The sequence below is a fragment of the Lissotriton helveticus genome, chromosome 4_1 (assembly GCF_964261635.1).
Source record: "Lissotriton helveticus chromosome 4_1, aLisHel1.1, whole genome shotgun sequence".
Taxonomy (NCBI): Eukaryota; Metazoa; Chordata; class Amphibia; order Caudata; family Salamandridae; genus Lissotriton; species Lissotriton helveticus.
The window spans coordinates 1,205,986,522-1,206,058,610 of NC_136063.1; the positions used below are offsets into that span (position 1 = coordinate 1,205,986,522).

Genomic DNA, 72,089 nt, shown 5'->3' on the forward strand with positions numbered 1-72,089 from the left:
CTGTTTGTGCCCAAGGCAAAGCCTCTCATATGAAACCCGTAGGTCTTTTATGTCCTATCCCTACTCCACCGGGCCCATGGCACACCGTGTCTATGGACTTCATTGTGGAATTGCCACGTACCAAGAAGGGGAACACCACATTATTAGTAGTGGTACATCTATTTACTAAAACTGCGCATTTCATTCCTCTGCCAAACCTTCCTACATCAGTCACACTTGCACAGGTCTTTCTACAAAACATTGTCAGACTCCATGGCATCCCTTTTGTTCTTATCACGGATAGGGGTGCGCAATTTGTCTCCTAGTTCTGGAAACATTTATGCACCTTATTACAGATTGATGTTCGTTTGTCCTCTAGCCATCATCCTCAGACGGATGGACAAACAGAACGCGTCAATCAAAGCTTTAAACAGTTTGTGAGATGTCAGTTTATTCAGACGAGTCAAGATTGGGATGAAATCATTTGGCTAGCAGAACTATCATATAACAATAGCCATAATTTCTCTACATTGTTTACTCCCTTCTATGGATCCCATGGTTTCCATCCCAGGGTCTTACCTATTCCTCTGTCAGTCTCCTGTAACACTCCAGCAGTCTCTACATTGGTCCAACACTTACAGACAGTACATACATCCATATAGGATAATTTGGATAAAGCAAAGGTGGCATACAAAAAAGGGGCGGATGCACATAGAACACTAGAACCCGCTTATCAGCTAGGGAACAAAGTTTGGCTGTCTACCAAACACATTACACTACGAGGTTCATGTAAATTCAAACCTAAGTTTATAGGACCCTTCCAGGTTGTTCAAGTAGTGAATCCTGTAGCCATGAAACTTGACCTACCTCCGTCTATGAGAATACACCCAGTATTCCATGTATCCCTCCTTAAACCCGTTGAGCCTGGTACTGGTCTCCCAATAACACAGAGTCCTCTGACCGTTGATTCAGAAGAAGAATACGAAGTAGAGAACATTATTGATTCCAGACGAAGTAGAGGCAGATTGCAATATTTGATACATTGGAAGGGCTATGGCATTGAGGAACGCAGCTGGGAACCTGCGAGTCAGGTACATGCACCCCGTCTGTTACGCCTCTTTCACAGACGTTATCCCAATAAGCCCAAACCTGTCGGAGGGGGAGTAGGAGAGGTGTACTGTCGTGCTTGCAGCCGATGTCGTGGTTGGCAAGAACAGCAACCAGTGGTTGGCAAGGCATGCTGCACATGCGTGACGAGCCGAGCATGCGTATGAGCACCTTCCCTGGCATTTATTCCCTCCCTTCCATTCCAAGAAAGCTTCGCGTTCCTTTCCGGTTCCGGGGTCCTTTGTTACTGTGTCCGGGTCACGGTGGTGGCGTTCAGCGGGTCCCGTCGGGTTTGCGGCTGTCGTCGGTTTGTTACCGTGCAGGTATTCATCTTCTTTGATTGTTTCAGGAGCCTTAGTCCGTTTCTTGTGGCAAATAGCAGTTTTGTGGTTTAAGGCAATTTCTATTCGGAATGTTGTCCAAGTTTCGAGTGTCTGATGCTAATCCCTGCTACTTAAAGGGATCAGCAGTTGTCCTGATTTATTCTTTATATTTCCCCCACGGACCTTTTGGCCCTTGCTTAGTATAGTTTCTTGTATAAAGAAAGGTTGTTCTTCCTTTCATGTTAGTTGGGACTAGAGGAGTCTCGATACTAGTCCCAGCTTCTATTTCTCTTTATTTTTGATGGAACTAGAGGAGTATTGATTCTAGTTCTAGCTTCTTAGTTCTCCCCTAAACATATACAGGGCACACGGAATAACTTCATTCCTGTTACCAGACCAGTCCTCCTTTCTTTTCTATGCCAACCTCTACACACTAAACAGTACGCATACTTATCACTCCTCCTACATTTTCTAATACAAGCCAACAAGAATTACACTAAGGTCTGTTCTTTGTCCTTACATCTAGGAGACGGTTTACAGAGGTGCATTGATTCCCCAGGATTGACAGTCACTCCAACCGTGTATGAAGAAACCTGTGTTTCCCCTACTTACCTTATTTTGTTTCCCTGTTTTCCCCTGATGGGCATCACTATTTGTGTCCAGTTATTCTACTCTGGCATATGGTGAACCGGTTAGGGGAAGTTGTGGATTGAGCATCACTTCCTTGGTACTTCCGAGGCATCATCAGCTTCAAGCCTTACACTATACATGTGAGGATGGAGTTAATGATGAGTCATTAGTATGTACCTAGAGGTGTCCCTCTCCAAATTCACCGTTGATCAGACGCCTGTGGATGCCACTGTAATGGAATATGTATGCGTTGTGTGTGCTTCCTGGGAATTGGGCTACGATGTCCGTTATGATGTGCTTGGCATTGCACACAACCTGCACGTTGATTGAATGATATGACTTCCGGTTGCGGAAGATGTATTCGTTGGCTGAGGGAGGACAGATGGGGACATGCGTGCAGTCAACACATCCTATCACATGGGGAAATTGTGCCACCTGGTAGAACTCACGTTTGATGCGGTTCAACTGCTGTGGGGTTGTGGGGAAGGTGATGTGGCGATGTATCAATGTCAGCATGGCATCTAGGAATTTGTGGAAGAAGCGTGATAGTGCGCTTTGCGACACACCTCTGGCTTCTGCTATTACTCCCTGGAAGCTTCCAGACGCCAGCAGGTGCAGGCTGCATAGGACCTGGACATGGGCTGGAATGGCGTTGGTCCTTCGGGTCTGGTGCTGCAGTAGTGGTTCCAGCTCAGCAATGAGGCGCATGATCATAGCCCGGTTCAATCTGTACTTGTCGTAGATCAGTTCCTCTGTCTGGCCCAGCAATGTGATGCGCACCCTGAAGACCCTGTCCTGGATCATCCTACTGCGCTGTGCAAGAGTGTTGATTCTCCTCCTCCTAGCAAGAACGTAGGGGGCAGCCATTTTGGTAGACATACAGGATCTCCAGAGGCATATTTAAAGGGTTTCTGATTGTCTGCACCTGTATTTTCTTTCTTTTTTTTTTCTTCCTTTCAATAACTTTACCTCCAGTTTGTGATTCTCCTTATTTTGCTCATGCAAAATAGCGATTTTGAGCATTTTCGGTATTTGCGAGTTTTGATGCATTTCGTTGCGATTCTTTAATAGCGATTCAGTATTTCCGGAGGCTGGTTTCTTTCTCGGTATTATCGATTGGCTAATTTGCGATTCTGTATTTTTCCGAGGGGATTATTTAGCGATTTTTTATTTTTTAAGGATATGGGGTTGATGCATTGCATTTTCGGGTTTTGCGTTCGGTATCGGCCTGTTTTACAGAATAGCTAAATAGCTAATTTACCAGGAGGTATTTTGCTTGATGCATCTGCCAGCATGTCTGTAATTGCATTTAAATAAAGCAAGATTTTTTTTTAAATGCAGCCCATTTTTCTTAAAGGAAAACAGGGTTGCGTTTAAAAAAGAAAAATGAAAAGTTTTCTTTTAATGTTTTAAGAGCAGGCAGTGGTCCATGGGACCGCTTCCTGCTCTGAAATCTTTTGGGGAACACCATTCACAAAAGGGAAGCGATCTCTTGGGGACCCCTTGAGGACCCCTTCTAAACTCACCCCTTCCTAACACTGAATCGCAAATCCTATTTGCGATTCAGTAATAGGTTACCGAATCACAACTAAGGATTGGTATGTCAGAAAATGCTTTTTTCTGACTGCAAATGGTGCAAATCGGATCAATTGAGAGCAGAGAAAAGCCTTTTACATAGGTGCAAATATGATTACAGGATAACTGCAAAATAATAATAGATGAGTACATGAGAAATGCAATTTCACTGAAAGCAGTATAAGTCGAAATCAGAATTTTAAGAGTGAAAGGAACTATAAATCATAAGAAATGAGATCACACCCTTGTATGAATCTCTAGTTTCTACAGAGAATGCACTACAATAGGACTTCACTTTACATTGTTAAGTTTAAGACACACAGTAGCCTTTTTGTGCTGATGCATGTAAGTGTAGCTTTTCTGTGACATTTAGGGGTGGAGCTTAATACCTGCATTTCCAGTGGCTACCCAACTGAAGAACAATACCATCCATTGGTTCAGGTTTCAGAAAAAGTCTTAGCATTCTGTGATGCAGTAACATGTGCCTGAGATTCACTCACCAACCTAGGATGCAGGACTCTTGGAAGAATTCAGTAGAGGAGCTAGCACCAGTGGTGTAGTGTGATGAATATCATAGCGAGTGAGACCAATATGGAATGACACAGAAGAAAATGTCACCAAAATGTAACAAATATGTTTCAACACAGTGTCATCAACTGAAAGTGACCATTAATATTCTAAAAAGTTTTGGGAAATCATTAATAGCGCAAAGCTCACCAAAGATGTGAGGCAGATAGATTCATTGATCTGGGGCGAAGACTAGGAAGCTAATTTTTCTAGCATTTTTAAGCCCACCCATAGGATGATAGCAGAGGAACAACAGAAAATACCCCATGACTTAACCACAGCCTCAAAGCTCAGTTTGTCCATTACAGTTCAAGAGTATAGGTAGAGGTGGTCATTGCACAGGGCATCTGTCTGAAAGCCCCAGGCCCAGATGGGGTGTCCCTTCATCTTCTTAGGGGAAATCCTAACTTGTGGGGAGCATTACTAACAAAAGCAGCCATTGATGGACCACTGCCTGGGACATGGAACGAGGCGATTGTAGTTCCTGTTTTTAAAAAGGGTGATACAAATTATCCGGTGTGTTACATACCTATATCATTGATCGATGCAACTGCAAAGGTATTGGGCAGGGTCCTTCTTGCACTCTTAGAACAGTGGACTTCCACTAAAGGGGTCTTGTCTAATACACAATATGGTTTTAGCAGGTGTCTGGGCACGACTGAAGAATGTCTGAATTGGTCCCTAATTGTCAGCAAGAATGTGATGGCTCGTAAAGTTTCCAATGAGCATTCTCATGTTAGCTGAAGTCATAGGCCTGAAATGTAAATTCCTGAAAACTCTTGCACTAGAATTAACGGATGTATGACAGTACAACGTGATCATTTTGATCACGGTACTTTACATCGCGGTTTTTACAACGCAAGTCGTTACAATGACTTGCATTGTAGGGCGCTGTATTGAGGATTAATATGATTTTCTATTCCAACTCCAGCCCACGTAACACTAGGGAAGGTGTTAGAATAGAACATCACACAATTCCTTAACCAAGAGCGCAATCCGGTGCAAGTCGTAGTAATGACGCGTTGTAATGGCTGCGTGGTAAAGGCCGTGCGGTGTAAACACCGCTTTGTAAACGATGTTTCCCCGAATTAACAGTTGAATTTCATATGTGTTGTAGAATCTGTCCTTTCTCAAGTTTTGTGTTGCAGGTGAAGAAGCTCTCTAGTAGGCAGAATAATGTCTTTGTGTTATTAGTTAGAAAAGGAGAGGAGAAGATGTTACAATTGTGTGACTTGGGTCGATAAAGTAATGATATTGTGATTCACACAGCAGAAGGTCAGGGAACCAAGGATAAATTGTTGTAATAAAGGTACAGGGACGACATCATGGCAAAGTACATTTTGGACTGTACTCAGAGTGTGTGGTGTGATGCATAGTGCATTATGGGAGTTTATAGTGGATACTTGTTTGTTGGAATAAGGGAAAGGCCCCCACTTTATTGCCTTCAGAGAGAGAGCATCCCAGAATTAGCTCTTTGTTGCAATAGTGGCTTTATGCTACTTGAACCATTGTTGGCGGGGAGGCTTCTTAGGAAGACTCCACTTACTGACACCTTTACTTTTCCCATTTGAAAATGCTTATATAGGGATGTCATCTCAGTGTTAGAGATAGGGATAGAATTGATGCTTTTCCCTTTCAACCCATGATGCGGGTAAATTTGGACTCTTGCGTCCTGATCTTCTGTTTTCTACTTCTTGAACTAATTGTTCTGTTTATGCTGCACCGTCTAAATTACATGCATATATTTGGCTTTATGCTGATTCCTTTGTATTTCTACACCCTCATGTTGAGGTGTCTTTATGTCCAGTTTGTTTGTCTTTGTAATAAACTAATGAACCTTAAGTAGTTGTCTTTGAGTTATTATGTATCATGGAAAGTTATTGACTGATTTACTGCTTCGTAACGACTTTTCCTCCGTTTATACTTTCAATCGGCAAAAAAGAACAATTGGAGTGTGACTTTAGAACAGGTCCAGAACGTAAGGGCCCAGCCCCTTCAATGTCATCAATGCCAACAAAGCATGTCAGAAAGGGTTATTACATGCAACCATTGCGAGATTAGCAGGTCACAAGGTCTTGCCTAGCATTCCAGTGATGTCGTGCCTAAATGTCACTGAAGCACATATGCTGCGTGCCATGACCTGTCCTCAATGTCTGATGGGCATAACAGCATATACCGATAAAAGTCTAGCATATTGGCAAACAAAAACAAAAAAGAACTGTCTTTTGTGCAAGACGAGAATAGCAGTAAACCCAAACCAGCATACTTTCCAAAATGTTAGATCTTGCAGTAAAAAAAGTCAAGGTCAAATAAATTAACAAGTACTGTTATATAATCTGAGTGGAAGAGAATTGAAGAGGTTTTGGTAAAACAGTTAGATTTTTGAATGGACCTCGAACCCCTTAGAAGAAGCTAGTCTTCTCTCCTGTGTCTCACATACACCTCCTCCTACAAATAATTACAAGAGAGAGATCTTCTAGATTTTTAAAGTGATGTGTATTATGATCAATGCTTAACATCTGTGCACAATACATTCTGTATTATAGTGTCTTATGTGCAGCTTACTGTCCTGTGTTTTAAGGCATCTAGTTTTATGTGTAGAACCACAAGCTCAAGATCGTATGTCCCCCACGTATAGGGCCAATTCACAAAGGTAAACTTGGACCTGAAGCCTAAATTTAAACCTGAAGTTGAAGGGCAGATTCACAAAGGTAAACATAGACCTGAAGTCTAAGTTTAAACCTGAAGTTGAAGGGCAGATTCACAAAGGTAAACATAGACCTGAAGTCTAAGTTTAAACCTGAAGTTGAAGGGCAGATTCACAAAGGTAAACTTAGACCTGAAGTCCAAGTTTAGACCTGATACACAAAGGTTAATGTAAATTTTTGTGTAAGTTTATGATTGTTTGCTATTCACAAAGGGACTTATGAGTAGTATCTTTATAAATTCCGAGTCTCTGCACACAAAAAAAATAGATCTTTTTATGTGCACAGACTACAAACTACTAGAGATACTAGTCGTAATCCCTTTGTGAATAGCAAACAGTCATAAATCTACACAAATGTTTAAATTTACTTTTGTGAATCAGGTCCTTATTTTAGACCGGAGTTCAACGTTTAGACCTGAAGTCTAAGGGCCCAATTCACAAAGGAAAACTTGGGCCTAAGTTTACATTTGGTAATTGGGAGCTAGACTCTTTGCAGCATTACTTGTTAAGAAACTCGTTCTGCTAAATGAAAAAATAAATCACGTGCATGTGTAGGCACCTGGAAATGACTGCTCATGGTGTTAAAACACATAAATACACATTTCTGGTATGCTAAATAACTTTTATTGGATTTTAGAAAGCAAGAAAGAATGTTGGTCTCATACAGAGGCAGTAAGCATGAAAACTAATTTTGCTAACGCATTCATTATAGCCTGAATCACTGCTAAAAACTGCATGCTGGTGGTGTACTTGTAAAATCCGGCAGGAGCATATGAACTCTGATTTAGACATGAGCAAATTAAAATGAATCCTCATTGTTAATTCCTCCAGGCACACCAACGTTTAGAAACTCAGGTAAAACAGTGAGAGATTTGATCAAACTATTGATCGTGACATGTGTTAAGTAATTTTTAGGCATGGGGACTACGGATGCTATTTGTTTATATGCTTACTAATGTAGGGACACTTCCACCTCACATTCTTGGTTTGCTGGATGCCCATGGTGATAGTCTACCTCGTGATAAGAGACACATTGTAGACATTCCACCGGCAAATCTATCACAATTGGCAGAAATATCAGTGAAGGAGTTTCCACTATTGATAGGAAAGGGATTTCCAACCAAACTCGAAATCGGGGACTGCGGGTGTTAATGAAACTAAGAATAACTTCAAGCTGCAGAGAGCAGGATAAGGCAGTACCAACCGTTCTCCTCAGGCCTGTGAAAAGCCCGCAAGGCACTGGTCTTTACTCTCCTGCCCTTTAGCAAAGCACTCAATACACTGCGGCTGGTTGCCACAGCGAAAAAAAGGCATCCGATCTCTTATTTGCTTCCAGGCATCCCACACCTGGTCACGTGTAGGGCGGCACTTATCTTTTGTAAAAACGTGGGTATAAGAGAAGGCTTTGTAATTGTTATCTATGTTATCAAAGACTTTTAAATCCTGAACAAAGGTAAAAGGTCCCTGGGGTGTGAGACAATAATCCAGACAAGGAGAGATCAGGCTGTGGAATAGGACACAGCTGTTGGGTTCTGTCTGCAGCAGGCGCTGGACAGGGCTGGTTCCGTACTCGTCAGGCACCAGGAGCCGGTACTCTGCATGTATCCAGTCAGGCTTACTATAGAAAGCTTTAGCAAAGGCAATTCGATGGCCCTCATAAACATATCCTTCCGCTACTGCATCTCGCATGTCTTCTACTGGATCCTGGAGAAGCACGTTGGTCATCACGTTGTTGTCCAAGGTGTCGCATTCCGCTTTGGTCAATTTGATTGCGTAGGCGAACTGTTCAGTAGTGATCTCCAAACTGAAAATGCAAAACAGACAGTGCTTAATTTGAGAAGGTGGTTGCTGGTGGGGCCTAGTGTACTCATTTTTGGGGGAGGTGGTGTCCACCAGCACTTATTTTTCCTTACCAGACATTCTCTGAAATCAATAGAGGGAAAACACACAAATGGGATAGAAGAAGGAAGAGAAGACAGAAACACCGTCAACAAAGGAGAAAGCAGGACCTTGCAAGAGTGAGAGAAAGGGTCAGGGAGTGTCTGGCAATGGATTGAAGATGCATGAGGTGGATTCAAGACTACACAGACTTGGCAATGAGGCAGAGACATTTACTAGCATTGACCCTGTCTTTTGAGCAGAGATTTGGACACTGGCACTCATTTTGTTACAAATCAAATATGAAAATAGAGATGGGTAAATATCTAGTCAAAATCATTGCTCATTGTGAATACAGAAAAATTGTTCAGATAAAAGAGAGACTAATCACTGAGACAAAAAATACACTAGTGATGAGAACAAAACAAACAAGAGCAATTGCTTTGATTCTCCGAGCCTGTTTTTCACAGTGTGCCCTGGTTCAGAGTAGTAACGTTGAAGGCAGATATTCATAATTATGATATTACACATGTCAAAAAATGTGTTTTAATTTTCAAATTTCTCCACTCGCCTTTTTATTGGTTATGTCCCTTGTAGAAACAGGGGTGAGCTTGGGTTTACATCGAAATGGCTGCTGCTCAGTGTATCTATAAGACCAGTTGCAAGTAACCTGACCTGATTTTTTTAACCATCTTTATTAGAGTTTTATCAGTAAAAATACAGTATGCCGGCCAATACTTGCTACCAATGAGACACATTTAAGCAAGCAATATACCTGCCACAGCCCTCATAATTGTGTTACACAGTTCCGAAGTAATCAGGAGATGCAGGTTCAAGACTGACTTGCATATGGCTGGTTCCAAAGTGGAATGGCATGGTGAGCACAACAAGATGGATTTAGACCCAGATCTCTGTACTGTGGGTGAATGTTTGACATTGTTCAGCATTCCATCCATCAATTGTTCTTTTTGCATTTGCCACCCCCCAAGAGGGATGGGTATGAACAGATGTGGGGCCCGTGCTCACCATGCCACTGGAGTCAAGCTAGCGTGGCTGATGAGGGGTGACACCCCGAAACCAGTCCCAGATGCTTGTTTTCAGGCCAGGGAGAACCTCGTCTGGCAGTCCGGGATGGACTGTTCCCACTTGGAGCAGGGTCAAGACTGATTAGCATATGGCTGGGTCCAAACTGGAATGGAATGGTGATCAAATAATGATCTATTTAGGACCATATTTCTGTACTGGAGTGAATTGTTCAGCATTCTGACCATCAATTGTTCTTTTTACAAAAGATTAAGAACAGAACTTCCAACTTTCAATCCCAGAGCGGCAGAGCAACACTTAATGGCACAAACAGACAATATACAGTCCAGCTTTCGGGGACCTCCAGGCTGTATGTCGCAACCACAGCAGTACACCTGGAGAATTAGGGCAATCAGCTCCTGCCTATTCAATGTGCATCCGGCTAATATGGGGGGGGGGCGGGGGGGGCGGGAGCATGAACCTTCCTGACTTAATCTTTTCATAAGTGTATGAAGCAATCCGGGGCAACCGCACTGAGACTGTCACACTTCGGGGAATCACAGCGCAATGGCTGTCTCGATGTGACCCCCCCCCAAAAGAAAATAGGGAGGGAGTTTGGGGGAGAGGAAGGAAACAGCCACCTGGACATAGATTTCATCTGGGGGAGGCCGTCACATGCACCTTGCAGCATGGAAATCACCTCTTGTGACCTCCACAAGTCTTTCTACGGCTAGGGTCAGGCAATGTCATCTGCCATCTGCAGCATGGCGGTTTGCAGGGTAAGAGAGGCAACACACTTCTTTGATGCACTCAACCCTGCCTCAGACGATGTCTCTTTCAGGTCGTGTATGGAAGGGTAAAGCCTCTCCACCCACATTAGTGGCTGTTGGTAATGTCTGCTTCTGTTTTTCGCATTCATGGGCATGGGAATGGCCAACACCGTGTCTTCACTCCCATGATGCTGATACATCCGCCTTCAGGCCATGTCCACCAGCCCCTTTCATGTAGTCAGCTGTTTGGGCTCTGATGACTTATAGCTGCAATGTTCCACCCAGTTCCAAGCATCCGTAGGCTCAGTGAAAAGATAGCTGGAGGGGTTCACCATAACCTTTAATTTGTAGGCAAACAGCCGACTGCAGTTTCTTTTTCACTCCCAGGAATGAGGCTCTGCGGCCCTGGACAGCTAGGGTGTAATCCGCCACCCATGCAGGAGATGTGGGTCCCCCTCTGTACAGTCTCTGGCTTGTGGGTGCAGGGACGACAAGGGAGCAATGGGGGACAAGTCCTCACCATGGCACCAAACATAGGCTTCAGTCCATAGGCCCCTGGCCTTTTCTCAGTGGTGATTCACTAGAGGGGCACACGCAGTCCAAGGGTTGAAAGGTCCTCACCTCCGAGTGCCCCAGAGGCACCAATGTGAGCGGAGCACATCGTAGGTGATCTGAGTCTGACACTGTGCCAGTCTACAGACCTGCCTCATACCCCTGACCGTTATGTTGCTGCAACTTGAAGAAGAGCCAGCCCCTGGTTGGGCTGTGTTTCCAAGCCAGAATGTTATCTGCTGCCTCCCACTCTCCTTTGTGTGTCATGGGGGTTTAACGTGGCCAAGAGTATGTTTCTGTCCCAGTTTCAGGTACACCTCACCCTAGAGGCTTTTATGTTACAGCCGCTTGAACCTGAGGGGGGGCACAAGTAATCCTACAGTGCCCTGATGAAGGGCCAGCCCTGGGTTGGGCTGCCTCTCCAAGCTGGAAAGGTATCAGATGAGAAAACACTAGCTGCGGAAAACCTTGGGAAATCTAGTCCACACATGCAACAATGGACAAGGTTGCTCCACATGATCTCTCTGGCCTATTCCTATAGCGGTGCCGTCCCCAGAGGGATCTCAGTCATCCATAAACCTCCCCCCCTCACCGGGACATCCTGTGGCGGGCAGATCTCCCTCAGGAGGGGCGCCCTCCAGCTTTCCGTGCCACCTGCTCCTGTGAGGTGTGTTGCACTCTCAAGGGCTGCCGCCGCTCGCCCAGATCAGTCCCGCAGGCCTCGTGACTCCAGCCCTGCATAAGGCAACTGATGTCCATTTTACGGAAAACAGGTAGGTTTACATCTATAAATAGCTTCCTTTACGTTACAGGACTAGTTGGTTGTATTCACTAATGCAGATTTCTCTAACCATGAGTACATAGAAATCTGCAGTACTAATCCCACACAATGGATGGGGTTGGGCATATCAAGGCGTTGCTTGCCTTAAAAATGTATGAATGCGTGAAACGGTTGAGCTTGATAACATTATTAGACCTCAATTGAACCCCTTCCATGCAGGAGGTAGTTGGTGTAACTCCTCTTCTAGAGTGGGATGGGAAATGGATTACTTCAAACTAAGAGGGTGTGTATAGGAAGAGGTATCTCCATAGGGATATAATGCTTTTCCCAAGGATAAAAAATAAAAAATACTATTGCGCATCGGGACACATTTTCCCAAGAGGGATCTGTAAACTGTCTATAGTTTCGCATTGGGATAATGTGAGCCCATGAAACATGTCATGTCATGTGACATTCCCTTTAGTAGACCTGTACTTGGGTCAGCTTTCCTAGCATACTACTGGAAATGTTTGCGGAGTTTCCCTGGTAGTAAATCAGCAACCCTTCATAGGGGTATCACTACTGCTACATGTGTACTACTTACACTTTTGTGGAGCAGGCCCATGGATTTGTACTTCTCTTAGTGTATTATCCATGTCTGAGAGGGTCCCATGTTCATGTGTGCAACAGGGTATGTGGCCAAGCTGATATAATTCACACCACTTAGGAAACCCATTCTTGATCATATCTTCCTACGGCCATTTCATTCCAGACATAAGTAGCAAGTTATTCACAACTGGTGTTTCTTGGTAACACGTAGTTTCCTTAAAAAATAATTTCCTTATTAAAGCCGCATGCCTGCTCCTCTATAATACTGTTCACTAGACTACCATCAATAGCAGCTCTCCACCATTTACATAAGTGCAACACATGATTATGAGCACATCTCATGTGGTGTGTTTGTGAATTCAAAAGCGGTCTAAAGGTGTGTGTTTGTTATGAGCATGGTTACTTAGGAGGCAGGTTGCCTGCTAGACATGAGTCAATAAGTTTGCATCTCTAAGAGAAACACTCTTCAATAAATTGAACAATAAAAATAAGGTTCAGGAGTTTCTAAGTGGCCCCACATATTCTCTAAGCTCCTTTTATATTCATTTTAATATCAGTGATACAGTGTCCTACATTTTGTAATAGTGGGGGAAGTAGTGCTGTAGCTCATAAATGGACTACGAGCATGGAAGTAACTGGTCCCATCACATATCTTGCTTTGCTAATTAGATTTCTACATTCATAATAACTATATGCAGGGTAGAAGGATCATAATGCACGCAATTACAACCAGCACTAGAAACAACATTGGAGGCAATACTGGTGAAGGAGTTAATGCTATGTTATTTCATATCTTTTTGCTACTTAGAGTGAGCATCCACAATGTAAGACATTATTGCAGAATTAGATCAAGATACATGATAAGCAGAGGTAGAACTTGGAACACACCTATACACAGGAGAGAGGACCAACCAGCCCTTGGACAGGTTGCTGCTCATATTCAGCGGCTAAGCCCCCGTATGCAGTTGGGTCATTGCTCTTGCTCCCTTCATGCCATTGAAGTTGAATACATATATAGGCTCTGTGCAATAGAACTGGCAAAAAATGGCAAAAGTACTATCCTACCATCAAGTGACAACAGGAATCAATGAAAAACCTATTCATCATACAAAAAATGCTAAACAAGGCATAGTCTCACTGACTGCCTTTATTCGTGAAGTAGAAAAAACTGGAATACCCCTGCACACTCTTGGTAATTGTAAACAGTCAAAGGGTGCTGACTACTGATGAGCACTGACAAAGCTTAGCAATGGAACAATAGATAGTAATAAAACTTAAAGTCTTTCGGTGGTAGGTGGTGTCTTTAATGTTCATAACACATGAACCAGCCGACACGTGTTTCGTCGCGTCATGGGACAATCTTCCCGCGACTCCTCAGGGCTATGAAAGCTATGGGCAAGAATAGGAAGTCGCTCTATCGGTGATACTTCCAACCCGACAGGGCTCAGGACAACAACACACGCCATTACAAAAAGAAAGCCCTGAAGAGTCAGAGTGACTTGTACTCTGATGAAACACGTGTCGGCTGGCGTGGTATAACTGGAGCAATAAAAAGAGCAATAAAAAGAATATATTGCTCTTAAAAGAAGAAGTGGATATCAATCCTTAATGATCATTGCATTTGTATGGACACGTATACCATTTGGTGTTAGAATTCAATAGAGTGTGTGCGTGGGATTTGGTCCTTCTCTTCTCAGGGCTCAGGACTTATGGGTGGAGGTAGTTTAGTTGAATGTAAATCTTGCCAGTATGGCTGAAGCGCCAGGATATAAGGTGAATAAAAGTGCAGTAAATAAATACTCTGTACCATTTACGTCGATAATATGAACAGAAGTCAAGTATTTATGATTCGTATAAGCACGTAGGAGGTGAGTGATCTCAGGTAAAGGGAATACTCATGGATGTTCTTTGCTCTCTTCGGACGTGTGTGTCCCTGGTCAACTATTCCTCTGTGTACCCGGTAACCGTAAACTACACGACCTCCACCTCCAAATGTGGGGCTGAGGTAAGTCTTTCAGGGCTCAACATATCACATTGCAGGATTCTAAGGAGTACAGTGCCAGGCGGACAGCTTGTACTCTCTCAGTTAGGAAGGAGCAGATCCAGTGCAGGGTGGCTCTTTGGATGCCGATCTCCTGCAGGTGTCTAATGAGGATGGAGTGTGAGATGGTCACAAAAGCTACTGGAAGATCCAAGAGGATGAGGTCCGCCTACTCTCCTCTGTCTAGGATAATGCAGATGTAATCTGGGGTGGCAATGCTCTGATTGGGCCAGAAACTGGACTGAGTGGCATTGATCAACTGATGGTAATTGAGGTGGTCAGTAAGGCATCGGTTGATTAGGTTTGCCAAGATCTCCTTTGTGTTCTTTATTGAGTTGTTAAAGGATATACCTTACCAAGGCCTCGTTACCAATATGTGTAAAAGATAGTGACTAATGTAGAATGTAAGAGAAGTTTGGTAATTGCTTTTGAGGGCATATATGTTCTATCTGGATGAGTTTCTATATATATTTTTATAGATGTTTTGGCATTCTGATTTTGGGATGTGTAGGTCCTAACACTAAATTACTGAATATTAAGACATGTTTATTCAATGAAAAGAACCCAACAATGTCACTGGAGGTTGATTTAATGTGGTTGGTAAAGAAATGCTACCTGGGTTTCCTTATTCTAAAATTGCAGGTTTGTACCTTTTTTTGTTATTAATCATAAACATATTTCTGACGCCATTCACATTCTGACTTTCTCCATTTTAATATTTGCAAGGTTCGTGAGAACCAGAGCGTTAGCTTTCCTCACTGTGTTCATTTTTCCAGTTTTTAAAATGTTATACTCTATAGCCATGTGTTGTAATTCTTTTTTATTTGGAGCATGCTCCACATCTGAAATATCAGCCACGTTCAATTAGATCAGTTCAATTGAAGTATGGTTGTAAGAACTTGGGTAACTAGTTGAGGGGGTGAAACGCTACTCAAGTAGGAACCACAATTCTTGTCAGGGTGACACACAAGCAAACTCTAAATTAACAAGTGATCAACCCCACGGTAGCTTGGCACAGGGCAGTCAGGCTTATCTTAGAGGCAATGAGTAAAACAATTGTGCAGCACTTCAAACAGGAAAGGGAAAACACAACACAAGATAAATCCTACACCAATTTAGAAAAATGTAGTACATATAAATAAATTAATCAAGTCCAAATTTAAATAAAATTTGTGGCAAAAAACACAAAGCGCCAACCGTGGCGATCTGGTCGCGCTAGACTGGGACAAAGTCACAATTTCTTGCCAAATGTGATGAAGCACAAGTCAGCTACAGGGATCCAGTTGAGGCCACTGAACAAGAGTGATTTAAATCATGGTTGCGAAGAGTTGCGGTGTGCCATGTCGAGCTTGATTTGCGCAGCTGAGGTGATGTGAGATCTGGTTCAGAGATGTGTTGCGTTGAGTTGTGTGGCTGTGATATGAGGCCCCACATTGCCATTGAGAAGGCCATCAATGAGGGGCCTTATGATGTGAAGTTCTGCACACAGGATGGTTCCAAAGAAACTGTAGGCCTTACGATGCAGTGGCTTGACTTGTTGTCGAGGCTGCCATCGAAGAGAGGCTGCGATGTGAGGGCCTGTTTCAGGGATGCGTCGCGCAGTGGCAGTTCCAATGGATGCAGGCTGCAATGCGTAGTGGAGGCAAAGCATTGGTTTTGCTCAGGGTTGTGCCATGCAGCAGAGGAGATGTGCAGTTCTGTGGGACCACAGATGGGCTGCTGAGCACCTTCAGGCCCACAAGGGTTCAGGACTGGGTTGGCACAACTTGGCATGGTTGGACTCACAGACGCCGAGTCATCCTTGGCAGGGTTAGACACAAGCAAACCCCGGATTACCCATTGCTCAAACCCCTATATCTTAGCAGAGAGCACCCAGGCGGAACTTGGAGGCAATCTGTAAAGTAGTTGTGGAACACTTCAAACTGTAAAACTGTGAAAACACTATACAAAAACATTCCACAACAGAGTAGAACAATGGAGCAAAATTGAATAAAAAACCAAGAACAAAACAACAAAAATCAAATTAGTAGAACTGGAATTCTAAATTTTTAGAGAATAAACTGTAAAATAGCACTTAAAGCACAAAGCACCAATTGCGGCTATCTGGTAACACTGTACCTGTCATAGTCAAAAGTGCAGGCCAACCGCGATACAGTCCCAGAATAGAACTTTGGAAGTTTTACCTTCTCAAGTTTCCTGTCAAGAATCCTGTATGAGTTGGAGAGGGCCACGAAGAGCAAGGAGAGTGTGTTGAGCGGTTGTCGGCATGGCGAAAAGAGTAGGCCAGGTGTCGCAGACAGGCGGGATGGAGCTTTCCCTTGATGGCCCCCATGGGATTTCAATGCTGCTGTATGAAAAAAAGGCTGGCGGTGCTCCCACTGGATTTAGGTGCAAGCAGTGTGGTCTTGGCACGAACTGAATTGTTCGTGGTCACAATTAGCCCAACAGCTTGATTTAAGCTTGGTGAGATACACCAAGGGTCCAGGACCTGAGGGGCACCACTTGGGGGTCAGGTACTCACTGCATTTGGATCCAGGAGCTGCCTTTTATTTCCCTGAGGCTCATATCAGGAAGCTAGGAAACTAGCCCTTGGAGCCACTCTGTGGTCCTGGGTTGAAGACGAAGTTGCTTGGCCATTTCTTCTTCCCCAGGCAAGAGGGCAGCAGGCAGCAGATCTACACAGCAGGGAAGCTGTTCCTTTAGAGCAGCAATACAGCAGAGAGACAGTCCTTGTAGTAGTACAGCCACAGGTCCAGGAGTGTTCTGAAGAGTTGGTGTCAGAGGTCCAATATTTATACTCAGTTGTGCCTTTGAAGTGGTGGAGAAGCTTCTAGATGTTTTCCTTTGAAGTCCCCAGGCATCCTGCCTTCCTGGTACTGGTTCCAGCCTAACTACAGGGGATATGTCGCCCTTTGTGTGGAGACAGAAAACAGTGTATTCAAGTGCAAGTGTGTCTGTGCCCAGCTCCTCCCTTCCATCCTACCAGTGATGGCCCATCCAGGCACACCTCTGCTCCCTATTGTGTATGACTATCTAGGAGGAATACACAAAGGTCAACTGTCAGCTACACCCAATCATGTGACCCAGGTACAGGCCACAGGCATTAAATAGCACTAAATGCCAACTTTCTAAAAGTTAGGAAAGGTTATGGTTATATTTTAGATTCACTTGGACAATACGTGGACTTTTTCATTAAAGATGTTGTCCCATTGATGGACTGTTACATCAGAAACAGCATAACAATGATCAATCTGGTTGAGCAGCATCCGTTTGACACAGATTCTGACATCCTCTGTACATTGGACGTCGAATCACCTTATACAAACATCCCCCAGATAGAGGGTCTACTAGTAATCGAACACGTACTCAATATCAGACCCCACCCCCGCCCCATGCAGTTACACCATTTTTATTTTACAAATGCTCGAACTTTGCCGCAGAAGAAAATTCCTCTTTGAAGACCAATACTACCAACAAGTCAAAGGTACATCAATGGGGGCAGTTTTGCTCCCAACCAGGCCATATTGTATATGGACCATTTAGAAATGACAAGAATTCTTAATCCATGTAACCCTTTCCACACAGGAATTTCCCTGTGGAAACAGCACATTGACAATATCTTCCTTATCTGGCATCACTCAGAAGACACCTCATACATTTTTTACACTGGCTTAACAACAACTGTCAGGGCCTGAACTTTACTCTGTCACACAGCAGAAGTGAGATTCCCTTCCTTGACCTCAACATTCAATCCAGAAATGGGGAATTAGTTACAAGTCTATTTAGAAAACCAACTGAGCACAATACCCTAATAAAGTATGAAAGCAACCACCCGCACGACTTACGAGACTCACTCTCCTACTCGCAATTCTTGCATATCAGGAGATATTGCACCCTCAAGGAAGATTACTTATGCGAAGCAACATTCTGTCCAACAAACTCACAGCACGGGGCTACCCACATAGGTTAAAAGATAACTTATTGGAAAGGGCATGGTATTGGCCTAGGGAATGTCTACTCTACCCTAAGCCCAAACCTACTCAAAACCAACTCGTCTGTGTTACCACTTTTTCAGCGGTGTCCCACACTATGGGGAAAAGCATTTTGAAGCTTTGGGGGGTCCTTAATGCAGGCAGCCTGAAACTTGAACGGCCTCTGTTTGTGTTCCGGAAAAAGTAAGAACGTAAAGGATCACTTGGTCCGAGCGGCATTTCCTGTCCACAAACCTGCTGGAACAATAAACGAACACTGAGGGCTTGAGCCCCACACTGGTCATGCAAAATGCGGTAACTGCATTGTGTGTAATTTCACAATCAAATGTAAGGGATTCAGTTTTGGTAACATTAAGGCACAGTTTAAACAATTTTCGAATTGCAACACTTGTAATGTTGTTTACGCTATCCTGTGTCCCTGTGACAAATCTACATTAGGCAGACCACCCAAAAAAGTGCGTATCGGATCTGCGAGCACTGTATCCATCTCCACTGCAAAACCCCCTTGTTGAACATTTTACGAAGGCCTTGCATTGCGAGGATGACATAAGATGGACTGTCATCAGGGTGGTAAAACCACCACGGGAGGTACAGATATTGGACAGCTCCTCAACAAAGAGGAACTCAAGCGGATCCTCCGGACCGGGAGCATCCATACTGGACTCAACAGACTAGGAGATTGTACTACCCTACTGCAGCTGGACAACCCTCTGTAACTTCGATGATATGTTTCTGTATCCAAGTCCTTCTAACTCCTTCTGACATTCTTGATGTGATACGTGCCATTTCTTTTATATTTTCTGGCAATTATTCCTGATTTCATCTCTCCCACCTCCTTCCTACCCAGATTTGACCTGGTTTGTCATACTAGCTTCACTCACTGTAACTCTGCCCCGCTTTTTTGCATTACCATTATTGCTTCTTCCCCTATATCTGCATATTACTCTATATTCAAATCAAGCTCTGGGCTTGCCCTAGGGCACTCTATGTCTATGATATGTATCCCCTTATTGTTTTCACCATGTTCTAATATGTATATCTATTATGTAAATATGAATTATGCACACATCGGTATCGCACAATTTAAGCATCATTGACTGCAATACTGACTAACTGTTGCATGCGTAAGCACGCCAATTACTTCTATTGTATATTATCATCAACTGTTTAACTTAATAGGTCCACCAATCCTTAGCTCTACTATTCCTTCCTTATTTTTACTCATCTACTTTACCTGCTTCCCTTCTCTAATTTCTATATCCACTAACGGGGCACAATTATTTTGTGGAATTGCGTCTACATAACAAGTGCTGTTTGTATGCTATGCAAATTGTAAAACCCAATAAAATGTGTTTAAAAAAAAATGGGGCACACATCTCCCTGCAATCTACTCCATTCCAAGATGGTTGCGGCTTTTGTTTCACTATTTCACACAAGTTCACAGCTGTCATGTGACCAGTCACATGACCCATCCGTTCTGGTTTTTAATCACAGTGGGATCACCCATCTCCTCGTTTCCAGCTCCGATATGCCACAACGTGGACGCAGTCATCTATGCGCTTGTTTCTCCTGTTGGTAAGCCTCTTTCAGCATGTTTGCCCAGCATTTTCCCATCTCCAATTTGCTCGCTGCATATACTATACTTGCTTGTTCTAGGTCTATCAAGACATCCAGTTAAGGTACGCTAACTGGACACGCGTTCACGGTCTTGTAATAGTGCTCACTGATCAAGTGGACAAGCTCCACTGAATGTTTGGTAGGTTCCCACCCCTCACATTTTTTATGCTGATTTTACTTCCATTATGCGGTCCCTCTGTATTAACGGGACTGTAACTCCCTACAGGCTCTTCACTGTGCTCCCTCTGTACATGAGTATCTCATTAGGATATGCTGTTGCGGTCCTTTCTATCGACTTGTCAGTCTCAGCCTGATGTTAGGGTAAGCCTGGATCCCGGTATGCCTCTATTCACCGCCTTGTTGCATCTTCCTTTAGGCTCATTAGACCGCATCTCCTCGTCATTCCACATCCTATCACTGGCCCTGGCATGGCCATGGTATTACCTCAGCCTTAGTACCTATCATGTTAAATATTAGTTTTAAGTTCTCTCCACTGATTGCATCTAGTTACATCGGGCTGGATTGCATTCGCTCCAGTAGCCGCACCTGATCTTCACTTTTTCACTCCACAGAGTTCCTTCAATGGGATTCACCTTGTCACCCACAGCACGGTATTTGTCAATTCACCTTTTTTACCCCCTCCTATACTGATCATATATTCTCTTTTTTCCTTTTCCCCTAATGTTTTACAGGCAATTTTACTCAGGCGTAATACAATGTACTGATGATGATCCCACAATTGATCAAAAGTGATCGAAACGTCATTGACTCTCTGTGCACCGTAAACACTATTGTACCTGTCGGTAATCATGTGTAACGGTGTCTCCATACATTGATGCTTGTCTTAATTTTAATGTACGGTATACAAACATTCATTCTGCCTGAGCCTTTGTTTATCTTTAGGTTTTTTGTTTTATGATAAGTTGGATGCAGGACTGTGTCCCACTTTATTTTTTTGTAAACACTAAATATTAAATTGATCCTGCCTTGCTGGACAGCTTGAAATATAGTGCTGATTCTGAGTCTATATTCATCTTTCTTTGCTTCCATTATCCTCGTTGGGGACCAGTGTGTCTAAAACTAGATAATACCCAGGGTCCCCAACCAATCCAGTTGGGTTCCCTTGTTGTTTATAACAACTTTCTAAAAGTGGCATTTTCAGAATTGCAAATTAACATCTGACTTCACCATAAGTAAGAATTTTATTTTGTGATGTCAAAGACACCAAACACGAACTGGTTACCTATTCCCAGTTGGATATTACACTTATAAAATGTAATAGGGTAATTCCAATGTTATCCTACGGGAGAGGTAGGCCTGGCAGTGCTGAAAAATCAATTTAAGAAGTTTGTTACAAATAGGACATGTAAAACTTAAACTCATTTGTCTTACTTTTCAAAAGCAGTGCACCCTGCCCTCCGGGCTGTCAGGTGCTATCCCAGAGGTAACATATATCTATAAAAAAGAAATGTTTGGGTTGTCAAGAGGCTTATTTTGACAGGTAAAAATTGAAGTTTAAAAAACTCGACATAAAGGCTGCAATCGCAGGCTTGGGAAAAGTTTAAAGGGGTAAGTAAGTGGGTGGCACAATCAGTGCTGCTGACCCACTAGTAGTAATTTACCGGCCCAAAGCAAGTGTGGTGCCATTTTACTCGTGACCTATAAGTAAATTAAATATGCCAATTGGGATCAGCCAATCTAACATGTTTTAAGGAGAAAGCACAAGCACTTGAGCAGTGATTAGCAGTGGTAAAGTGAACAGAGTCCTAAGGCAAACAAAAATAAGTTCAGCAAAAATGGAGGAGTAAAGGCAAAAAGTATGGGGATCACCCTCCAGAAAGGGCCAAGTCCAACAGGAGGGTTGTAGGCAGAATATTAATGGAGAACTACACCAAGAATGCCAGGTCTAACAATGATCAAGTTGTTTTTAATCAATAAATTACTGAATATTAATCAAGGATATACAAAATAAATGCTCGCATGTCTAAAGGAAATCCCATCATAAGAAGTATGATAGGAAAAGCGAACAAAAAAAACCCCTCATCAATAACCCCAGTAAATCTGTCATGTTGTGATTGTAAAATAAACAAGAAACATATGAGGTTGTGCTCTATAAAAGGAGTGGAAGAAATAACCTTGTGTTACTATACGAAGCAGCAGGCAAGGCATGTGTGTATTTAGAAATGGCATGTTGATTGAAAATAGCGCGTGTTGCCAGGACTTGCCAGAAAGGCAAAAAAGTGCGTGACCCTACTGGAAATATATACTGAAAAGAAGAAGCATACGCTAACGAATCTTGGGAAAGGTGCGTCCCACAATTGCAATTCTGGCTGAAAAAGCAGCCAGATCCATCACAGGTCCTATGAGGACAGGGCGTCTAGCACTTTGTGGGCCGTTCAACCAAGCACAGCAAGAACACAATGTCTGGAAAGACCATGCAACTACCTGCATAGAGGTCTGTGTATTTCGGCATGCTGGAGTTTGGGTGAGAGAGAAAGAAGACAGTCTGGACTACATAAATTGAAAAAGACACGCCGGACGTAACTTATGGGGACTCGTCTCTAAGGACCATGGGAAGTGTAGGTCCCTGGTCCAAGAGTATGCACAATAGATACCTCAGGCTAGGTGTCTGCGTTATCAGATGGGAGGGAGGAGATAAACTTCATTGAAATAAATGTCATGGAGAAAGGAAACAGGCCGGGAAGGCTGAACTGTTCAAACATGAAACGAGGAGTTGTGTATGAAAGTAAAGAACCGGTGTGGTTAAGAAATGGTATGGACTCATTTTTATTCCAATTATGTGGGATGTCAGACTAGCCTTTACAGATAGTGAACATGTGGGAGCTGCCCTGATGTTAACTGGACTGTGTATGGTCTTGAGGATGATCCAAATATGTTGTGTTTAGGATGTACGTGAGGCTGATGAGGGGAAAACTCTGATATTACTACACCTGGACGGTGTATTGTCCTATTGAAGGGGGTACATATCTAACATCCCATACTTGTCTAGAAGATATCGTCATTCAAGCCCTGTCTATCCCAGTGGAGCCTAAAACTCCATCTTTGTTCTCTGTGAAACAGGACTGATTCTTGAGTCTCCATTGTCTGGAGATAGTTGGAGTTGTCTATGATTGCCCAACAGCTGTCATCCTCTGTGTGGCCTGTGTCTAAATATTGTCTAGTGAGTTCAGTGTTATTTTTCTTGCACAGTATCAAACTCTGATGTTCCACTATTCTCTGTCTCACCTTGTGTGTACTCATACCCACATATGTCAAATTGCAAGGGCAGCGTAGCATATAGATGACTCCCTTTGTGTTACTGTTAATTAGAATGCGTAACTCCCGGGGTGGTCAGGCCCAAGTCTATCTGTGACATAGGGATGGCATACGGACAGACAGAGCACGACCCACAGGGATAGTGCCCTTTGGCAGGCACAGTTTACCATAGATATGTTCCTTTTTTATTTTACAATCACGGCATGCCCGATTTACTGAGGTTATTGATGAGTGTTTTTTCTGTTTGCTCTTCCTGTCCCATTGATTTCCTCTAGCTGTGTAAACACTGGGGTCACCTACAATGCTGGAGAGAGATATTATACATCTCCCATTAGGTAAGACCTCCTAGTTAATCCTTTTAATTCATGCTGTCAAAAAAAACAAATCTTTTGATTTGGAGCTCTTGTTCTTTTTAACGAATAAGACACTTCGACACATGATTAATGGCCTTTTTGTGTTTTGTTTTCTTGATTATGTTTTTCATACTCTTGCAATTTCTGAGCCATCGCTCATTTGTACAGATCCTGAAACTTGGTGGCCAGTATATTTACTTACACTCATATATATGAATTTGTAGGCAGAGCGACTTATCATCTGGTCCTGAAGAATGCCCCTGATCCCCTGTTGAGGTCACTAAAGGGCAGAAACCAGTTGACCTACCTGCTGATAACCCCTAGTCCTTTTTCTTTTTAATCCTGCCCCAGGAGTCCTCAGAATAAAAGTTATTTGGCCTCCTGTATGCAGTTTTAACCTTCCTCCTTTGCACTCTACCCATCACCACCCCTACCGTTGGACCCTTAATTAAAACACCTCAGCTCCTCTTTAAGACCAGAAGAGTTGCAGCCTACATAAGTGACCTTGCGGCCCTAGTGTACGGAGGGAACCCTATGATGAAGCATGTCACCTTCGGGTGAGTAAGTGTTCTTGTCCGAAAAGAGTCTCCTCCCTTTGAACAGGCCATTCTCTATGCATGTTACCTTCACTACACCACATCCTGGGTTTGTCCTTCCTCCTCCTGTTTTCTTGTCATTTTGAGAAGTCCTTTTAGTGAGTTTATATTCAGACAGGGAGTAGTAAGGTCTCCTCTACAGAGTCTCTCCCCTAGATTCCCAGTGTGAATTAATAGATATAGGGCTGTCATTCTATGTAAGATCTCTATTAATGATAACAGAGGATAACCAATATTGTGGGTCCTGATTGTGGGAATTGATACCAACAGTAGTGAGAGATAGACTGCTGATACTGGAGTATGAGGTGGCAGAGTCATATGCCCACATAAAGGAGGCACTCATTGCACTATTTTGTCTAACCCCAGAGGAGTACAGACAGAAGTTTCAGGAACACACACAAGGGGTCAACTCAGACATGGGTTAACTTTGTAATGCTTCTGTGAAGTCACTGGAACGCTGGGTAACAGCTAACCAGGTGGACACCTATGAGGGTCTTTAAATGTTGGTGGTTATGGAAGACATATTGTACATCAGATAAGTTACACCAACATCTGTTGGATTCAAAGCTATCTACTACTAGAGAGCTGGGGAAGATAGCTAATGAATGGGTGCACTATGGTGCTCAAAGAATCCCAAGGTGATGAACAAATGAAAGGAGGACAGATCCCCTCTTCAAGGGAAAGATGGGGCCAAGAATAAAAGTCAGAGAATTCCAAATAATCACCAAATCATGACTAAGTGCCAAAAGCCACATCACATTCAAAGCGAAGTGGATACCTGGGAACAAGCTTTGACAATGTGAAGGCTGGGGTGCACTATAACTGTCGACAGCCAGGGCACAAGAGAAGGGATCCTGCGTGCAGCAAGAAGTCACCAACTCATGACTATTCCAAAGGCATTTCAATGTAGGGATGGAGGTGGAAGTGTCTCTGAGAATTGCAAGGGTTACAAGGAAGCTACTTTAGTCTCCATGGGTGAGGAGGAAGTTGAACACCTGGCCCACTGACATGCCAGCATGATAAAGTACAGGCAGTGACCTTGAATACATGGGACTGAAGTCCAGGCCTTAAAGGATACAGGTGCCAGCATTAACTTGGTAATGATTAAGCTAGTTTCCCTAGGTCAGAACTACCTGATAAAGTGCACCAGATAGTCAACACTGACAATGTTACACTGTTACTTCCCATAGCTGTGAAAGACTTTGAGTAGGAGAAGTGTGGCTCACTGGTTAGAGGAGGCAGACCTGGAAGCAGACGTCAGCCAGGGACCAGGGTTCAATTCCCGGCTCGGCGGGGTCTTGAGTCCTAAAATGTCCATGGACTCGACAATCCTCGACAATTCTCGCTCCGGTGCCTACTCGATTCACGGGTTCACACTCTACGACTCTGGGCAATAGCTTGCTTAATCTCCACAACGGCCCCTCGTGGCGGGATGCCTGGCTTTCACCTTGCGGATACCCTACCGGGGTTATCTCACAGGGGAATACCAGGACGGGTTCCCTAAGCAAGCGCTTAGAAACCGCTCGGTGATTTGCGCTATATAAATTCCTGTACATTTACATTTACAGTAGAGAGGGGTTATGACCCTAAGAAAGAATCTGTGTCCCAGGCCATCCCAGAGGAGTGAATGCTGGGCAACAATCTTGAAACATTTGCCTTGGCAGAGGTGGAGAAAAGTTCTCATGCTGCAATGCTGGGCCTCCCTGAGTGGGTGAGTAGCTCCACTAGAGCACTAAAGGCCTTAAAAGAAAGTCAAGGGAATTTAGAGCCTGGAGAAATGTCCCAAGGATCTAGTTCTAAGTGGAATGGAAGGTAGGCTGGCAAGGCCACTTCCGAAAGTCCACAGACCCAGAAGGAGCCTAACCCTCAAGGGGATGGCCTGGGATCCAAGCAGGAGTTTGATTCTCTACGTGATTTTCCTGACCTGGCAGAACTCCAAGGATTGGATGAGCCCCAGTAAGGACTTCGGCTAGGGGCAAAAGCCTTGTCCCATCCTTGAAGGCCTAAGACAGCTGGCTGTCAAACAGGATGGGGTTGATGTCACTGGAACCCATTAAGAGTACGGGGAGGAGGGAATCCTGTACAATGAGGCAGGAGAGCCCAGACCATGGGCAACAAGGGAAGTGGTGGTCCTCCAACAGTTTAGTGAATTGCTACCTAACCTACCCCATGACATCCCTTTAGCTAGATATTCTGGGAAACGCTGGTCAATCAATTCTACTGTCCTCAGACACCATAAAAAGTGAAAGAGGTTTAGTCGCTTCTAACCATGTTAATGCAGATAGCGTTTCCAGGTTTGGTGAAAAAGTCCCATTCTTGAAGGCCTGAGACAGCTGGTTGTCAAATAGGAGGGGGTGATGACACTCTAGCCCACAAGGTTTTACTGGAAGGAGGGAATTCTGTACCGTCAGGCAAGGGATCCCACACCATGGGCAACCCTTAGAGTGTTGGTCCCCCGACAGTAAAGAGAATTCCTCCTTATTCTGGCCCACGACATCCCTTTAGCTGGACATCTGCTAAAAGCTGGTCAATCACTTCTAGTCATCTCAGATGTTAGAAAAAGTGAAAGAGTTTTGTCACTCCTGTGTCCCCTGTCAAGACATTGGCAAGGCACCTGACAAGCCAAAGGCTTCCCTCATCCCACTGCCTGTGGTTGGGACTCCATTTGAGAGGGTGGAGATTGATATTATTGACGCCTAGACCCCGTTATTGCCTCTGACAATATGTTGAGCTTGGTGGTAGCAGGCCATGACATCAGAAACCTTGAGGGCAGTTCCTGCTCCTTCAGTACCTACAGCCCTACGTGGCATCTTGACCTGAGTTGGGCCCGAAGCCAGTCATTTCACAAATTCCATGTTTGCCTATTTAAAAGCAATGTAGTATGAGTGTCGGGTTACTTATTATTTCACCCCCCACCATCCCAATGGATATTGTTCTGTAGAAAGGTTCAACAAAACCATGAAAGGCATAATATGGGTTTACATTAGAAACTTAGAAGGAGATGAGATGTTCTCCTACCTGGAATGCCTGTTGTTTGCTTACAGGGAGGCCCCTCGCGAAGGAGTGGGCCTCAATCCATCTGAACTACTCTTTGCAACCCTGCAAGAGGTCCTTTGGGATTGGTGAGAGAAGGTTATGAGAGACCTATTAAGGAACCCAACTCCTTATCTCATCCACAGATCCATCGCTAAGTACATGGCATGCAATCACCCCAAACAAATCTCCCTCCATTATGAAGCTCATCCACTCAGAGGCCTTGTTGGACCCTTTCCCCCACCATGCATACTGCAGAGAACTCCTATCCATCAGCCCCATGGTCACACCCATCCAGAACTCCTGCTTCATGTCAGCCACCTTACCAGAAGATGGGAAACATGCAACAGCCATTCTCATGCTGAAAAACCCTCTGCAGATCCCTCAACACTTGTCAACTACAGACAAATCTCTCTGCTTCCATACTCAGTCAAGCTATTGGAGAATATCATCAACACACACTCACTGAATACCTTAGCTAACAGCAATTCTTCGACTCCACTCAGTCTGGGTTCAGACCCAACCACAGGATCAAAACTTCCCTCATTGTTGCCACAGACAACATCCTCATGATCCTAGACAGAGGAGACACGGCAGCTCTTACCTGGACCTCTCTACAATGTTTGACAAGGTCTACCACCACAGCGCCTGCTCGAATGCAAGAACTTGCTCCCTGCTGGTTCTGCTCCGTCTTGATTAGCAGGACCCAGTCAGTCAGCCTGTCATCTTTCACCTTAGACCCTCAAGACCTCATCTGCAAAGGCCCTCAATGATCCTTTATTAGCACAACCATCATCAATGCTTACATAATGCCACTGGCAGACATCATCACTCAGCATGGCTCCAACATCCTTTCCCGCGCTGATGACATGCAATGTATTCTCACACTTACAGACAACACACCCAGCACCTGGAAAACGTTAATTACATGCATTCCCCACGAGGATACTGCCTCAGCAAACTGCAAGATGACCAGTGTGTCCATACCAAAATGATTGGATCCGAAAATAACAGACCTAGTTATAGAGGGTGCAGATCTGCACCTGGAAAACCCCAAGGTGCCAATTGGGGCTGCCACAAGATATGAGACAGACTGGTCTTGGCGTATCCACTCTATTACCAAGGGGGGGGGGGGCAATTAGTGCTCTCCCAAGAAACTCACCAGCCTCCCCACCTATCCAAAGATTCTTTCCGCCAGCCCATATATGACCTGCTTGTTTCAGCCCGTCAGTTATTTAACACACAAAAAGTAATGGGATGAATGCTGCAATGAGTTTCACCACTAGCAATCACTCAGGTAGCAATCCAACCCATTGTTCTTTTGCCCACCATGCCACCTTGGTTTTGACAGAGCCATATGCAAATAAGTCTTCATCCTGCTCCAATAGAAAGCGTCCAACCCAAACTGCCAGTCCAGGTGTACTCTGAACTGGAACACAAGTAAACCAAGACTGGTTTCTCCCTGATGGGGGCTCATCCGTTGGGTGTAATCTAGTTTCAGTGGCACAGTGAGCATGGTACCCACATCTTGGCATATCCTCATCCAAACAGAGTGTTACATCAAACACACAAAGGTGACGGGAGGAATGAATATATTTAGTCTAACCACTGGCAATATTTGCCAATCAGATATTAGCACTTGCTCAATGTTGGTACCAGGGGCCATGTAGGAAGGCAAATACCGGTCGGTAACAGCCGATTTCGGTTGTTACCGACCGGTATTTGGAGTTTGGGATGTAGGGGCATGTTAAAATACAGATTCGGTAATTTTACCGAATCGGTAAAATACCGATTCGGTAAAATTACCGAATCTGTATTTTGACATGTAGGTAGCACTGTAATCAGTGCTACAGGGGTTTAAGAATTCATTATTTACCACCAACTAGAAGTTGGTGGTAAATAATGAAAACCCTTTAAAAAAGCATTTTTTTTGCTTTTTAAACAGTGCCATGTTGCAGACATACGTGCCCTAAGGGCATGTATGTCTGCAACATGTGCACTCATGCACAATTGAGGAGTTCAACAGGGTGTCAAAGTGACACCCTGCCACCCTTCAATGTTTCCCCCAATTACCAAATCGGTATTTACCGATTCGGTAATTGCCATTGGTTCCTATGGCCTCAAGGCCCATAGGAATCAATGGCAATTACCGAATCGGTAAATACCGATTCGGTAATTACCGAAACTTACCGATTCGGTAATGTATTCGGTAAAATTACCTACATCCCAATTGCCAGTTCTTAAATACCGAATCGGTATGATTCGGTATTTAAGAATCGGTAATCAGGGATTACCTACAAATATCTGTATTAAGGTCTCCAGACTGTGGAGAAACCCAACTGAAAGGGTACAGTAAATCAGTATCTTGTAGGTTATGCCGCACTCCTGGGGCATTATCTTGTAATCTCAATGAACTCACAGGAAGATATCAACCCAAATGGTTAATGCTGGCAGTGGGAGTTCCCCACAGAGCTAATGGGGAACTCAAAGTGATATAAGATAGTTGTTAACATACTTTCTCATGTATGCAAGAGAGTTTCGCAATCTTCCTGGGTCAAGGCAGGTCACTATTGTAGCACAGAAGCAGAGAAGGAGACCAGCTTCCAAGACAGTCCGGCTGAAATTCATTTTGGGAATCTGTAAAATAATATCAGACTCATATTGGGAGAGAGAGAGTGAAGGCAGAGTTTCATATGCATTTTGAAACAATAACATTCAAAGCCAAAACTAATTGTCAGGATAGGGTGTGTCATTTCATTTGGAATTTTTCGTAATGACAGTGTACTGTCATTTTTAGTTTCTGCAAAATTTTGATTTGATGTTCATTGTCATAACACAGTATATTCCACATTGACTTAAAGAGTGACAGCTGTGGATGGATAGAGATGTAAGAAAATTGACTGTTTAGCAAGGGCTATAACTACTCTGAGTTACTAAGAGCTTATGTTCTAGTCTTATTCACAAACAAAGGTTGTGCAGTTTGGGTCAGTAACTGATTAATGGTTTTCAGCTCCAATTGCTTCATGTCATTGATACATTTGACTGCAAATCCCAAATATAAGAGGAATTGCCTCTTTCACGACCCTCGTATTTGTGATTCATAATGTATCCAACAGAAAATCTTCTTAAATTCATATGTGGTCTCTATGCATTGCAAAAAGGTGATTTGCGATGGCAAACCCTGTATTTCTGCAAATTTCAGGTTTTGCTTCTGCTCCTTTGTGCATGAAGCCCCAAAGTTGGCCGGTTTAGTAGTTCTAGGGGTACTCTAACAATTTCTGAGCCCTGTAAAAGCCACACATAATTCTATGTATTTTCAGTGCTTTTGGTATAGGTTAATGAGGACAGTTGATGCCAGGCTTTATGCCATGCAAACTGGTTAATCAACATGTGACTTCAGCAGGTGGATCAAACGCATATATTTTTTTTACCGGAAATGGAAGCTCTGGCCTGTATTTTTCAAAAAGATCTTTGTTGTATGATCATTACCTTCATGAGTTAGCTCATTGACGCTGTTACTTGTGACCTGAGCAGCTCAGACTCACACAGTAGGTACCTTAAACGCAACATCTATTTCCCATGATTTGAACTTTTTTCTTGGTGTTATACAAATGAGTAAGGCAAGGGCCTCAGCAGGAATGAAATTAATTCTATATCTGTTTCAGTAGCACAAGGAACAAGAACCATACTTCTCTGTGGTTCCTACCAAAATCTATGGGGCATATTATCAAGGGGGTTTATCTCAGCTTTTTTGGCTTTAAAAGCCAAGAAAGCGGAGATAAAATTATCTCCCTATTACCCAGCTGTCGCTAACACCAGTTAGCGACAGCTAGTAGGAGATAGCGACCATCTTGGGCCCCACTTTGCATGTCAGTGATATTTATCACTAATGACATGCCAAGTGGGCGTGCCAAGATGTTAGCGACTGGAAACAGTCGCTAACATCGCTATCTCCTATTATCAACTTTTGGAGATATTCGCGCTAAGCGCGAATATCTCCAAAAGCTAACACCTGCCCTGAGCAGTTCTTAGCCATGTTATCCAATGGGAGGTGGATAACATGGCTAAGAGCATTAGCTCGGTAATGCATGAATATCGCTGACTTTTCAGCGATATTCATGCATTGCGGCCGATTTTTATCGCATTTGCGATAAACCTTGGTAATACCAAGGTTTATCTGCGATAAAAATCGCCGCAGCTCAGCAGTAAATTTTTGTCTCTAACCAAGCAATAGCGATAATTATCGCTATTGATTGGTAATATGCCCCTATATTCTTTATCTTTCAGAAACACTAGCCAGTTGAGCATTGGGAAGAATTTGTTATAAGGTGGTACCTCTAAAATGCCAATTCGGCTAGGGCTTTGGTATTTAGTTTGCTATGATCATTTTAAAAACTTTCAAAGGATGAACGCTTGACTGAGATATGCAACACACATCATGCAGATAATCAAGGGTTGAAGTTACTTTAACCTGATTACCAAGGCCAGATCCATAAAAAGAATAAAGGGCCAGATTTACAAGTGGCCTCAGCACTCGTGACAGTTGTGGTTGGGGGTCCTCACTCGCTGCAGGTCCTCCGCATTCGGAAACTGCAATTCAGAGGTCCGCCATGAGTGAGCCCCCCTCTCCCCCCCCACCCCGCACTGACTGCCGGGCTCTCGGCACAATGCAGAGGTCCATCACCACCCCCTTTTGTACCGCTTTTGGCCTCCATAAGTGTGGCAGGGTATGCTCAGACGTGAGTCCCTTGCTCACTTTGCCACTGGATTCAAGCAAGCCGGGCTGAAGACGGCTGGAATGCCAGAAACCGGTCCTCGGAAGCTTGTTTCCGGTCCAGGGAAGACATGGCTTGGCAGTTCGGGCTGGACTGTTCCCATGAGGCACAGGGTCAGACTGATTTGCATATAGCCATGTCTGAACTGGAGTGGCAGAGTGGGCTAAAGAACGGTGATGGATTAAACCCAGATCTTTTGACTGGGTGTGAGTGTTTGATTGATTCAGATGCTCCGTCCATCACCACCCCCTTTTGTACCGCTTTTGGCCGCCATAAGTGTGGCAGGGTATGCTCAGACGTGAGTCCCTTGCTCACTTTGCCACTGGATTCAAGCAAGCCGGGCTGAAGACGGCTGGAATGCCAGAAACCGGTCCTCGGAAGCTTGTTTCCGGTCCAGGGAAGACATGGCTTGGCAGTTCGGGCTGGACTGTTCCCATGAGGCACAGGGTCAGACTGATTTGCATATAGCCATGTCTGAACTGGGGTGGCAGAGTGGGCTAAAGAACGGTTATGGATTAAACCCAGATCTTTTGACTGGGTGTGAGTGTTTGATTGATTCAGATGCTCCGTCCATCACCACCCCCTTTTGTACCGCTTTTGGCCGCCATAAGTGTGGCAGGGTATGCTCAGACGTGAGTCCCTTGCTCACTTTGCCACTGGACTCAAGCAAGCCGGGCTGAAGATGGCTGGAATGCCAGAAACCGGTCCTCGGAAGCTTGTTTCCGGTCCAGGGAAGACATGGCTTGGCAGTTCGGGCTGGACTGTTCCCATGAGGCACAGGGTCAGACTGATTTGCATATAGCCATGTCTGAACTGGGGTGGCAGAGTGGGCTAAAGAACGGTGATGGATTAAACCCAGATCTTTTGACTGGGTGTGAGTGTTTGATTGATTCAGATGCTCCGTCCATCACCACCCCCTTTTGTACCGCTTTTGGCCGCCATACGAGTGGCAGGGTATGCTCAGACGTGAGTCCCTTGCTCACTTTGCCACTGGATTCAAGCAAGCCGGGCTGAAGACGGCTGGAATGCCAGAAACCGGTCCTCGGAAGCTTGTTTCCGGTCCAGGGAAGACATGGCTTGGCAGTTCGGGCTGGACTGTTCCCATGAGGCACAGGGTCAGACTGATTTGCATATAGACATGTCTGAACTGGGGTGGCAGAGTGGGCTAAAGAACGGTGATGGATTAAACCCAGATCTTTTGACTGGGTGTGAGTGTTTGATTGATTCAGATGCTCCGTCCATCACCACCCCCTTTTGTACCGCTTTTGGCCGCCATAAGTGTGGCAGGGTATGCTCAGACGTGAGTCCCTTGCTCACTTTGCCACTGGATTCAAGCAAGCCGGACTGAAGACGGCTGGAACGCCAGAAACCGGTCCTCGGAAGCTTGTTTCTGGTCCAGGGAAGACATGGCTTGGCAGTTCGGGCTGGACTGTTCCCATGAGGCACAGGGTCAGACTGATTTGCATATAGCCATGTCTGAACTGGGGTGGCAGAGTGGGCTAAAGAACGGTGATGGATTAAACCCAGATCTTTTGACTGGGTGTGAGTGTTTGATTGATTCAGATGCTCCGTCCATCACCACCCCCTTTTGTACCGCTTTTGGCCGCCATAAGTGTGGCAGGGTGTGCTCAGACGTGAGTCCCTTGCTCACTTTGCCACTGGATTCAAGCAAGCCGGGCTGAAGACGGCTGGAATGCCAGAAACCGGTCCTCGGAAGCTTGTTTCCGGTCCAGGGAAGACATGGCTTGGCAGTTCGGGCTGGACTGTTCCCATGAGGCACAGGGTCAGACTGATTTGCATATAGCCATGTCTGAACTGGGGTGGCAGAGTGGGCTAAAGAACGGTGATGTATTAAACCCAGATCTTTTGACTGGGTGTGAGTGTTTGATTGATTCAGATGCTCCGTCCATCACCACCCCCTTTTGTACCGCTTTTGGCCGCCATAAGTGTGGCAGGGTATGCTCAGACGTGAGTCCCTTGCTCACTTTGCCACTGGATTCAAGCAAGCCGGGCTGAAGACGGCTGGAATGCCAGAAACCGGTCCTCGGAAGCTTGTTTCCGGTCCAGGGAAGACATGGCTTGGCAGTTCGGGCTGGACTGTTCCCATGAGGCACAGGGTCAGACTGATTTGCATATAGCCATGTCTGAACTGGGGTGGCAGAGTGGGCTAAAGAACGGTGATGGATTAAACCCAGATCTTTTGACTGGGTGTGAGTGTTTGATTGATTCAGATGCTCCGTCCATCACCACCCCCTTTTGTACCGCTTTTGGCCGCCATAAGTGTGGCAGGGTATGCTCAGACGTGAGTCCCTTGCTCACTTTGCCACTGGATTCAAGCAAGCCGGGCTGAAGACTGCTGGAATGCCAGAAACCAGTCCTCGGAAGCTTGTTTCCGGTCCAGGGAAGACATGGCTTGGCAGTTCGGGCTGGACTGTTCCCATGAGGCACAGGGTCAGACTGATTTGCATATAGCCATGTCTGAACTGGGGTGGCAGAGTGGGCTAAAGAATGGTGATGGATTAAACCCAGATCTTTTGACTGGGTGTGAGTGTTTGATTGATTCAGATGCTCCGTCCATCACCACCCCCTTTTGTGCCGCTTTTGGCCGCCATAAGTGTGGCAGGGTATGCTCAGACGTGAGTCCCTTGCTCACTTTGCCGCTGGATTCAAGCAAGCCGGGCAGAAGACGGCTGGAATGCCAGAAACCGGTCCTCGGAAGCTTGTTTCCGGTCCAGGGAAGACATGGCTTGGCAGTTCGGGCTGGACTGTTCCCATGAAGCACAGGGTCAGACTGATTTGCATATAGCCATGTCTGAACTGGGGTGGCAGAGTGGGCTAAAGAACGGTGATGGATTAAACCCAGATCTTTTGACTGGGTGTGAATGTTTGATTTATTCAGATTCTCCGTCCATCACCACCCCCTTTTGTACCGCTTTTGGCCGCCATAAGTGTGGCAGGGTATGCTCAGACGTGAGTCCCTTGCTCACTTTGCCACTGGATTCAAGCAAGCCGGGCTGAAGACGGCTGGAATGCCAGAAACTGGTCCTCGGAAGCTTGTTTCCGGTCCAGGGAAGACATGGCTTGGCAGTTCGGGCTGGACTGTTCCCATGAGGCACAGGGTCAGACGGATTTGCATATAGCCATGTCTGAACTGGGGTGGCAGAGTGGGCTAAAGAACGGTGATGGATTAAACCCAGATCTTTTGACTGGGTGTGAGTGTTTGATTGATTCAGATGCTCCGTCCATCACCACCCCCTTTTGTACCGCTTTTGGCTGCCATAAGTGTGGCAGGGTATGCTCAGACGTGAGTCCCTTGCTCACTTTGCCACTGGATTCAAGCAAGCCGGGCTGAAGACGGCTGGAATGCCAGAAACCGGTCCTCGGAAGCTTGTTTCCGGTCCAGGGAAGACATGGCTTGGCAGTTCGGGCTTGACTGTTCCCATGAGGCACAGGGTCAGACTGATTTGCATATAGCCATGTCTGAACTGGGGTGGCAGAGTGGGCCAAAGAACGGTGATGGATTAAACCCAGATCTTTTGACTGGGTGTGAGTGTTTGATTGATTCAGATGCTCCGTCCATCACCACCCCCTTTTGTACCGCTTTTGGCCACCATAAGTGTGGCAGGGTATGCTCAGACGTGAGTCCCTTGCTCACTTTGCCACTGGATTCAAGCAAGCCGGGCTGAAGACGGCTGGAATGCCAGAAACCGGTCCTCGGAAGATTGTTTCCGGTCCAGGGAAGACATGGCTTGGCAGTTCGGGCTGGACTGTTCCCATGAGGCACAGAGTCAGACTGATTTGCATATAGCCATGTCTGAACTGGGGTGGCAGAGTGGGCTAAAGAACGGTGATGGATTAAACCCAGATCTTTTGACTGGGTGTGAGTGTTTGATTGATTCAGATGCTCCGTCCATCACCACCCCCTTTTGTACCGCTTTTGGCCGCCATAAGTGTGGCAGGGTATGCTCAGACTAGTGCGCTTCATGAAAACAGTTAATACGTTCCAAAACCCAGAGACCAGCAACTGAATTAGACTCATAAAGACCCACGCCTGCGTTTCTGTATAGATTATCGTTCATTCTTTGAATTTTCTTTTATCGATTTTAACTGCTTTTTTTGTAAGACTCATGATTGTGAAATTCTTCCTGTATTTTATTTTTATTTTTTATTATAAAGTGTTATTGCAAAGATTTTTATTAATCATGCAATAAATTGAATTGAATTGAATTGAATGTCTGAACTGGGGTGGCGGAGTGGGCTAAAGAACAGTGATGGATTAAACCCAGATCTTTTGACTGGGTGTGAGTGTTTGATTGATTCAGATGCTCCGTCCATCACCACCCCCTTTTGTACCGCCTTTGTGAATCTGGCACACAATGTTTTCGTTTTTTAAGGGACATGGTTGGAATGACAAAGGAGAGGGTTAATTGAGATTTCTATAAGCCTGGTGGAAATGTCCTATGTGTCACTGTAATCTTGTGTAAATTAGAGCATTTCACATTACAGACGTGATCCATAATGCCCAAATGTACACCATCAAGCCACGTCATGCAAATAGGATTTCATTTTGGTAACAATTGCATTGTGCAAGCATGGGGAAAACATGAAACAACTAAAAGTGAATGGTTGTTGTTCAAAATCCGGGCACCAATAAAACAACTCAAAAATACATTCCGAGTGGAAATTTTACCTGAGCAGACCATCCTAGTAACTTTCTTCCCTGTGAAATTCATATTGTTTTATATGATTATTCATTTATTTATATATATATATATATATTTATGTATTTCTTCTTTTATTTTCACATGAAGTGCCACAGAGAATGAGACTACTATAGATAGAGTATCAACTAACTCTCCTCCAAAGTCTCCTCCCTTTTCCTTGTTGAACCCTTTGCCATTTTGGATTTGGCTTCTGGAGGTAAAACATCACTCATTGTTTGTCTGTGATCTCTTCCGCACCATCCATTCTTGGGACTTTTGCATTTTTGGGGGCAACCACGTTCAGTGTGTGACTTTGCTAAATGTTTGATGTTTAATGGAGTCAAGACAGAACAAACTTTCCCTCTTTTTGGAATGTTTACATTTTGTTGCTGAAAGACCTGGTGTTTGAACAATAGGGTGCAGGGCACGCACAGGTGAGATTGCCGGGCATGAGTGTGAGGGCAAAGGAAATTTTGGCCTAGTAGAAGGCTGGTGTTTTAAGTATTTCCTCCCTTTCCTATTTTTTTTTGTCCACATTTGTGATTGTACTGTGATATTTTACTGTTTGGGACCTAGTCTGCAGTGTGCCATTAATATTGTTCTTAATCGGATTTCACTACTGTAGTTCTAGAGATATGTTAGGGGCTTGTGGATGACTTTAAACTGATGCCAAATTTAGGTTACTTTTTGTCTGCATGTCCCAGTTGGTGCAGGGCCGGACTAGGAACCACAACCGTCCCTGGCAAAGTGATCGGCCTGCCCCCCCCCCCACCCCACTCGTGGGGTTGGAGGTGCTGCCGAGCTCTTTGCCGGAGCCGGTTTTCGGCCGATTTTGGTGCGAAAAACGGCCCTGTAACAAAACCGGCTCCCACCCATGTGGCGCACCGGGGGGGCTGCCCGGTGCCCGCTATGGCCAGTCCGGACCTGAGTTGGTGGCTGAAGTGGGAAGGGTAACGAAGCCGAGACCCGTATATTCAGACATGGTAACTTGTTCTCCGGCCACCTTCTTCTCCATGTGTTTCCCCACTAGTGTGTGTGTGTGTTTGTGTGTGTGTGTAAAATGGTTAATTAATGTGCATTTTTGCAACTTTTAGAAGTCTTTGGCATTGATTATTGTTAACTAAGAATATTTGTGTTTGGGACATTCCTAAAGTTCATTGTTTACATACTTTTCACATTTCCATGTTACTTTGCTGATATTATGTTTTTTCTTGGATTGTGTACATTCTTGTTCCCACTTTCCTGGTAGTGTGTAGGCCCATTGATTGGTCCAAGTATATTTTAGGTATATATTTGTGGAATGTTTTATCTGCAGTAGTGTGTATCTTTGCTCCTGGAGGGTAGAGGAAGGGACTCTACTGCAGGTAGCCAGTGTGATTCTCATCGGTGGCCACTTTGTGTCTGTCCACTAAGCCACCTCCGTTCCTGCCATGGGGTTGTCCACCATTTTGTAAAACCACTGTATGCCTCAAAAACAGTCCGCTTGTCCTGTTCTCAAACTTTTCTGCCTTGCCAAGTCATTTGCATGTCCACCATTTTGTAAGACTAGAGTGTGCGGGTTAGTGGGTGTGGGTGTGTTTGTGTATGTGTGCCTTACATCTTTGTTTTTTAGCAATTTTATGTCACTTTTAGTAGCGTTCTGCTGGGAGCATTGTATTATGGCTCTTTGGGTCTGTAGAATACAAAAACCTTTGCTAATTTTGCCTTTTTTCATATGTATTTTCTGGTATTATATTGATCTTGTGGGTTGGTTGAAGTATTTTGTAGGCCATGGTTATTAATATTTCTAATTGATGTATTCACTTTTTACCAGGGTCTCACTGGCTCCCAACCATGGCCCATGTGCCCTGAAGTGATATTATGTATGTATGATTTAGCTTTTCTCTGTGTGTTGTCTAAGTAGAGCCCTGTCTAGCAAACAAATTTGTTCATGGGCATAGCATTGTTATGATGATGGCAAATATTACATTGACTTGCACAGCTAAGTCTGACTGTCTTGCTTCTTATTTATTATTCCTTGCAGGTGGAAGAGACCAAGACTCAGATGAAGAGACCTCTATGAATTAGCTGATAACTGAGACTGTTGCTAAGTGCTACAGCTTATACTGCTAAGCAATAAGAAGGGAAGATGTTAGCACCTGTAGTGAGGCCCTTTTGAACCCATTTTAGGCTCCAGAATCCCTGGATGCAGGTGAACCTTCTGTGCCTCAACCCTGCGAGGTGTTACTACAGACCCCACAAGAGCAGAAACGTGCACCGGACAACCCTACAGCTGACCCCGGGCCCCAGACCAGCGAAGGAAACTGCACCAGGGAAAGCCCATGGAACCAAGCTGCAGTTCCTCCCTTCATCACTAGAGGGCCGAGCCGGAGACGGGAATCATTAGTAAGGTAAGTCTGTGTCCCCGTTTTCGATCGAGGCGGCAGCTAGCAGCAGACGCCATAGAGCCAAGGATTCCCCTTTTCAATCACAGGGCAGGAAGCCTTTATTTCACTTTCACTGCAAAACTACCTGCGCAACTCGGTGGGAACCTTCACAAACCCCCAAAGTGCAGCGCAGCGAAGGAAAAGGTGCCATCAGAGAGATACAGCATTTTCCCTTTTTTCCGGCATTCCTTTGCTGAGACCATTGTCACTGTGGTCTCTGTGAGAAGTTAGCCTGGCATATGATGTCCACTAGTTCTAGTGGGCACCTTGCACCAGTCTAATCCACCCTTATTGATGGTGGTTGTAAAGTCAACCTTATAGAAAGCTATCCTAGTGATAGCATGGACCAGCAGTCATCAGGCTAAGACTTCAGAAAGCACATTAAGCAAGTTGTTTTACCATTCATAATCCCTTGAGTACCAAATGAAAGCACACCACACAAGGTATATATCACATATTTATGTATTTATTCTAAACACAACCCCTCTGTACTCTTTATGTGGTCAGAGGTAAAAGTACAATACAAGGAACTTAATTAGCACACGATAAGTTGCATAGTATACGTTTTGCCCTAGGGGCCTCACAAACCGTATACTAAAATAGTGGTATAAAAACCACGTCTGAGATAGAAAACAGGCCTAGGGCCTGTGGAATCGCTGGGGCTTCTAGGAACAACCAAGGGTTAGGAAGTAGGAGGCCCACGGGAGACGCGTGCAGTGTCTAAACACAGCCGCGGGTTACCGTTGACTTTCTATGAGAAACAAACAAGCTATAAATTTACAATTTAAAGATACTTCCGAATGGACTACGATGGAACCCTTTTAGAGTTAGACACTAGGAGGGCCAATACCCTCAAGACTTCCAGAGTACTTGTGTTACCTCACCCACGGAAGCCGGGTGCATTGGTGTCTTTTGGTGTCGGGTTTCGTCGTCGATTTCAATGGAGTTCGGCAAAGAAGTGCTGCAGGCGACCAGAGGAAAAGTGTCCGGGTGGATCCAAGGGTGGATCAAAGATCTGAAGAACCTAAAAGCAGAAGGGACAGAGGGGCATATTATCATGGACACGAGATACATTATCGCCGCTTTTATCCGCAGGAAACTGTCGATAAAGCGGCGATAACGGCCTTGATAATATGCTCTGTGAATTCCAATCGAAGCCCATGTTAGATGTGTTCACATCTAACATGGGCTTCGATTGGAATTCATAGAGCATATTATCAAGGCCATTATCGCCGCTTTATCGGCAGTTTCCTGCCGATAAAAGCGGCGTTAATGTATCGCCTGTCCTTGATAATATGCCCCAGAGTCTGGGTCACTTGCCAGTGACCAAGATGGCAATGGAAAGCTGCCAGCCAATGTCGGGTGATTTCAGGTGAAAAGGTGAAGTTTGTCTCTTTAGCCACGAGGTCCAGAAGGCGTCAACAACAACCAGGAGCTGGATTTGAGCTGTCCCACAAAAGATCTAGTTGACTGCAGTGTCGGTATCCGGATTGGACCTAACAAGCCTTGGCAAACGTAACCCATGCAAGATGTCAAGATTGACTTTGTTGCGGACCGATTCAGAAAAGGGGGTGGTGATGGACAGAGCATCTGAATTAAACAGAACACTCATACCCAGTCAAAAGATCAGGGCTTGATCCATCACTGTTTTTTAGCTCACTGCACCATCCCAGTTCAGAACCTGGCTACATGCAAATTAGTCTGTCCCTGGCCCAGTGCATCATGGGAACAGGGCAGACCAAACTACCAAGCCAATTCTTTACTGGAAAGGAAACAAGCTTCCGGGGACCGGTTTCTGGCATTGCAGCCGTCTTCGGCCCGGGTTGCTTGAATCCTAATGGTGCAGTGAGCAAGGGACTCACATCTGAGCATACCCTGCCACTCCTATAGTGGCCAAAACGATTCAGAAAAGGGGGTGGTGATGGACAGAGCATCTGAATTAAACAGAACACTCATACCCAGTCAAAAGAACAGGGCTTGATCCATCACCGTTTTTTAGCTCACTGCACCATCCCAGTTCAAAACCTGGCTACATGCAAATTAGTCTGTCCCTGGCCCATTGCATCATGGGAACAGGGCAGACCAAACTACCAAGCCAATTCTTTACTGGAAAGGAAACAAGCTTCCGGAGACCGGTTTCTGGCATTGCAGCCGTCTTCGGCCCGGCTTGCTTGAATCCTAATGGTGCAGTGAGCAAGGGACTCACATCTGAGCATACCCTGCCAATCCTATAGTGGCCAAAACGATTCAGAAAAGGGGGTGGTGATGGACAGAGCATCTGAATTAAACAGAACACTCATACCCAGTCAAAAGATCAGGGCTTGTTGCGGACCAGCAAGGTCTGTGGCACTTCTCCTTTGTAGGGAAGCTGGAACAAGCCTGGAGCAACCAGGAAAGCAAGTTAGATTCAAAAGTAAATCTGCCAGGGGCTCACTAGTCAACCGACTAGGAACCGGGAAGGAGCGTCAAGCTGAAATTATAGGTGGGAGGAATTTGCGTAATCGCGTTACGCAAATCTCCACGAAACGGTAAAAAATCTCCGCGAACATGCAGAAATTCCGCGAACACGGGGAATTGCTTGTTTGTGATTCTTTTTTCCTGTTCGCAATCACTGTTTGCGTGCTCGGGAGGAAATATCTTGACAACACGCATTTTGAGATCGCGGACAAGCAAAAAATTTTGCGAAGCCGCGGAATCCAGTATTTTAGGCAATTTTGCGTTCTCCGCAGGACGCAATATTACCCAAATTCCGCAAATTCCGCAAGCGGAACGGAATTTACCGTCCAGGCCTAGCTGAAATGCAAAAGCGGGGCCCACGGGACACTCGTGGAGTGTGGGCTCTGAGCTTCGGTGTAAATGGTGCTCGGGGCTGAGGCTTGAAGCACCCCAATGCACAACTTTAAGATACCTCAGGAAGTGAGTGCAGCTTGCAAAATGCAGGATGTCCAGGTGTTCCGGTCCCACGTCTCTCGTGTCCGCCACGGGTCTCAGCTTTGCTGTAAGCGAAGGTCGGGTCAGAGATGTCTGGAAGTCTGCCTCCTGTGTCACAGATTCTTCAGGATCCGGCGGGAGCGTCAAAAATGCAGACCAGCAAGGTTGCTGTTGGTGCCTGTTTGAACAGGGTGGTCACTCCTTGACCACAAGGGAGATGTCTTCCGTCTTCTGGTCGAAATGGAATGTCGAAGGTCCATGATATATGTTTCAGAGTTTTATCCAGGCTAAACAAAAGTCCTAGGCACTGGGATCCTATACTTATACTAAGTTTAGGGGCTGGACTACCTTTAAGGTCCCTCCTATGGGTGGACCTGGGAAGGGGGGTGGTTACACCCCTTTCCCTTTGTTCAGTTTCACGCCGGAGCTGGGGCAGAGTGCCCCAGCAACCGGGTTGAACTGGGAAATGCATGGGGCACCTAGTGTGCCCCAGGCAGTGTATGGAAAGCATTCACTGAATGCAGCCCTCACTGCCCCAATACACAAAAGCATGTCTGGGGAGGTGCCAGCACCTCCCTGGACAGGAAACCTATTGTCCAGGCCTCCCCTGTGGGAGTTTCATCCAGCAGCAGGAGGGCAGACTTGTGTCTGTGGAAGCAGCATCCATTTTGAGATGCTGAGGCTCTGTTTACTTTAACTGGGTTTACCAGTAACTAGATGTCTTCTCGCTCTTGAAGGGTGGAATGCTACCCCCACCGCCAGGACTAGCGGGGAGGGGGGGTAGTATTCCAAAGTGTTTGACACCTTACACGACATGTTTTGATAAAGCCAAACCAAAGTTAGCATTAACCTCGAGGATTATAATGCACTTAAGAGTATATGGTATGGCTATATCATAGAACAGCTATAAGGAGATGGTTCCGAAAGCTGTAAAGGGGCGAAGCTCATGCTAGGACACCCTCTCACATAAAACCAAGCACTCTACCTCCAGGATTGTCGAGGTCTGCCTTAGGAGTGGCTTATAGGTGTATATGTGTCTATATAGGTATATAGATATAGGTATACTATATCTAAGTAAGGGGTGATTACACCACCTTACCCAGGCTGTAAGAACAGACCTGTGGTGTCAGTTTGGTAGGCAAACCAGGGCGGCAGCCCCAGGTAGGCCTAGGGTGCACCTATGTCCTGGGTACCTAGGGTACACTATACAGAGGCTCACACGTGTGACCCAGTAACCAATCTGGTATGTACCTAAAGTACATGGTATCAATTTAGAGAGAGAACAGCTAGGCTGTGGGCCTGATTAGCCTGGCCACAGCCAGACTAAAGTCGAAAAACCAGAGAATCACAGCAAAAAGTGGGGGTAACCATAGGAAGCAGACCCTACTCTCCTACAGTCTCTGCTCCCACATAACTTTTACAAACTCTCCTTGACGGAGCTTCGGTTCATTCCTGACTTAAAAACGAACGGCAGGGAAGGGGTCACCTCAGCCTCCAAAAGTGCTTTTATTGAACAGTAAAAAGTGATCTTGTGTGGGCGCATTTTGAGCTCAGCCAAAGAGGGCTTATTTTCGGAGCTAAAATGTACGCATACATAGACGCAACGCTGAGATGGTTGCGCTGCTTGCATACGAGGTAACTGACTACATGCGAGGTAAACTGTCCTCGCATGTGCAAATGCAGCCGGTTGTTTATAATTGCATCGCGCTTTCACTTTAAGTAAAAGCGCAATGCAAAAATAAACATGCGGCTGCCTTTGCCAAAGCCAAATGATAACAAAAAAGTGTTTAGCAGCTAATTAGGAGACACTATTTCCCACCGCCAGTAAACGATGCAATCCCGGTGGGCGGGGCCAAAAGAGGACAGGGTGGCAATCAGAAGGGACTAAATTGCCTCAGTTGCAATTAGAAGTCTCCGTTTAGCATAAGCTATGACGCTAAATGATGCACACCAATAGAAATTACGGGCGGAGCTGAGACACTACTTCGGAATCTGTATTGATTGAAAGAAGCTCTCGAATGTCAAGAGCAGCACATGCGCGCTGCTATCGCCAGCCGAGACCCAAAAATAGGACAGTGAGCACGATAAATGCCAGTCTTGAGTAGGGCAAGTAAAGAAACAGGCAAACAGGAGAAAGCTGGAATCTAGAGTGCTTTACTCCTCAAAATGGACACTCAGTACTTTGCTTCATAAGCAATTGTGGGCTATTTTTAGCGTGAAAGGGGTCCTCCTGCCCATTTTGGACGTCAGGTGCCAGAACAGTATTTTGCTCATTAGTACATAATTTCATGTCAGTTTTGGTATTTGACATAGTTTCCGCAAATTTTCTAGTGCCTAAAAGCCTAATGCTCCCAACTGGGACTTCCAGTCGGGCTTTACCAGGACAAAGTCAATGTTTGAGGCTGACCACGATGGAGTCCTTGTCCGATACACTAAGCGGGGGGCCTCGGTCAAAATTTCACCTACGTAGTTGAAAACTTTTCTGGAGGATTTTCTCTCGACGTCAGGTGGGGCTTTACAGCAGACCGGGTTTGGAGTCGACAATGGCGGCTTGGCACAGTGCAATGCCTCATTCAGCTCCTGGAAGTTTCAGATACGGAAAAGGACTAATGATGCTTTCAGCTGTAACAAACCTGGATTTCAGGCTGTTTCAATGACGCCAGCCTGATCCTCGCCGTCAAGTCGGTCACCTTATGGAGCTTTTTACTAAAACGATCCCAAACTTCCCCAAGCTTCCAGATCTTCTTCCAAAAGGTCTACTTGAGGGTACACAATTGCTAAAACACCAATCCAAGGGTCTACTATCTCTGAGATGTTCCTTGGGATATTGAGAGCACAATTCCCACAATGCAGTGGCCAAATCCTTAAAAGTTCACTTGATGCACTCCCGGATGCGGACTTCTTGCTGGACATGAGGCAGGTGGGATCTGTTAACTTGTAGCTTTTAGGAAGTCCACTCCTTAATTCTTCTTGAAGCAAGCCAAAGTCCTTAGGGCTGTAGTCCCAGACTGTGCAGTGGGTGCAGTCCTTCAGAATGCAGACCTTTGGGGTGCAGATCAGGTGTCCAGCAGGGCAGTCCTTCAATGTGTAATTTCAGGCAGCAGATATGAGTTGATTGGCAACTCTTCCATATTAATGGTGTGTTTCTGTCCTTCAAGCAGTGGGGAATCCTTGACTATTGGGATGCAGGATGCCACCCAGGTGTATGAACACGTCCTCCAAAGTGTGTCATAATATTATCCCAGTAAGCACTATTCTCTCAAAACCCTATGTGAAAAAACTCTTTCTATGATGTTTACATCAGGCTAAGCCAACGCACTGGTGTGGCTAAGATTCCCTAATACTCCCCTTCTGCCCCTCGATCTAATCTAATTACAGGGGCTCCTGTGTGACTGGGTTTTCAGGATGTGGGTGTGAGCCTGTGCTGTCCCAAAGTGTCACTATCCCTTTGACAACCGGCTAGGCCATCCCACCCTCATCCTCCTTCTGCTTCTGCAGCTCCAGTTCTCTTCCCACAGGAAATCCATTGTCTCTCTAGCAGGCTACTTTAGACCTCATTGAGACAGCTTAGCTCCGCCTGACAGAGGTTGGCCATTCAGGAGAGGGCAGCTAAAAGGCTGGATTTCGGCTGACAGAACGGAATGTTTAATAACTTTCTGTCTGTTACAGCTATTATACATTTACCAGTGGTAAGTTGTTGGATTTGCATATAGCTGGGTCTGAACTGAGGTGGCGAAGTGAGCTAAAGAAAGATGATGGATTAATTCCAGACCTGGGACTGGGGGTGAGTGTCTGAAACGTTTCAGCACTCTGTCCATCATCTCCTTGTGTTTGCTTTGTTTGCCCTAAGTTAGCAGGGTATGCCCAAACGTGGGTCCCTTGCTCACTTTGCCACTGGATTGATGCTAGTCTGGCTGAAGAGGCTGGCTGATGAGGGGTGGTACCCCAAAACCGGTCTCAGGATGCTTGTTTTCGGTTCAGGGAAGACCTGGCTTGACAGATCAGGCTGGACTATTCACCTGAGGCACAGGGTCAAGTCTAATTTGCATATAGCTGGGTCTGAACTGAGGTGGCGAAGTGAGCTAAAGAACGATGATCGATTCAACCCACATCTGTGACTGGGGGTGAGTGTCTGAAAAGCTTCAGCCCGCCGTCCATCATCTCCTTGTGTTTGCTTTGTTCACCCTAAGTTGGCAGGGTATACCCAGACGTGGGTCCCTTGCTCACTTTGCCACTGAATTCAAGGTAGCCTGGCTTATGAGGGGGGTTATCCTCAACTGGTCTCAGGATACTTGTTTGCAGTACAGGTAAGACCTGGCTTGGGAGTTCGGGCTGGACTGTTCCCTTGAGGCACAGGGTCAATACTGAGTTGCATATAGCTGCTTCTGAATTGAGGTGGCAAAGTGAGCTAAAGAACAATGATGGATTCAACCTAGATCTGTGACTGGGGGTGTGTGCCTGAAAAGTTTCAGCTCTATGTCCATCATCTTATTGTGTTTAAGTTGTTGGATTTATCATAACTATCATGTTAAGTCAGTGAATTATATGTTCAGTTCCTTCCTAGCAATCTTTATACTTTCATAAAACACTCCAATGTTAGCTTATGGAGCTTATTATCTACAATGGGGGGGGACTAATTTGGCAGTTTTTCCCTATCCAGGGCTTATAAAACATATTTTATAATGTCCCTGCTTATATTTACATGGTACCCTACCCCTGGGACAGCGGAGGGAGTCCTTAGGGGTGACTTATGTACAAATAAGGTAGATTAATACTCTGGAGGTATCTTTAATTCCAAAGTCGAATTTGCATATAATTTAATATTAAAGACTGTCTGCAAAGCAGGGCTGCCTATAAAATGACAGCGGGCAACACAGCAGTGCACACATTAGTAGAGGAACTCTACTGGGCCTCAAAACCTTCCTGCCCCATTATATAGTAGGGATATATAGGTAGTTTGAATCCCCATTGCCAATTGTATGCTGAAGACTTACAGGAGTCTGTCATTGCTAACTGAAATTATACCTAACTACCATATACCGTTAGTGCAGACCACTGGCCGTGGGTTTGGTAAGCAGAGCCCAGGTCACAGTCAGAGTCAGTTACCATAGAACCAAGTAAAACAAGCATTTGCAATGCAGTTGGACTCGCATTTACGCAAGACCTATTGCATTGCAGGTGGGATAGCGAGAAGGTATGGACTGCGGAATGGGGAGGCACAGGCAGAATATTGTGCTCACAGTATAAATAAAACATACTGTGCAACACTCGAAGTAAAGGGGACAGTAGCTATGGAAGGATACAAATGACGACATGCTCGTCATAAGGAGGGACTAAAAAGACTAAAACCAATCGGAAGGCAGCATTTCGGAACTAAGCCAATGAAAAAGATAGGTGGATAGTGGGCGGAGCTTTCACGGAGCTTCCACTCCATACTGAATACTGCATGCCTTGTAAAGCGTCAGCGCGGCTCGACCCAAAAACAGGGGTGATTTAGGCCAAAAGGATGACTTACTAGCATAGGGAAAGTAGCAAAGTTTGCTTAACACTATAAATGCTAAAGCAATTCCCGCTTGGTGCTCATCCTTCTTAAAGACCATTGCTCATGACGAACTCAGCTCGTCATGAGCATGGAAGGGGTTAAATGTATCTCATACCAGGACTCCCCTGTGGTTAATTTCACTTTCCATTGTTGGTGGCCCTACTACTTTGAAAGTCCACAGCTACTTCTCTCAGGTTGTCCAACATTTTTCATCAGGTACAGAATGCCCAAAGTGTATTTGCTAATAAAACCTTGACCCAAAGTAATGCAGTTTTTAATAGTGGAAAAAAGGTCACAATGAATGCATCTAGCAATGAGTTGTGTGTTTCAATCTGAATTTTTGTGTATAAGTTTAAAAGTCTCCAGGTATAACGTATACAGGGTGGGAGTTCCGACGTAGGAGAGCCTTGTAAAAGTGACACAGTGAAATCTACAAGATTTCACTGAGTCACTTATACGACGCCACTGCATCAAAACCTTACTGCTGCTTGAAGCAGGCATAAGGAGTGACGCAGCACGTTAGGAATAGGCATTCCTAACCATTGCTGGAGTTGCGTCGAGCTTGCCAAACAACTTGAGCAATGCGCTGTCTTTACCACTCATCTTTCCATCCTTGCGCCATGGTGCGCCGCATTGTAAATTCGGCGTATCCATGGGGGCGCAAGGCTCTTTTTCCGCGACGCAAAATAACTGGGCAAATCTGCTAATATGCAAAGATGCGCCAGTTATTTTAAATCTGCCCCTTTGAGTTTAGAGTGTAGCATTGCTTAATACATTTCATAATGTATAATGTGCTATTACTTCATTCACATACCATAGTGTGACCTTTTTGTACCGTTTTCTGCTCTTCAATCAGTTTTAAATTTCACTGCGTATGTGGTATCCCTGAATGCTCCATATTTGATTTAGTGAATGATAAACATTGTAGGACTTCCGGCTTTTTAGCTGAAAATCAGTCAACGAAAAGTACCGCACACTTCATAAATTAACTTGACAGTTTTTCAGCAGATATGTAAGAAAAGGCCCTTTTCTGTGGTTCTGACCTATAGCACGGCATCAGGGCATTGAACAACCAGCATAGCCATACTCTAAAGCCATAGGCTATATGGAATGACATTTACGATTGATAAGTGGCCTTAAAAATGTCATTTGTTTGTTTAGCACTCTCAGGGCTTATTTACAAGCCCCTTGCGCCACCCTTACGTCACTTTTCCCTTGTTAAAAATGACGCAAAAGTGGCGCAAGAGGCTTGTAAACCTGCCCCAATGTCTTTATTTTGACTCATATGCTTGGTATGGGTCACGTGACAAATACATTTTGACTGTCTGAGAGGAAGTGTTCTAAAGTGAAAAGCCGCCCAAACTGCTGCTTTAATCCTATGAACCAGTCAAAACTAGTGATATGCGAAATTGTGAAGCTTTGTAAGAACAGACTTTGAGAAATTCTGTAGAAAGCTCGGAATACTTCAGTTTACGCTTTTGTAAAAACACAGAATGACGAGTTTCTGATGCTTTCCTCATTTAATGTAATGTAAAGAAATCTAGGCAATTAATTTTTGGCAGGGAATTCAAATAATGAAAATAAAACAAATAAAAAGTTCATGAAATTGTCATACGCTGAAGTTGACTCAAGGACGCTAGCAATGCAAACAAGGGGAACAACAGAGAGCCGCACACTTACATCCAAGATGAAAACATATTACAGATAACTATTTTGTTCTTTTAACTCTTGTGAAACGGCACATGGTTTACTTGCCCTTAATGAAGTCAATAACGGATTACTCATAGAATTTGCAACAGCTGAATAAAAAGTTCTATTTCTCACTACTTGAATGAATAAATAGTTTGTTAGTCAATTAAAGCCATAAGCACGGCTCAAATCATGCGGCACAAAACATGTTAGAGGTCTAAAACTTAAAATGCAACAGGTGCAACCATTGCACACCTTATTGGTATTTCTCACTACTGTAAAAAACGGTGGATTCGTGATCCTCAACTGAGTTTAAGCAAGTGTAAAAACGATGATCATGAGCCCTACGACAGTTACATACGTGTGCACAAAGTGTTCAATGTTGCTGTGCACCAAAACCCCATTTTACACACTGCGACAGCATGTCAATGAAACCTTATCGTGTCACTTACCTATGAATCCGCCGTGGGGTAGATGCTTTGAACAGGTGTCCTGATATGTCGCTGCCCACAGTGCAAACACTCCTTTTTATACTTTCACCCATGTTTTGCAACTATTAAGAGGCTGTTCCTGGTTTGATAAGGAAGGGTGTGTTCACATCTCTGTTTCTTGGGAACTTCTAGATAACGACTTGCTACATTTTTCTTTCACAATCAATATTTGCTCATTCTGTTTCTGAGAAGCGCATCCTTAGAAACACCCATGGTTCCAGGACATGAGTCATGTTGTCAAAATTAGACAGTTGGCCAGAGCGGTTCCGCAGCATGAAATTAGACATATTTTCATCCCTTTTCACCTAATCAAACCGTAGGTTTTAGCCTATTCACAGTCCATGGGTGATATCGATGAGGAAATAGTGGGACACTTATGTTTATGTTTTACTTTTGTAAAGTGCATGGTTGCCCGAGGGCTTCCCTAAGCTGGCGAGTGCTGACTGAGTAACTGTGCCCAATAGTGCATTCGAGGGGAAACAGCCAGGTCTTACGTTTTTTTTTCATCTTGCAGTGATCTGAGGACAAGTGGGAGCTCATTCCACAGCTTCGGTACCAAGTGTGCAAATTATCTTCCTACCCATCTTGTCCTTTTGACTCTGTTTGTGCTGGGGAGATGTGATTGGGAGGATCTTAAGAGTCTGTTCAGAACATTCTTAGATACCAGATTTCTGAGCTTTACTGGACCTTTGTTATTTATGGCTCATGAGCTATACAGATGGATTTGAGCTTATATCTTGCCTCAATCGGCAGCCAATGGAGCTGTTTAAAGGATTCTCTTACTGAAACGTAGCTTGAAACCTTTAGCAGGAGCCTGGCTGCCACGTTTTGCACCACCTGAAGTCCCTTGATCACATACTTCGGATAGCCCACATAAAGAGAGTTGCCATAGTCCAAACGCGAGACTATGAGGGAATGAATCATGATTTTTCTTAAATGATCTGGGATCAGTGGTAGTATGTTCTTGATCATTCTAAGTACCCAGAAGCAGATTCCAGGCAATGTATTTGCTTGCTAATCCATTTCAAGGTCTCTTTCCTGCCAGAATCCCATATATTTTAAAGAGGATTTGGGGTCAGGAGGGTTGCCCATACCAATTGGCTAACTATCCAATGGTCTGGGTATGGGCACGTTTCCTAGTATCATTAGTTCTGTCTTGTCGCAGTTTAGCTTTAAGCAACAGTTTGACATCCAGTGGGCCACTTTGTCCAAGCAGGGTACCAGTTATTGAATTGCTAAATTGGGGCCATTTGACAGGGACAAAGACACTAAGATGTACACAAACACTAGCCCCACAGGCAAACGGAGACTGAAACACCAGAAACATAGGAAGACAAGGAACATTAAGTTGACACAAATCCTAAAGATCCAAAGACATGGAGAGACATGAGCACACAGGAAACACTGGCACTGAGTAGGAAGGAGCATTTTGGGGCACAGGTAGCGCCGCAAGTGAGTAGTCCTAAATATTGGTAGTAAGGGTTACATGAAGAGATACAGGGCTTGAATAAGATTTTAGCTGTATTACATGTGCCATTGGATTTAATGCCCTTGTAATACAGTGTACAAGCTATCCATCATTTTTGTCATCAATTAACCCGCCCCCTAAACACTAAATTAGGCCCACATTTATTGTTTGTTGAGGTAGACAAATTGAAGAACCAAGGACAATGGGGGACACAGTGACACTGGAGAGACACAAAGATTGAGGATGTAAACTCTCTTAAGAGACAGTAACTGAGAAGGCATGGACACATGGCTGGACACATGGCTGGACAAATCGTTTATTCCACTGGGCATTTCCTTGGTGGGTTGGGGCCCTTAGTGGCTGGTTTTGAAAGCCTAGAGCTGCTCTGAGTGTCTCTTTCACTTCCCCAGCTTCCTCAAGTTAACTGCAGCGGCTACTTGGAGGGTTCTGAAGAGAGAGAGGAGGAGGAAGGTAGCGAGAAAATATTCAGAGAGGGAGAAGACGGAAAGGAGAGAATAAGAGTGGGAATGGAGGATGGAAAGAGATAACATGAAGAGATAAAGAGAGTGAGGTTGAGTTGGGCATTTTTGCCAGGGCTCTTTTTTGTTCTCCTGTACAGCCCTGCATAGACACTGGCAGACAAGACCTTGTTAAATTGGTGAGAAGCAGACTGTATGAGGCAAATGCACTAGGAAAGACACAAATATGGGGAGATATGGGAAGACGATGTATGGAAGACATAGACAATAAGGAAGAAAGGCCACAGAAGGACACAGACATTAGGAGATATGAGAAGATACAGAAATTGGGAGACAGCAAGATGGAGATGCTCAATGATCCAAAAGAAAACATAGGGCGACTACACTGGGGATACTGGAGATGACACTGGAGAGACAGAAACACAATAGAGCCTCGGGAAGATGCCAAAAGGGTACACAAACTGATAGAGATGTCCATCCCCAGAACAATAACTGATATAGTCTTACATTTCAGATTGCCATTTTTTAGAGGACACTCATTTTGGCCTCAAATGACAGCTTGACAACATTAGTAAAAATGTAATAATTTAAGCAACATAAAGGCTTTTTCATATTTAGTGAGAATATGTATGTGATAGCCATCATCTTTCTAGTCACTCTCGCCAAAAAACAGCCTTTGCCTTTATGTCAGTCCCGGTCCTCATGCAACCCTGGTATTGCCCCACATCTGTGCAGCTTTGATGTGTTTCAGCGACCCCTCGCATATGGCTGTGTCAATGCCACAATATGCCATTGCCTGGAGATTTGTGGCTTCACACATTTGAAAGCTACTCCTTTCTGTCTCTTGGAATACACCCATGTCACATTTCCATCAGACACAAAGAGGTAGAAGCTTCTGAAAGTTCTAGGCCTACGACTTCACAGATACACAGATAAACTGAATTTTCTCCTAATTGGATGAGTCAGGCAGATAGGTTCAACAGACGAGAAGAACACATGTGTACCCTCCCATTTCAACTCTGGCATGGACACTGCGTGTGGACGACAGGCAACAAATCAGTGATCCTTTAACTTGATCCACATCCAATGCCAGAACAAATCCTCCACTAAACTGATTTTCTAGGATCACAGCAGCATCATAATTACTGTTGTAAGAGAAAATGAAAAAAAGCATGAGACACTTCAGGCACTCTCAGAATCATTAGCCAGAAAGGAGGAATGTTGGCACCACCTTGAACTAACCACCCATGCTTAAATCTACCTGTTGCAATAAAATCAGTGTTACCCTTACTTCTACCACAAATTCTACCTCCTTCTCAACGTTTGGTCTGCACCTAGCAGCTGCTATCTCTACATCTACCTTTTCCTATGCCCGTTTGTAAACTTAACTCTACCTCTGCATCTATGACAAACTTTACCTAAACACCAAGCAGTGCGATTACCTTTTCACATACACCTGTGTACATCAACCTCTCAACCTACTTCTATGCCTGTTCTATCCTGCTCAACTACTTCTTCTTCAACCACCACTCCTTATACTCATTAATGTTGCCGCAAGTGCCTGCATCTGAAGATATATATGTTACAGAGATGTCCTAATCTGCCTTTACTTCTATAGCTTCCTCTTCTCTTATACCAGTCTCTACACCTCATCTTCCAGTAAATTAACACTATACATATTTACCTTCTGGTGAGGCATCTTCACCTATGTCTACATGCTTTTCTACTGCCGCAGGAAACTTTCCGTCTATATCTACTTCAAAACGAATCTCTGCTTACACATCCACTTGAACTTAACATGCTCAGCTGACTCTTACTTTACTCCAGTTTGTTTGGTAATCAAAGTTGTACCCTTATTCCCACATCTACAGCTCTATAAAGAAGCTTTCTATTCAAAGAGAACAGGACTGCAATCAAGAATCTGAGCAAGGAGTTTATGAAGTGGAAATATCAAACCCAAACACATATAATTAAGTTAATCACCTGCATCACTGCAAATTACAAATGCAATGATACATGTAGAACAATATGAAAACATTGAACTATCAATGTATTTTAAATGCACACAACACATTTAAAACCAGACTAAGAGTTTAGTGGATGGAGCGTTGTTCCACCATCATGGTGGGACTGATCCACTTGTCGATAAACAGCCCTCTGTCAATGTTGGTGTGGTGGTAAGTTGTTTGCCATATTTAGAGTTGTCTGCCATCACAGTGAGATGGAGGGGCCCTTGCTACAGAGGACAGCAAGGGTGGAATCGTTTTTTGACTGCAGATGTATTTTTCAACATTGACAGACATCAACACACTACTGTGAAGTGGATGAGATTATTAGGGCTGAGGCCCAGTTGCCTGGAGCACAGGCCCAAACAACAACCATGATCCAAAAAGGGGAAATTTGGAGCAGATTTGTAGCTAAGATGAATGCTATATTCTATACCAGGCATTAACAGGAAAACACATGTAGACAGTGAAATAACCTGTGGGAAGTCTGTTCCCTCACTTCTAGGACACAACATGATGCCCAGGCAACCAGTGGTGAGTTTCAGAGACCCCTCAACATCCTGCCTTGGGAGGGTAGGGAGCAATGCATACCCCATTCTGAGGGAATTGTGGCAATTTCAGGTCGAGGGGACACTGGTCATTTAAAACACAATTTCACCCTCACTAATAAGTTTGCCCTCTCATCACTCAAGCACCCCTTTTTCCTAACACATCTATCTACTCTAATACCAACCTATTCACTCAAGTATGCTACCTGAGATCTGTTAATGCTCATAACATTTTCTAGCTAATGATAGTAGAACATTTACATATTCTGTGACAAAATTGTCTTAAACACAACTCACATTATTAGCCCTTTCAAACAAGTGCAACATCACAATTTGACCTCAACTCACCCCCACCCATGGAACCGTAAGATCTATAACATTACTTGTTCCACCTATCACCATCTAATAGCACATCCTTACTGTTGTGACTGCCCCGGTTGTGTCAACATAAAGGGTTATATGGGTTATTATGGTATGGTTTACGTGTAACCAATGGTACCTTAGATGGCCCATTTTACCCCTCTGAAAGAGTTGCCCACTTTAAAATAAACTAGCTGATGTTTTTGTTTAGGCCATGGTTCAACTCCATGGAATTGTGTTTGTCCACAGCGATTATTCCACCTACGAAGTCCATCAAATCCTAAACGTGGGGAGAGTCCCCTTAAAGGGATATACTCTCCAGAGCCGAATTGGGACCAACAATTGGCCCTGGCATGAAAAAACAGTGGCTAACATTCATGGATCACGACCTTTGCAAAGTATTGTTTGGTAGTACCGGAGCTAATCTTGGAGGAATTTTGTGGTACATGAATACATATACAGCTTGTGGGGTCAGTAACATTGGCCAAGTCTGGAAACACCATTATTCTGCTGCAGGTCATTCATAGATCGCCTGCTGTTCATCTTCAGGTCTATGAATCTCCTTCAACCTTCCTCACCCACAGATCCCCAAGTCCACTCCCTACTAGTAGTAGGCCCTAAAGCTTCTGCTTATTCATGGGAATTCTCACTGTCCACTGGCCAATATGTCCTCAGAGAATCATGTTTACTTGTTGGTCTGGCTTCTGTTTACTTTCAAGGAACTGTGTGCTCTGCTTATCCTAAGACAGTGAGGCTCATTATCAGTGGGTCCCAAACTACCCATTCTCCCTCACAGCCCTTAAGTTCTTTTCCACTCTCATGTCCCCAGAGGCGCATAAACAGACTAATATCCCTGAGTCTCCAGCTCTCACTGAGATCTCTAGAGGCCACTGTACAAATTGAATCCTACTCACCATCTGGTATGGTATTCCCCCACCCATAGCCATGCACACACCCTGGAAAGTGAAGTCTATCTTTATAATGAGAATTCCCCAAGGCTCCTGCTTAATGTAAGCTCCCCTGATGCTCTGCACAAACTAGGGCCTTGAGATTCCCACTCATCACCAGAGAGTCAAATCCTCTACTTGTCCCTAAGCCCCACCAGCTCCTTCTCAATTTTAGGGTTCCAGTAATAGCCCTGTTCAATTTAATTCTCCGAGACTTCAGCTTACTGTCAAGCCTAGTTAGCTTTTGCCTCACTGTCAGTTCCCTGACGCCCCTGCTAACCTTCTGCTGGTCCAAAAATCCCTGCTTGTTTATTCTACATTGTCTTCAGGTTTATATTTTCTCACTTTTAGGGTCATTGAATGAGGTTAACTTCTGATTGTTTACAAATGCAGCAATGTTCAAGAACTCACCCTTCCCTCTCACAGGCAGCTATATGATTAGCTAGCTCCCTCTTGCATTGCTGCCTACAGAAGGATGGTTTTCAAAACCAAGACCCAATTCAGTGGAGCACTGAGGTTGGCTAATACTTTGAGTTCCATCTTCCCACCCGAATCATGTTTCCCTCTATTACATAATCTGAAGCAAGTCTCAGGGCACACAGAATATGCTGCACAAACAACAATATATACAAGCAGGCATACTTTACTTCAGACTGCAAGACTTCCCTCATCAGTAAAAATGTTAGCCCAGTACAAATTCAAGTGAACTATGAACTAGTCCAAAAAATCACTGAGTAATAGTGCTTATGTGCAAATTACAGGTCAGTGGACTGGACTCTAGCAGGGCCAATTCAGCCTGTCATCATCTGAAGACAGTTAAGTGGGTACTTATGCACTTGATAATAAAAACATCCATTATTTTAAAACTAAGAGAGATTTCAGTTCCTGGTTGAAATATAAAAAGTCACTAGTTGGCTCAACTGTTACAGGCGAGCAACCATAGCCACAGCAACACAGAAAAAAAATGGCGACGTTTCTGCTGCTTTCACCATTGCTGTCTAGTACAGAGGGATTCATATAAATGTTCTCAGTGATCTTTCTCCATGTACCACTTAAATTCTCCTCTCAATTATCCATTAAAATTGTATGCAACACACCACACCGTAGGCTTTGAGTAGGTGTTTTCCTGGGTTTTTAACCTGAAAGAAAAGCTAAACTGGTGAATCGAGGTAGGGTCTGCTACGCTTTGTGATTAAAGAGGGAAAGGGAAGAGTGCATGTGATTAAAGTGAGGAAGAAAGAAAAGAAGGAAGTTAAACTCTTTGATATTAGCCATGACCCTGTGTCCTCCAGCTGCTCTTCCCCCCACCCGCCCTCTTTGAATATGTCTCAATAATTGTACAATTATACTTGACTTTGTAGTTTGCCACCCCAGCACGCTTCATGCATGGCAGGGTGTTATCTAGCTTTAAACCCAGTAATTACACTGGGTCTTCTCTAGGTTAGCAGTATTTGCGACTTCAAAATAATAAGTAACATGCAGTGTACCCCCTCAAAGTCTCTTTTCTGCAGCCTCTGAGTATTCTGCATGCGAGCACCTCACCCACTTTTGGCACCATTACCAAGTTACAAAAGACCTTTAATGGCAAAACCATCAGTTGCTAGAAGAGCCAGCAAACCAGGAGAGGGGGAAGAAAGGGCCATACAAAATACATACAGGATCCAGAATTCCCAGGCTAAATGCAATGCAAATCACCCTGGTGTGCTGAAAACCAGACTTTTACAAGCTACAGGTTTCGCCTCCCAAAGTGGGAGCCACCCCCAGCTTCTGGCAACTGGAAGACCGAGACCTTCTCAGGGAAGATCTCTCTGTGGATGATGGTGTTAGATCCATCCTACCGATAGATCTAGAGCTCCAATGTTACCGGGGTCATCTCTGGACTCCAACAGGCTCCAAGCAACTAGCCAATGCAATTCACAATTTCAGTTGAAGGGATATCTTGGGGGTTAGCTTTTATTTATTTTCACCAAAATAATTCCTCTAATTTATGTTAAAAAAACAAATGTCCCTGAAAGGTGAATCCTGACTTTGAAGTGCCAGGTGCCTCAGGTTACAAGAGTGAGAGTTGGTCTGTGGTACAGTGAAGTGAGAGGAATAGACTGCTAAAAAGAAGGAAGCCTTCTCTCTAAGGTGCCTGCTACCTGAAAGAAATGTAAATGTGTGCACTTGATTAATCTGCAAATCTAAAGGATGCTTGAGAGCCTGTGTAGGCTTTAATTGATATAGTCATTTGAGCATCGTGGTAGCAAAGATTTATTCTCTGTAAGAGCAGTGGAAGTGTTTCAGCACCTGAGTTCAGGAGTCTTTCAATGGAAACTTGTGAACTATTTTGCATTAGCTGCAGTCTAAATGAGTCTTAGTATATCACTATAGATTCTCAAAGTACTTGTTTTAACTTAAAAAACATCTTGCTGTGCATTTTGCAGTAGCCTATATTATGTTGTACATAATGCAGTTTTAAAATAATTATTTATTCACTGTCCTTTCTGTACCTGCCTGGACATCGAAGCACTATAAAAGCATATAACTATTCTCCAGTGCTCCAACCAGGATTTTTATCTGAGACCCTCTTGATACACACAGACATCTACAGTGTTTACTGCACTAACTGAGCTTTCCTACACGAACAGATTGCAATTCCACAGATTAGTTTAACTTGCATTTATTTCCAATTTAAGTTGTGTGCATAATATTTTATATGCAGTTCCTTGTAGGTGAGAGCCAACAGAATAGTTCACAAGAAATGTTGTTCCTTTTAGCCAAGTCTCTGCCTCCTACCTACGCCTACTGGCCCGACCCATTGTATTCAAGGTCACAGGTACATGGTTTTTTATAGTCTTGATTCTTAATGCCGTTTCACTTTCCTCACCTGACCTGGAATGGGTGGTAGCCATCTTGCAGCACTAAGTTTGCACTGGGAGGTGAAAGGAGACCCCCTTCCAGTCCTCTCATCCTACACACTCCTCTTATTCCCTTGGCAGAGGAGTGAGACCTCTTCTGCTCACAGAATCAAACCTGGTGGGCAGTTTCGGCTCCATCGCTAAGGCAGAGGAGTGTCGCCCCACTGCTCTTTGAGCAGTGGAAAATAAAAATAAAATGATATTAACAAGAAGCTATTAGTATTTTATTTTCCTTTATGACTCCGGGTGGGGCGGGGCTGGCCCGCTGCAGAGGGAGCAGGAGTGGTTTGCTGTCCCTCCCTACATGCGAGTGACGCTTTGACAGGCTCCCTAGGGCCGGCCAACAGTCATGCATAATTTGCATGTTCTCCATTGGGCTGTGTTGCACAGTCCCATGGAGAACATGACCAGCCTCCCCAAGCACTGCCTGAGTGGCCAAACTGGCCACTCAGAACAATCACAACACTGCTTCTGCAGAGTCATGATGGGCTTGCAGAGTCCGGAATCCTGAGTGCTTCCTGTGCAGACTGCAGGCAGCAGCCGGTAAGAAGACAAGAAGATAGCAGAGAGGTGTGGGGAAGTTGAGGTACGATTGTTTTTATTTGTTTCATCTTTTTATCCCCCCACCACACCTCCCCTGTTCAGAGGCAGATGCCACTTCTGGCGGAGACTCCCTGTAGTGCCCTGAGGCTAGAATGTAGGTGGCATGTCACATGCTGTGACCCCAAAGAAGATTGGTATTCTTTGGTAGGTGGATATAGGCAATCTGAGTGTGCATGCTGGGGGGGCAAGGTTGCTGCTGCAGCATTTGAACTTAATCATAAGCCTACCAATTCCCTTTTAATAATAAAAACTATGTGTTAAAACTGGACCTGGGGCATAAAAAAGTGTCTCTCAACTTGTCCTCCAGCACCGGCCCATCGACAGCTGCCCAAGAGCCCATTTTCCCAATCCGACCTTGATACTGTTGAGACTGCCCAGGGTGTCCCAACACAAAGGGTCAGAAAGTTTAGTGTTGTGTGGTTTACCTTTAACCAATAGTGCCCAGAAAGAGTTTGAGTTGCTTACATTGTAGGAAGGGAGGTTTGAATGGAGAATACAAGTCACACACATTTTTGCATGGTACCCCCTCCAGACAGTGGTGGCCGGCAGGGATCGGGGGAGCGGATATGGGTGAGGGGGTAAAAATATATATTTTTTAATGTACCTGATTAGTCGCCTCTCTTCTGCCATCCCTCCATCATCTCTCCAGCCGGAACAGGGAAGCAGGAAACACCCAGCTCCCAGGCACCCCTGAGCCAAGCACAACCCTGCAAAGGAGCGTTGTGAATGGTCTGAGTGCCTTGGATCGATGTACAGCCATGGAATGGGGGCCTGGGCATGTTCTCCATGCAGGTTGTAATGCAGCCTGCATGGTGAACAGGAAAAGTGTGCATGTCTGTTTTGGGCCGCCCGAGAAGGCCAGACAGACATTCATGTGCAGGTTGGGAGTCCAAACCATTGTTCCCCTGCCCTGTAAGCAGAGCAGCCCCCATGCTCCACAGCAGGGAAATATACAATTATAATAACAACATGTTCATATCAGTCAGTCAGTCAAAATCACTTTAATCAGTTATTAAAAACCATAAAAGCATGTTAAAATACCCATCACATAGAACCAAATATTACACAATCCATCATAGGTAAAATACATATGTAAAATGCATATTAAAAAGAGGAGTCAATTATAAATTAAAAACAAGCATTTACAATGCAATGGTCTCGGCAATATTATAGTTAGAGCTGTTGGCATTGCTCTTTAAAAAAAAAAAAAATGTTTATCCCTAAATAAATGGCATTGTCATTTCTATTGGCAATAGCTTAATTTTTTGCATATGTGAGACTTATTGCATTAGCAGAGAGAGAGTGAGGTATTTAAATGGAGAGTGAGATAGTGAGAGAGAGTGAGGTAGTGAGAGAGAGAGTGAGGTAGTGAGATAGAGAGAGTTAGGTAGTGAAAGAGTGAGGTAGTGAGGGAGAGGGATGTTGTGAGGTAGTGAGATATAAGCAGAGAGTGATGTTGTGAGGTATTGAGATAGAGAGAGAGGTAGTGAAAGAGAGAGTGAAAGTGAGTTAGTGAGATAGAAAGAGAGAGAGTGAGGTAGTGAGATAAAGAGTGAGTGAGGTAGTGAGATAGAGAGAGAGAGAGAGTGAAGTTGTTATGTAGTGAGATAGAGAGTGAGGTAGTGAGAGGGGTGGCAGGCAGGTGACCACAGACCTCTTCCCTTGATCCTAGCTCCTATGCCTCGATGCCTCACAGTTTCCGCGGCGTGCCAGTGAAGCTGTGCAGAAGGTGACCAGCAAGAGACCAGACCCTAATCTCTTGAGTGCAATCATACACGGACAGCGGGGCAGAAGGCAAGAAAAACACGCGTGCAATCAGGGGGAAGAATCTATCAATGGAGCAACACTCGCCAACGAAAACAGTTAGCAGTGCAAGCTTGTGCAAGTACCTTTATGGAGGGAAGCGCTCCGCAGATAGGTATATGTTGCACCATGCCTCCGCTTAAACGCACACCTTGCCAAAGCACCTAAGAATAAACGCAAGCACTGATCCCAGGCTACGCATGTGCAAGCTGGCCTTGAGTATCAAATGCAAGGAGGAGCGGACGCACAAAGGCAAAGTAGGAGAGCAGTCAGGTACATACAGCTCTTGCAGAGCTTCACATGTACATGGCCCGGGGTCATGCTTTCGCTGAGTGTATCCCGAGAGCCGTCAGAGAGGCAGCACATGCTCATTACACTCATTGTGTGATACGTCACAGCATTGCACTGATCACTGGAAGTTTGCATGCTATGCTGAAGCGATGACGGGCGATGACGGGCGCCAGTATCTGGAGGGAGGGGGAGGGGGGTTGTGAAGAGCATTAAATTGGAGGGGGGTACAGATGTTCCAGGGAGGGAATTCCAGATGCAGGCTCCTCTTTCACAGAAGCGCCCGTATCCCGCGTCTGACACTGTTCCCTTGGTTCATCGGCGTGAGCCGAGGGTTGGCAATGTGGCCTCAGTGCCTGAAAGTGAGGGTCCTTCTGGTGGGCGGGGCGTAGAATCATGAATAACATCCTGCAGTGCACGGTCAGTCAGTGAAGGCTTCCCCGTCCCTTCAGAGCTGGCCCACTGATGCTTCCTATTTGCAAAACTAGAAGTACCGCAGCTGCAGGGAAAGTGCACATCGAACCAGATGGATTGGGGAAAGAAAGTAAAGTCCACATTTGTAAAGCGCACAATCACCCGTAAGGGTCTCTAGGCGCTGGGGGGCCGTCGGGAAGATTAAGCGAGCTATTGCCCAGAGTCACATGGTGCTGGGCTAACCTGCCGCCGGAGCCGGGGATCGAACCGTGGTCCCCAGATTCCAGCGTCAGTCGCCCTGGCCGCGGCGCCACACCTCTCCCGGAAAGAGGCATGTGACTCACTGGATCGCAGACTGGGGAGGGGTGTCTGCAGCTGCACAGTAAGAAGAAGGGAAAATAAACGAACATGCGGAGAATGACGGATGGGCTATGGGCAGTTCTCCAACATGGTACACAGGGAAAGGTCGTGCCGATGTGCCCTGGTGTTTGACGTGAACAGGGCGTGACTCGCCAACCCATGCAGCTTTTTTCCGCGGGTGGCTGTACCTGAGCAGTTGATCCCTTTGCCGCCCTGGCCTGCTATCTAGAGGCGAACCATGTGTCCACAACAACCGGTTCCCTCAGCGCTGAAGAGCGTGCTGCTAATGGAAGAAATGCGAAGAACACCCAGGCGTGCAAGGCCTAGCCGCTACACTGCCTCTAGGTGCTAGGTGCAGCGCTTAAATGCCACTAACCCCGGGACTTCTAGCTGTTCCTTTCAGTCTGGATCGGAAGGTCGAGTACACACAGCAAGAGAAGAAAGGTCGACTGTGTGCCTGTAATATGCCATGCGCAGGTACGGGGTGGGAGTGATGTCGGCATGGCGTGTACAACTCTCATCAGCCCAGCCAACGCTGCTTCCTGGAATTGTGCACTCAAGGCCCTTGACGAGTCTGACACAGGCTTTCATTTCCAATCCCGTGAAAGGCTCCCAGGCCAAAAGTTGAGTTTCAGGCACTATACCTCACCCTGGCATTCCAGCCGTTTTAATCAAAGGTGTTGTGGCATTCGTTGTTGGACGCCAGGCTGATGGACACGCAGGACACGGCCAGCACCAGAAGCACCCAGGTGAGGCACAGCGATGCCTCCGCCATGGCGGCCCCGAGGTTGGGGCGGGGCTGTGGGCCTGGGGTCTCAAGCTGAGCACAGAGCGCCACCGCCTGTCTCCTTCTGCACAGGGTGGCCCTCCAGTATGCCCGGCCCACCCAACGTCCTGTGTCCAGGTCTGCCCTCAGCACCCAGTGCCTCTCAAGGGCATGTTGTGCGCCGCAGCTGCAGATTTCCTGTCCCCGTCTGGGAGCCAGGGTTTGGGACGCAGAGTCCTGGCACCGCTTTGATACTGTCACAGTGAGCGAGTGCAAATGAGCAGAATTCCCAAACTCCTGTTTTTGCCGCCCTCTCCCTTCTGCCACCCTAGGCGACCGCCTAGTCTGGCCTAATGGTGGAAACGGCCCGTGCTTTGAAGTGGTAATATAAAACCAGCCTCACAGAACACCCACGCAGGTACACATAATATGAGTGGCTTGCACAACATTAACCACACAGACCTGATCGGCGAGAACACGCACATGCGGAAGACAGGCACCACCCAAGTCTGTCTCCGAGATAAAATGAACTTATGTTCCGCTGAAATGCAAAAAGGAGGAATCCTCAAGGAGAAGTGGACGCACTATCTAGTGTAGCCCCAAAAGTGAGAAAAAGACCAGTGGGGTTACTACAATGGAGTATCAAAAGAAAGCACATTATTTTCACATGTAAATAGATTTTTAATACGTTCAGAGCGCTTTACATAGCACCAATTACGTTACACAAGGACACACATTCATTTTGTGAGGCACGGGGATTTGCCCAGAATCACAGGAGGTTTTCGCAATATTCCCGAGACTCGAACCGTGTTCCCCAGGTCCGAGGTCGAGCGCCCTAGCCGTTAGGCCAACTCCTCTATTCTTACCACTGAATGCAGGAGCAGGTTAACTGAGTCATGCCTTTCGTTGCAGAAGCAGCATGTACTATCTATGTTTAGGTGATTCTACAATGACCCATGCTTATCACATGTGGTGTACTTGTAGGAAGAGAAAATAAACTTAAGCACTTTCCCTCCCTCGATGCTTCGATGCACCAGAAATGCTTTAATATCAACGGGAGGCAGGCGAGCGTGGGTGAAATAAAAGAACCAGCGTTTGTCGGGCGATCCGCCCATCCTGCATAAAGAGAAGACTGCGACCTGTGTACTTTTCAGAAGAGGGAGGAACACTACAAGCTGCTCTACCAAGTCGCACAGATGAGAGAGTGCGTGCCCTGGGAGCAGGCGTGAGCACGAGCAGCGTTCTGAGTTGTGGGAGGCTGCTTTCCAGGAGGACAGCACCTGGCCACTGCGAGCGTGTTTGCGCGCGCGTGGCCGGCGCAAATCGCCTCCTTCTGCAGAAATGCGCGCGGCCAGGTGCTGTCCTCCTCGGAAGCTGAGTGCAAATGAGCAGAATTCCCAAACTCTTGTTTTTGCCGCCCTCTCCCTTCTGCCGCCCTAGGCGACCGCCTAGTCTGGCCTAATGGTGGAAACGGCCCATGCTTTGAAGTGGTAAAATAAAACCAGCCTCACAGAACACCCACGCAGGTACACATAATATGAGTGGCTTGCACAACATTAACCATACAGACCTGATCGGCGAGAACACGCACATGCGGAAGACAGGCACCACCCAAGTCTGTCTCCGAGATAAAATGAACTTATGTTCCGCTGAAATGCAAACAGGAGGAATCCTCAAGGAGAAGTGGACGCACTATCTAGTGTAGCCCCAAAAGTGAGAAAAAGACCAGTGGGGTTACTACAATGGAGTATCAAAAGAAAGCACATTATTTTCACATGTAAATAGATTTTTAATACGTTCAGAGCGCTTTACATAGCACCAATTACGTTACACAAGGACACACATTCATTTTGTGAGGCACGGGGATTTGCCCAGAATCACAGGAGGTTTTCGCGAGATTCCCGAGACTCGAACCGTGTTCCCCAGGTCCGAGGTCGAGCGCCCTAGCCGTTAGGCCAACTCCTCTCTTCTTACCACTGAATGCAGGAGCAGGTTAACTGAGTCATGCCTTTCGTTGCAGAAGCAGCATGTACTATCTATGTTTGGGTGATGCTACAATGACTCATGCTTATCACATGTGGTGTACTTGTAGGAAGAGAAAATAAACTTAAGCACTTTCCCTCCCTCGATGCTTCGATGCACCAGAAATGCTTTAATATCAACGGGAGGCAGGCGAGCGTGGGTGAAATAAAAGAACCAGCGTTTGTCGGGCGATCCGCCCATCCTGCATAAAGAGAAGACTGCGACCTGTGTACTTTTGAGAAGAGGGAGGAACACTACAAGCTGCTCTACCAAGTCACACAGATGAGAGAGTGCATGCCCTGGGAGCAGGCGTGAGCACGAGCAGCGTTCTAAGTTGTGGGGGGCTACTTTCCAGGAGGACAGCACCTGGCCACTGCGAGCGCGTTCGCGTGCGCGTGGCAGGCGCAAATCGCCTCCTTCGGCAGAAATGCACGCGGCCAGGTGCTGTCCTCCTCGGAAGCTGAGTGCAAATGAGCAGAATTCCCAAACTCTTGTTTTTGCCACCCTCTCCCTTCTGCTGCCCTAGGCGACCGCCTAGTCTGGCCTAATGGTGGAAACGGCCCGTGCTTTGAAGTGGTAAAATAAAACCAGCCTCACAGAACACCCACGCAGGTACACATAATATGAGTGGCTTGCACAACATTAACCACACAGACCTGATCGGCGATAACACGTACATGCGGAAGACAGGCACCACCCAAGTCTGTCTCCGAGATAAAATGAACTTATGTTCCGCTGAAATGCAAAAAGGAGGAATCCTCAAGGAGAAGTGGACGCACTATCTAGTGTAGCTCCACAAGTGAAAAAAAACCAGTGGGGTTACTACAATGGAGTATCAAAAGAAAGCACATTATTTTCACATGTAAATAGATTTTTAATACGTTCAGAGCGCTTTACATAGCACCAATTACGTTACACAAGGACACACATTCATTTTGTGAGGCATGGGGATTTGCCCAGAATCACAGGAGGTTTTCACGATATTCCCGAGACTCGAACCGTGTTCCCCAGGTCCGAGGGCGAGCGCCCTAGCCGTTAGGCCAACTCCTCTCTTCTTACCACTGAATGCAGGAGCAGGTTAACTGAGTCATGCCTTTCGTTGCAGAAGCAGCATGTACTATCTATGTTTGGGTGATGCTACAATGACCCATGCTTATCACATGTGGTGTACTTGTAGGAAGAGAAAATAAACGTAAGCACTTTCCCTCCCTCAATGCTTCGATGCACCAGAAATGCTTTAATATCAACGGGAGGCAGGCGAGCGTGGGTGAAATAAAAGAACCAGCGTTTGTCGGGCGATCCGCCCATCCTGCATAAAGAGAAGACTGCGACCTGTGTACTTTTGAGAAGAGGGAGGAACACTACAAGCTGCTCCACCAAGTCGCACAGATGAGTTATGTATGAAGATGTAGATTGGGGGGCTGAGAGCACACTTCTTAGAATTGTAGGGGCATATTATCAACATGTTAACACAAGAACATGGGCTTCTATGGGAATTAACAAGGGCGTATTATCAAACCCATTATCGCTGTTTTATCGGCAGTTTCCTGCCGATAAAACGGCGATAATTTTAACACCGGTCCTTGATAATATGCCCCAAAGTTTCCCAAATTTGGAGCTCAGTGCCGTTTTTATAACCTCAGATTTCAGGACCATAGTTCGCAATGGCGGTACACTTAGATTTATATATTTTTAACATTGCCTACACAGGTTTGGCACCCAACCTTCACGCGAAATCGAGTACCGCACCAATGGATCGTGCCATAGCATTTCTCTTTGCCCTCCTTTGCGGGGCCCATGAACATCTATAATCAAATAGAACACCTAAATATGGGAAAATTGTGACATTTGTTATTTCGTTACCGTCACAACTAAACGTTTTGATTTTGCTTAGCTTTACTCCCATACTCATGGTGTGTGGGTTTGAAAAAATCTACATTTAAGTCACAAGAGCCCATAAAATCAGCAAAGGAGGATAGCAAGTGTTGGAACCTCAACGCTGTACGTGCCGGTAGAACCGCGTCATCGGCATACAGCAAAGCGGGGATCAATCCCTTCTTCACCTGGGGGATGTCCTTGGCTGCTCCACACAAGACCCAAACTAAATTATTAATATAAAGAGTAAATAACAACAGAGCCAGGATACAACCCTGTCTGACCCCCTCTTATAATATCTATCTTCTGTATTAAATTACCCTTTTGGTCGAACCTTACTGCTGCCGAGAGATACGTGTGCAGATCAGCTAAAAAATGCACAATATTTTTATCCATACCCATCGCTAACAACAGGTCCCAAAGCTTGGATCTATTCACTCGGTCAAATGTCAATTTTAGATCGATAAACACAAGGTGAAGTATCCCTTTCTTGGCTATCATATATTTTCCTATTAAAAGATAGAGATTAAGGCCCTTCCTAAAGCCATATTGAAGGTTTGACAGGACACCACATTCATCAATCCATCCGGTCAGTTTGCTGAGAACCACTCTCCCCAGCACCTTGACCGTGGAGTCGATCAATGAGATTGGACTGTAGCACCTTGGCTCCCCTTTCTATCCTTTTTTAAACACGGGACAATAACTGATGTGGCCCTGGACTTAGGCATTCCCTGTAAGCATGCTATGTTTAAAACATTGGCCAGTAGCTTTGCCCATAGAGGGATGTCTGCTTTAAAAAGTTTAACAGGAACCCCATCTGGGCCTGGGGCTTTATTGCTGGTCATTTGGGCTATAGCCAAGGCCACTTCTTGTACAGAAAAGTTCAAATTATATACGGCGGTTGGACAAATCGGTCCTGTGATTACCTGATCAGATTGGCCACCATAGATATGTTTGGAATGGTTAAACCAAAGCTCTTCAGGAATATTACACTCAACAGAATTGCCCTCAAGACCAGAAAAGAAAGGCCTATTTATAATGTCCAAAAAGTCTGCACAGTTCTTTATCACATCGACAGACAGCAATTCGTTGCAGGCTTCTTGTTTAATTTCCAATTTGCATATATGCCGAACGCGATTATACTTTAGCCTTGCCGCTGCTATTTAATTTCTATCCTGGGGTTTTTGTTTCAGGGCAGACAATAATTTCTGATGTGCAACTCTGCAATTGTGGTCAAACCACTTCTCTTCTTTATGAGTGCCTACTTTATTAGGTTGGGAGAGGGCGCAGCCTACATTCTTACAAATCCTTTCAAAGGCTGCGACAATCCCCACTGCCCCCGGTGTTCTATCTTGACAGATGGCATCTCGTTCCCTGCTATAATTAAAAAATCGTTTAGAAAAAGATCTGGTACCACCTTAGCCCTTTTCAATCTGTTCCCTTGATCCCTAGTTTTTAATGTAGGAGCCAAGACCCTAGACTCCTCCACATCTGAGGACTTTAAACACCCTCTTAAACTAATGAGAATTGGGTTATGGTCACTATAATGTGACCATTTCGCAGTATAAACCAAGACAGGAGGAATTAAAAACATGTTAACAAATATATAATCAATAGTGGAAAACAATCCCCTACCCTTAAATGAGGGGATGCCCATGTCAACTTCTGCCGTAGTTGGAAGAGCCAAACCAAAGTCAGCTAAAGCATCCTCTAAATATTCACCTTGAGGGGAATATTCAAAACGAGTCTCAAAAAGGTCTCCCAGCCGAATTCGTCGAACACCTGCCTTTTTTCGTTACACAAATGAATGTTAAAATCACCAAGTAAGATAATCGAAAACTATGTAACTTGCTTCTCCCTATATGAAATTAAAAAGTCATTTGGGCTGCATAAGTGCTCATTTATAGATACCTTATCAAATGAGTTATAAAAATTAGGGACAAGTATTTTCTGATCCTGTGGGGGGTTAACCTTGACCGCTAAACAATTAGGGGACCCTGTATCTAATTTACAATGACTACCCCTCATTCTTAAGGAAATTAGTGTTAGTAGGGCGCCCCTGGAGTGGCCAGCAACCAAAGGTCACGCAGCCTCCATGTAAGTTGTGCATCCGTCCAGCCAAAATCCATTTTCGGACTCCCAGGTTTCTTGAAATCCCAGTATATCATGCTCCCTCACCAGGTCTAGCCACACTGGGTCCTCACACTTATTCTTTTGGCCGGCTAAGTTCCAGCTTAAAATTTTCAAAATTGCAGGTCCTCTTTTTTCAACCCTTAATGGGGTGCTCAGGCTAGGAGTAGTCTTACCCGGATAGGTCTGTGCCAGTATGGGCGTATGACCAAATAGTCAGTCTTTGGCATCCTGCTGGGACAAAGGGAAAATCTATTGGCCAGTTCTAATGTATTCCCAGTTGGTCTAGGCCCTGGGATACTCCAAGTTGTTAACCAACGTGTCGGTTGTGGGTTTGGGGTCGGATTCGGCAGGTGAATCTGTCTTGGCAAAAGCATAGTGCCATGCCCTGTGTGTGTCCTTTCTGTGGGATGACCACGCAGAGACATAACCTTCTCAGCTAGGTTTCTCACAGTTTGGCGATTAAAAAAACCCAAAGGTAAAGCTCTAATTTCTCCCGACCGAGGATTCCCAGACTGTCTCAACAGTAGGCAAGCTACGTTAACCTGAGTGAAATTGATAACAACACAATCTCCATCAACCGTCTTCACCCCCTGTCTGACCCAACCCACACGTCTAGCCATAATAATGTGTGGTTCTGCTTTGACCCCTCCGTCCGGCAGCCTTGATTACTAAAATGTAACTTTGCAGATAAGTTCATCTGGGGAATCATTAATGCTGTCTTTCAAAGAAGGAACCCCTACAAACACTGCTGACAAGATTGTTGCCTCCGGGGGTAAATAGAGCATACCTTTGCTTCCCTATACACATGAGAACTGATTCTGCCATGCTCTACAGGCAGATGCAGACTCTTTTGGCTGTGGTGGGGGCCCTATGGAGCTAGACTGGGCACCCAACCCTAAATGGTCACTATTGAGAGCTAAATTATTAAGATCAGATGTTGGGATCCCTTAGTGCCGGGCAGCGTTTTGAATCCCATTGGGTGGTCTAGCATATTTATGGGCAGTTGTAACTTGGACATCCAGAACCATTTTACGGGGACCGTTATCCTTATTCGTAATCTTGTCATCTTTAAGCTCCCTCAGTTTACCCGATTGCAAGTCTATAGAAGTCAGTTTAGTTAACATTGCCTCTAATTAGATAGGTCCTCTTTGAGTGTCCCAAGGAAAGTCACAAGATGCGTTTGAATAGAGTTCTCCACATCAGTAACGTAATGCGCTTTAGTCCGGGGTTCTGTGCCCAAAGGTCCTCTGATTCCCACCCATGCATAGAGTCAACAGTATTTGCCCCCAACTTCAAACCCTTTCTGCGTTTCCTCTTGTTTATAGCCCCCGTCTAGAAGACAGATACAACTCCCCTCAACCTTCCACTAGCGATTACCTCGGGATCTTGGGCACTGGGGAAAATAACTTGTGATGCCGCAGTGGGGGCTAACTCGTCCTCCTCAGAATCTGGATCAGTGTTAACACCATTCAAATTAGGTTGTATTCTTTCACTTATTGGCTCCCGAAAACTGGTCTGAAAGTCTTCATCTGGACAAAGACCCCCCTAGACCCAACTGCTCCTCCAAAACATGGATTTCTTCATTTAACACCCCAACGGCAGTCATCAGATACAAAATAATGGAAGCACAGTTTCTAGGTATCTTAGCTTTTACTTTCCCCCCATCAGAACTAGCGGGTAGTTTTCCCTCACCCATAACGGATTGTAGATGAAAGAGACCTGGCCCAGTCCAGTCTGGTCTGTTTTCAGACACACCCAGAAATGCGTCACTTTTGTGCCTACAGATATGACAGAAATACTGACGTATCTGTAACTTCTTGTGATATGGGGACCCGTACATGAAATACAGAGCATCCATCATGACGCAAGGAGAGCGCAACTGTTGCTTCGCTGTTTTTTCGCATTGATGCAACAGTTAACATAAATGAGGCCCTTAATCTTCCTGTGCCTACAAAAAATTGATGTGTCCTTTTGTAGCGTAACTGGTGCTCATGTAAAGCAATCCTATACCTTTGGGTCAAGTTTGCATTTTAAAAAAACTGTAAAAAAAAAACTGCAAAAGTCTGTTTTCGCCTTCTCCTGTGACTGACGAGTCCCTGCTGATCCAGTCTAAAGTTGGTTACCTGTAAAGACAAGAAAAAGAAAAAGGCAATGTGATATAGGAACAGACGTTTGCTCTCATGGGGCAACCTCTTACACGAAATTTAATAAGTAAGGAATACTTACCGTCCTTTGCATAGCCTATCAAATAGGTGCCTCATCAGTCGACTACACAGTCCTTAGAGGTAATAGAAAGAAGAACAAAGTTAGAAAGCATTGACAGAACAAACTTTTGAACATCAAAATAATCTTTGGAAAGAACTGTATTAATAAGAAACTTGTTATTGATATGTACATTTGTCACTGATATGAACATCTCTATTTGATAAAAACATTTGCCATTGATTTTAGTAGTCAGTGATTATTTAATAATCACTGACTATTATAAGATAATTTGAGAACAATCATATTTAAACATCTCATCACAATGTCAACAAGTTTAAGAATCCTAAGTAATCAAACCACCTGCTGCCTAGCAAGCTAAAGGGCATATTTACAACAGAATGGCGAAGCGTGACGGTAAGCAAACATTGCTAATGCCACACTTCACCATTCTGAAAATGCAGGGTTGCGCCATATTAACAAGAATGCGGTGCCACCTTCCTGCACATAAACAATCAAATGTCTTTTGCTGTTTCTATGTGTGCTGGACAACGCAGCCCACAAGGAAACAGCAGAAACATGAAGAAATGAAACATTTCTCCTAGTTGCGCCTGCTTAAGACCAAGTTTTCCCTGGTCTTAATTTTGTCGCTGCCCCATACTTACTCCGCACTTGTAAATATGGGGCAGCGTCAAAATCAATGGGTTTTGCAGTGGAAGGCCTGCTGTAACACCCATTCTCCTCCCCTTTCAAGCTAAGTATAGCTGAATAGGGGGCCTTATTTACAAGGCAGCTAAATAAAAAAATAAAAATTAAACTACGAATGGGAATAAATCCAAAAAAAGAAGGCATGCAGTTATGGATTCAGCAGTGGCCCGATTCTAATTGTAGACTATAAGGATGGCCACATGAAACATTAGTACATATAGTGTGTTTGTGTCCTAAACTGATTAACATTCAACTGACTTTT

General features: G+C 44.9%; 1 protein-coding gene across 1 annotated transcript; it reads right to left on the reverse strand.

Annotated features, from left to right (window-relative positions):
* Positions 1–7,489: 7,489 nt before the first annotated feature.
* LOC144827473 (uncharacterized) lies at positions 7,490–50,005 on the reverse strand. Its single transcript, XM_078685763.1, has 3 exons — positions 49,907–50,005; positions 29,904–30,025; positions 7,490–8,692 (listed from the first exon to the last, which is right to left on the reverse strand). The coding sequence occupies exons 2-3, from the start codon at positions 30,014–30,016 to the stop codon at positions 8,101–8,103; spliced, it is 705 nt and encodes a 234-aa protein (XP_078541889.1). The 5' UTR covers positions 30,017–30,025; positions 49,907–50,005; the 3' UTR covers positions 7,490–8,100.
* Positions 50,006–72,089: the final 22,084 nt, after the last annotated feature.

Excerpts from the sequence above, each read along its gene's own strand:
- LOC144827473 (XM_078685763.1), bottom strand. The coding sequence starts at position 30,016 with ATGAATTTCAGCCGGACTGTCTTGGAAGCTGGTCTCCTTCTCTGCTTC. Across the intron at positions 8,693-29,903 it reads TCTCTTGCATACATGAGAAA|TTTGGAGATCACTACTGAAC; the intron begins GTATGTTAACAA and ends TTGCATTTTCAG.